Source organism: Aplidium turbinatum, chromosome 11 (genome assembly GCF_918807975.1).
Source record: "Aplidium turbinatum chromosome 11, kaAplTurb1.1, whole genome shotgun sequence".
NCBI lineage: Eukaryota > Metazoa > Chordata > Ascidiacea > Aplousobranchia > Polyclinidae > Aplidium > Aplidium turbinatum.
Window position 1 is genome coordinate 4810390 of NC_137482.1, and position 56692 is coordinate 4867081.

General features: G+C 38.7%; 1 protein-coding gene across 1 annotated transcript; it reads left to right on the forward strand.

The window, feature by feature from the left end:
* The first annotated feature begins 5541 nt into the window (after window positions 1-5541).
* On the forward strand, window positions 5542-47868 carry LOC145779747 (uncharacterized). Its single transcript, XM_082591386.1, has 39 exons — window positions 5542-5641; window positions 6055-6193; window positions 9982-10105; window positions 11591-11718; window positions 12493-12670; window positions 14381-14471; window positions 14769-14858; window positions 16602-16726; window positions 17679-17847; window positions 20326-20431; window positions 21957-22038; window positions 22382-22540; window positions 22925-23359; window positions 23667-23841; window positions 24073-24197; window positions 24355-24456; window positions 25181-25351; window positions 25584-25910; window positions 26288-26384; window positions 26807-26958; window positions 27501-27584; window positions 29255-29410; window positions 30067-30258; window positions 30545-30712; window positions 31323-31469; window positions 31810-32016; window positions 32892-33041; window positions 34384-34533; window positions 34719-34827; window positions 35417-35502; window positions 35844-36019; window positions 36578-36739; window positions 37534-37678; window positions 39179-39361; window positions 39935-40101; window positions 40487-40565; window positions 41033-41169; window positions 42343-42420; window positions 46043-47868. The coding sequence occupies exons 1-39, from the start codon at window positions 5629-5631 to the stop codon at window positions 46458-46460; spliced, it is 5982 nt and encodes a 1993-aa protein (XP_082447512.1). The 5' UTR covers window positions 5542-5628; the 3' UTR covers window positions 46461-47868.
* The last annotated feature ends 8824 nt before the right edge of the window (window positions 47869-56692 follow it).

Below are 56692 nucleotides of genomic sequence, written 5' to 3' on the forward strand. Positions count from 1 at the left end.
TCATATGACACACAACCGATTATTATTGTATACTTTGTATTCTTTTCATGTTTGTGTTTGTGACAAATAAATGAACTGAACTGAACTAGTCCCAGTGCTGCAATACACGATAAAAAGTCGCTGAACAAAATAATACACTACAGTATAAGAACGCAATAAAAGAAGTGTATTAAGAAGTAGGCCTATAAGAACATACCAAGAATGAAAGGTTGCAATAAATAAAATAGGCTTATTAGTAAGAACAAATAGGTAGACATAGGCTACACTGTGAGAACACAAGAAAAAAACGTGAACAAAAAAGAATAGTAAACACAACGAACAACTTGACCCTGGAGAGCAAAATCTTGCAATTGACTTTCTAAAAGCACCGAAAAAAAACTTTATCCTTGAAGAACACCTTGGAAGGTTGCTATTACAATAACAGCACAAGAAGTGAATATGATGAAATTGTGATATGACAATAGGCCTATGAGTTTCTTGTACGCAATAAAATGGCACAACATTAGCGCTTAACAGTCGTGTAAAGTTTAATCAGAGCATTTTCGGATTTTTAAGCTATTTTAGAGTAAATTTTACCTTTGAAATCTATAGAACAGAAGTGTGGCACTGGAACAGTTTGTTGTTCATTAATTATTGTTGTTAATTGAAAATAAGTTTCAAAAACACATTGTAGGCTGCATCAAAATGTTGTCGCAGGCCACTTGTTTGAGACCCTTGATGTGAATTATATTTTGATGTGATTGAAGTGACTGAAACGAAAAAGAAGAATTGTATGTGGTATTGATCACCAGCATTGAAGGGCTTGTACATGAAAAGATGTTGGGGTAGTAAAGTACCAGTACGTAGTTGTCATAGTCAGTACTGGTAGTCTTGTTAGCGTGACCACAAAACCATATTATATGCCATTACTCCACAAAGTCATTAAGACATTTAGATAAAAAGTTGCAACTTTGTGGCATTTGTGCATGTGGTGGCAAATCAATTGCATAATTTGGGTTTAAGTGATTTGAACGGCGGTGCAATGTTGTTGACTGCAAAATACCCACTCTCATGCAGCTGCCGGTTTAAGTGTAATGTCAATTCACGGAATGGCCCGTTTCGGCGAGTCCGATTCGACGAGTCCGATTCGACTAGTCCGATTCGGCGAGTTCCCTATTCGGCGAGAGCCTTTTTCGGCGAGTGCCCTATTCGGCGAGTTTTTGAAATTTTTAAAAGGAAATTATCGGGTACCCTAGCCTCATAGGCGCCGACTTTTCATAAAACCTTAGGGCGAGAAAGGTGATGACGTCATAACCGTAACGCTATTTTACTCAATTAAAATAGTCTTTGATTAAGCTTAGTGTCTTGTTTATATTGACAAATAGGTCGCAAACCGAGTTTATTAGAACCGCTGCTTGAAAGGATTAGTTTTACGTATAGTCGTAAAAATGTTGATATTGTTAGCTCATAATTGGAACTGTTGGAAAACAAGCCGATTCATTTCCTTTTCGTGCGAGTGAACAACAACGATCAAGACAGTGAAGTTATCGAAATAAAACGCAAAAAATCATGATCTCAAGCAGAGTGGAAACCCGCTATCAGTTTTATTAACTTCGTTTCGCTAATTACTTACTTTCAAAGTGTTAACAACGGCGAAGTGTTTTCTCTTCTGTTTTTTATCAAAAGTCTTTGTAGTCTTTTATTGAATACAGTAGGGCAGTAGGATATATATTCGAGTAAAGGTCTAGATGTTCGCAAGTGATTTTCACCTCAAAAAGGCAAGTTCAACTAACACAGGACATGCTGTTGTCTCCAGCTCGGCAGTTTTCAAAATGAACGCACTAAAAATCATTGTCGACGTAGATTACGGATTGTGAAATCGCGTCGGCCTAAGTAAAAGTTTTGAATACGTTTATTTGCAGTGATTCAAACTTAATTTTCAAATTCAATGATTTTTTGTCAATTCTAAACTTTATGCACTTGTTGAGCTATATGCAAAGCTCACGAAACAAAACAGAAAGAGCTGTTTTAAGAAATCATTTTTTTATTTTTGCGTGTAGGATATAATCGTTCTTATTATTACGTAACATTCCATGATCGTTAAAGTCGATGTCAAACCTTAGCGGCCGCATAAAACAATGTCAGGTTGGCTAGGTGATAATAGCGGTAAGAGACGTCGTTAATGCAGGCAATATCTGCGACCAAGACCATTAAACACCTTTTCTTTTTATCGGTTTTCGATTTAATTCTCACACATTGCGAAGAAAACAATGCGTTCTGTTGAATCATAATTGTCTCACAGCGGAAAGACCTCGTTGAAAATAGCGCGTCTAATTTAGCTGGTTTACTGAATATTGCCGTGAATAGTTACGTGACTATTCCAGCAGCGTAAGTTACTCTACCATCTGCTTTTAATTTCCATACCGTGTGAGAAAGCCATGCGATCAGCTGCTGTTTTGCGGGCAAGAGCAACGCAGGCTTTTCTTGCTTTCGGCATTCTTTAAGTCCGTTTAAATTATCTAAATCTCTTTCGCGAAGTGTTTTAACTTTAAAACACCACTTGTAATCACCATTTTTGTTGCCCCTCAACCATAAATTTACGGGGGGCGCCGGCCCCCCGGCCCCCCCGAAAGTCGGCGCGTATGCCTAGCCTAATTACAACTGCCGTTTTTACATAGTTTTAACGTCGCTAAACGTTGAAATCGTGCAGAAAGGAATAAAAATAAAATGTTTGAACTATTAAATTAAAATTCGTCATGTCAGTTCAGTTGTTTTTATTTTTGACCATCATATCAAAAACAATACACGTCGACATAGCAAAGGTGTAGAAAAAGGTAGAAGCGACAAAACGCGAACGTTAAAACGTGCTTGTGACCGAAGTATCATAATTATTGAGTTGAAAGAAATTTGGCACGGTCGCAACACCTTCAGAAAAATTTAAGATATGAAGGGAAAATAAAACAAAGAAAATGTTACAAAAAAAATCATGCTTATGTGTATAAGTTAGTACTTTTGAATAGTTAAAATGATTAGTTTGGATCAACAAATGAGAACCCATTGTAGTAACAGAATGAAAAGGCTAACCAAATGTGTGGCCCATCGTTTTAACGTCGCTAAACGTTGAAATCCTGTAGAAAAGAGAACTTTGCTGACTAGGATACGTTGAAACTGAAAAACATTCACAGAAGCCCTACGATACGTTGCATTTTTAAGATAATGTATTCAGACGTTGAATCAATGTACAAATAAAATGTTATGCTAAATGGGTTCTTGGAACAATTCGAAGGGCTTCTGTGAATGTTTCTCAGCTTCAACGTATCCTAGTCAGCAAAGTTCTCTTTTCTACACGATTTCAACAGTTAGCGACGTTAAAACGATGTAAAAACGGAAATTTTTGCTGGTTGGGATAACTGGGCTACGGTACCCGATAATTTCTTTTAAATCCAAGCTGTAGGCCACACATTTGTTGATCCAAACTAATCATTTTAACTATTCAAAAGTGCTAACTTACAGACATAAACATGATTTATTTATTTATTTTTTTGTAACATTTTCTTTGTTTTATTTTCCCTTCATATCTTAAATTTTTCTGAAGGTGTTGCGACCGTGCCAAATTTCTTTCCATAGGCGCCGACTTTTCAAAAAACCTTGGGGGGCGAGAAAGGTGATAACGTCATAACCATAGCGCTATTTACTCGGTTAAAATAGTGTTTGATTAAGCTTAGTGTCGTGTTTATATTAACAAATAGGTCGCAAACCGAATTTATTAGAACCGCTGCTTGAAAGGATTAGTTTTACGCACGCAGTACGCCTAGTCATAAAAATTTTGATATTGTTAGCTCATAATTGGAACTGTTGGAAAACAAGCCGATTCATGTCCTTTTCGTGCGAGTGAACAACAACGATCAAGACAGTGAAGTTATCGAAATAAAACGCAAAAAATCATGATCTCAAGCAGAGTGAAAACCCGGTATCAGTTTTATTAACCTCGTTTCGCTAATTACTTACTTTCAAAGCGTTGACAACGGCGAAGTGTTTTCTCTTCTGTTTTTTATCGAAAGTCTTTATAGTCTTTTATTGAATACAGTAGGCTATACTCGAGTAAAGATCGAGATGTTCGCAAGTGATTTTCACCTCAAAAAGACAAGTTCAACTAACACGGGACAAGCTGTTGTCTCCAGCTCAGCAATTTTCAAAATGAACGCACTAAAAATCATTGTCGACGTAGATTACGGATTGTGAAATCGCGTCGGCTTAAGTGAAAGTTTTGAATACGTTTATTTGCAGTGATTCAAACTTAATTTTCAAATTCAATGATTTCTTGTCAATTCTAAACTTTGTGCACTTGTTGAGCAATATGCAAAGCTCACGAGACAAAACAGAAAGAGATCATTTTTTTATTTTTGCGTGTAGGATATAATCGTTCTTATTATTACGTAACATTCCATGATCGTTAAAGTCGATGTCAAACCTTAGCGGCCGCATAAAACAATGATGTCAGGTTAGCTAGGTGATAATAGCGGTAAGAGACGTCGTTAATGCAGGCAATATCTGCGACCAAGACCATTAAACACCTTTTCTTTTATCGGTTTTCGATTTAATTCTCACACATTGCAAAAACAATGCGTTCTGTTGAATCATAATTGATCTCACAGAGGGAAGATCTCGTTGAAAATAGCGCGTCAAGCCGTCTAATTTAGCTGGTTTACTTAATATTGCAGTGAATAGTTACGTGACTATTCCAGCAGTACTCTACCATCTACTTTGAAATTTCCATACCGTATGAGATAGCCATGCGAGCTGCTGTTTTGCGGGCAAGAGCAACGTAGGCTTTTCTTGCTTTCCGCATTTTTTAAGTCCGTTTAAATTATCTAAATCTCCTTCGCGAAGTGTTTTATCTTTGAAACACCACTTGTCATCACCATTTTTGTTGCCCCTCAACCATAAATTTACGGGGGGCGCCGGCCCCCCCTGAAGTCGGCGCGTATGTTTCTTTCAACTCAATAACTTACTCCGGTCACAAGCACGTTTTAACGTTCGCGTTTTGTCGCTTCTACCTTTTTTACACCTTTGCTATGTTGACGTGTATTGTTTTTCATATGATGGTCAGAAATAAAAACAACTGAACTGACATGACGAATTTTAATTTAATAGTTCAAACATTTTATTTTTATTCCTTTCTGCACAATTTCAACGTTTAGCGACGTTAAAACTATGTAAAAACGGCAATTATAATTAGGCTACGGTACCCGATAATTTCCTTTCAAAAATTTCAAAAACTCGCCGAATAGGGCACTCGCCGAAAAAGGCTCTCGCCGAATAGGGAACTCGCCGAATCGGACTAGTCGAATCGGACTCGCCGAATCGGACTCGCCGAATAGTAGCAGACCCGTCAATTCAGTGCTGGTATCACAACTGATATCAAAATTCTAAATTTCACACTTTCCCTTGAATTGACTTTGTGTTTTTTTTATAGGTTGTTTGTTTTTGTTTTGACAGGTAGGTGATTACCAATACCAAGCAAAGTGCAAAAATTGAAAATTTATTCATATAATTTAGACACTCAGGCTGATAATAACATCATTCATGGCATCACATATTTATCTAACTTGTTTGTTGGTTTGATTTTTGGACATTTACACCATTGAAATGCATTGTGCAGGTAAGTTGTTTCGGACTTTTAGTAGTGTAATACAGTTTTATTCTTGTAATTGCAAGTTAAGTGCAGCCTACCAAGAATAGACAGATAAAATTACACCATTAATTCTTGCTCTTTTACTGTAATATGTTGTTCAGATAGAATGTTACTTCATTACGAAAGATAGCCAAGTTGTGTAAAGAAATCTTATTTTTTTGGAATTTGTGTTGCTTAAGTATTGAGAAAAGCAAAATTTCATAGGTTTTTGGAGGTCATTTTGCTCTTATGTCAAAGCTTTTTTATTCAATTAGTGCTTTGTTCTACCTGTTGGTTGCTTGTAGTCAATTTGTAAATTGATATAAATTTGTAGGAATTTGTGTCTGTGTGACACCAGTAGCAAGCAATTTAAAAGTATTTTTGTATGTTTTGGTTTGCAGATAATAGAAGACTGAATGTGGTTTTGGTTAAACCTGAAGGTTTGCCACAAGATAAATTTAAAGGTCCAGAATTTTTACGCACCAAGAATCGCCCCGATGTCAACACCTCCCGCAAACTTTATCACAGACCTTCACAAAGGTAGGAAATTCCAGTTAGAAAATTTTCATGTTATATATGTATATACAATTTAAAATTTCTTGTGAGGTTTTGTATCGCCTCATTTTATACTGTTTTCATAGTTAAATGTCTTAGCGATTGCAAGTTTTTTGTTTTCCAAAATTTGTTATATATACAGTATATATATATGATACATATTTGCACTAAAAGTATTAAACATTGATTAATTATAGTGAATTGGCCTAGGACTCCGTTCCTTTTCATTAGTTAGCTAGATTCTTTCATTTTGAACAGTTGAAAGTCAGAAAATCTTTAAAAAGGAAGCTTTTTACTTATCGCCATAGGCGTCAATTTTTTCGTAGAAGAGAGGAATTCTGGGTGGGCGAGAGTTTTCAACGAGATTTCATTGAATATGTATGTTCACAAATTCGCAATAGTTATTAGTATTTCTCACAAAGACTGCGTTTAGCGTCGCTGCAGCAATGAAGCTTTAATAGGTTTGATGCTTGTTTTCTTACGCCTTGTGATCGTATGAGCGCTGCTAAACTAAACAAACTTCTTTTATGTTTTCCATTGCGACCTAAGAAGGTCGTGGCTTGTGACCTGTTATCTTTAAAGTGGCACCTTTGGATTTGCCGCAAAATGTTTGGACAGGTGACTGCAGTAACAAGTACCATCAGGGTTAAGACGCATCCACTGGAATTGGGAAAAAAGCTTCCTTTGCAACACACGACCTTGCCGAGCCGGAAGCTGATCCGGCAACATGCTAACGTTAAATGGAGCAGGTAGAGATTCATGGCTCATGCAGTCTTCTACAACTACCGGTGCATTGCCTGAGACACAATGACTTCACCACTGTCCATCCTTGAAGCACTGCTTTCTTCATCAATGTCATCTCTACGTTCATTTGTGCTGGATGTGGCTTCTTTCGCGTTATCATCTCGACGCCTTTTGGAAGCTGGTTATAAGAATGCGTGAATAGATGTTTGACTTTGCTTCATGTTTAACTTTTCAATAATAAAATGACAACATCGCGCGGTAGGCGGTACCCCAATTTATATCCAGCAACAAGTTTATGAGGAAAGATTTGTAAAAAGCGATTGTTTTAGTACGTCTTTAGTTTGGGTCCACTTCTTTTAGGCGCATACAGTTGGGTCTGCTACTATTCGGTGAGTCCGATTCGGTGAGTTCCTAACCTCTAACCCCTAACCCTAAAACGGCAATGATAATTAGGCTACGGTACCCGATAATTAAAAAAAAAAATTGAAAAAATCCCCCGTTACGGGATTGGACTCACCGAATTGGACTCACCGAATCAGACTCACTGAATCAGACTCACCGAAATGGGCCATTCCGCATACAGTTAGGCGCTGGTCAAATAGGTGCGCACACTGTGGCGTCTGGATATTTAGGTGCAGAGCACTGTGACGCCCGGTCATTTAGGTTGGAATGGCCCGTTTCGGTGAGTCCGATTCGGTGAGTCCGATTTGGTGAGTCCGATCCCTATTCAGTGATTTTTTTTAATTTTTTTTTTAAATTATTGGGTGTCACCGTAGCCTAATTATCATTGCCGTTTTAGGGTTAAGGGATAGGGGTTAGAGGTTAGGAACTCATCGAATCAGACTCACCGAATCGGACTCACCGAATAGTAGCAGACCCCATTTAGGTGCTATTCCTAGTAAAGTCTGCAGATTGTATCAGCTTGGCAAGTAGGGCAATGCTTTTCACACAAAATGTTATATTGAACAGAAAAATATGTTGTTTTGTTAATGCGCGTGTGGAGATGAGATGCGAGACAACGTTCTACTACTCTTGATATTAGCACATCTCCACAGGACATTTGCTATGCATCCTGAACACAGGTTGCAGCCAAATGGAACCTTACTTAATCTGTTATCTTTCGCAATTACTTCTACTAAGGATGGATTGGTCGTGTGGCGAGTACGTATGAGACAATGCTCTACTACATGAATACCGGTACATTTCTATAGGGCATATCAACCCTGGCTGCAAGTTGCAAGCATAATGGTGCGACTTTGCTCGTTATTAAACCTAGTCGGGGTTTTGACGGAAAACTAAGTTACTCTTCACTCAAGCCTATCACCGCTTGAATATAGGCTACGGTATATTTTTTACTGATGTTTAGTGTAGTTATTATTTGACTCACTAAAAGTGAACTCAATCATGTTTGGAAACTTGAATAACTTATTGATAAAGCTTTTGCCGACACAAACCTGGACTAACAACAAATAAATGCCGAACATGCGCATTAAAATACAATATATTTTTCTGTTCGATGTTCGTTGTTCAATATAACATTTTGTATCGAAAGTATTTCCGGATAAAGCGGCTTTACTCACGGAAGCCATGACATTTTTTTCTGTTTAATATAACATTTTGTGTAAAAAGCATTGCCCTACCTGCCAAGCTGATACAATCTGCAGACTTTACTAGGAATAGCACCTAAATGACCGGGCGCCACAGTGCTCCGCACCTGAATATCCAGACGCCACAGTGTGCGCGCCTAACTGTCTGCGCCTAAAAGACTTGCTCCCTTTAGTTTGTATCGGTTATTTTATTTTTATTGTCATGTTGATTGTGATGTCGTATTCACATTCTCTTACGCTGACCGACCCCAGCGTGTGGCAGTTGCCGTAGCAACAACAATGCAGTGAGTACCGCCTTTTTTCAATGCAGCGTTGTTGCGAAATTGCTTTGTTCTGTCGGATACATAGCGTAAAACAATAAGTTGCGCTGCAGTTGGTTGGATAATTCAGCGTTTAACAAAAACGGAAATAATTGAAACAAAACACATCATAAGTGTCATGAAAACAGGGTGGGCGAAACATATTTTGCCCACCCTCGTTTCACGGCCGGGTGGGCGCCGCCCACCCGGCCCACCCTATTTCGACGCCTATGCTTATCGCTAATACAGTCAACCCCGCTTAATCGGACCACATCGGGACCAAGCCAAATTGGTCCGATTAAGCGGGTGGTCCCATTAAACGGGGAGAACGAATTTCGTTATTTTTTTCATCGTTTTTGAAAATAGTTTAAGCATTCTACAATTGCGGCTATAAACACAACCAAAACACCATCAACAATCAAAACAAAATACAGTACTGTATAAGTAGTCACTGGAAAAATGCATCAAGGGTCGTCTGTCTTTTGGCTTTATCAGCAATTTTTCGGACTGTCTGTACACAAACATCCAAATGCTTGTGGAGGTCTTGCTCGGCTCCTTGTTCGACAAAATATTTTTGGAGTATTGCAACGCATTGCTTGGCTTCACGATGGGTAACCTTAGGCAAAGGTTCGGCCTCATCATCTTCGTCTTCTTGGTCGTTGCCTTCTTCTTCATCATCAATTTCGCGATGCCTTGCCACGATATTCTTGCCAAGATGACAATTGACCTTATGACGTGACAACAAGCGTTTGTTTATCTGTAGCCTACTTCAGTACTTCACTTTACAATGGCTTAGCGAAAACGTAGCACGTTGCCCATCAACAACTCTTGACGCGTCACCTCGCAAAAAAATGTACAAAAAGTAAAAAACGTTAACCATAAAGGCCTATTTTAGGGCGGAGGGTGGTCCGTTTAAGCGGGTGGTGGTCCGTTTAAGCGGGGAAAATTGTACAGAAAAATGGATTTGGATTCGGGACCAGTGCAAAATGGTCCGAATAAGCGGGTGGTCCTATTAAACGTGGGCCGATTAAGCGGGGTTGACTGTAGTTTATTTTTAGTACATCAAAGTTGTTTCAATGTATCTTCCTTTATTAAGGGAGCTTCATGTTTTTGTTGTATTTAGGCATGATAGTATTCCTGAAATTTTATCAAGTCGCCTCATGTGCACAGCATGCCGACAACAAGTCAATCCATTTTCTTCCAAAAGTCTATTCAAACATCCTGTATTGAAGGTTTTGCTATGCAAGGTTTGCACTTTTTATGACAACGACTGATAATAATTGTCTTTCTTGCGTTGAACTCTGAAGTTTAATTTGATTTATACCAGGCCTCGAAATTTGTACTTTTTTCCGGCGGTCAAGCATGTCCTACCGCACTGGTCCTTTCAGCGGACATTTAATATCTCAACCGGACATATTTTTTGCATACGTAGATTTTGCACAAAATTACACTACAGTATTGTGTAGTCGTGTTTGTAGAAGATTTTCTACAACAGAATAACTCTGCAATGGTTGATGGCTTAATTAATCGACCCTGAAGTAGGCTATACTGGAACAGATTGCTTGCAAATAAATCAGTGCGTTAATGACAGTCGTGTAATGACGCAATAAACACAATTGAAAACAACAATCCAAATTTCCTCATTACAAAAGCAACTACGATCACTTATTCCGTGGTTTTTGCGTTATAGAATCGTTGTGCCAAGCGATTACTGCCGGCGTGGGGTCGTAAATCTCCAGCTCAGGATCGTCCAGACAAATGCGCATTAGTGACTCAATAGTGTTAGCCCTCAATAGTATTAGTGTTAACTAATTAACACAATAGTGTTAGTCTAACACCCTCCCTTCTGTGCAGAAATTCTATTTCTATCAGTATCAGCGTGAATAAGGTCGCCACATTCGCCTGAGCACGTGCGGAACCCAGCTGAGACTTGCTTCTCTGTGACGTTTCTTTTTAACAAACGATCAATGTAACGCAATAATCCTCATTGTTAAAATTAGAATACATATCCTGCCGAAAAGTTCCGACAACTTTATTTCAAAGCAACATTGCAAGGCGTTGAAATGATGTAAAAATGGCTACTTTTGCCATTAGCTCGTTAACCACGCCACTCTAATGTGATCTTTAAAGCAATTGCCTGTACTATTATTGTTTCAGCTCCGTATTTGTTCGCGTTAAACAAACAATTGTAACAATTCAAATTTAAAATATATTTTTGCTGCATTAGCTCTAATTTTGTCAAGAATTTTGCGGCGGTCATTTATGACCGACCAATGAGTCGGCTTCGGCAGACATTCGAGGTCATTCCGGAGGTCATGTCCGCCATGACCGCCGGAATTTCGAGGCCTGTATACTGTATGACAAATTGTCTGCTAGGTTGCCAGGATATGATGTTGATGCTATAGGGATATGAAAAATCAAATTTTACAAGTTTATCAGCTAATAAATATAAAAAAGATTTTTACAGTGGTAGCAAAAGCATCTGAAAGGCTTTGGACTTCAAAATACAATCAATGTACAAAATCACTTTAAAAAAGAAAGCTTGAAGTTCATTGAATGCACTCCTTATATGTGCTTTTTTATTTCACTTTTAAAATTCACCACTTTACATTGATTTGAGATCACCAGCAGTTGAATCAATGTAAAACCGTCGCACATAGCAACTGGTTATGCGCTGTGTCAACACTGTTTTGGTAGATTTTCAATATTGATCAACATAGCTTTGTATTCAGTCGTGCAATGATTATTACCATTCTGGGGAGTTTGATAAGGACGAGGAAGGAGTGGACAATTACTGCCGATGGTGTGGGAATGGTGGAAAGGTGACATTGTGCGACGGATGTTCCAATGTCTTTTGCAAGTAAGTCAAACGTATAATATATGCGTGACCCAGAAAGACGTCTGCAGACGTTGAATCGATGTAAAAATGACTGATTTGCTGACTGGGAAACGTTTTGAAATTAACATTTTATGCGTTTTTCAATACAAAGTTAGAATGTCAGTTTTTATTTTTTTGTCATAATTTTTACAGCCTTTATTAAATAAATGATAAACTATGTCGGACTTTTCCTCTCAAACCAGCCATGTCTCAAACCCATACCACTGGGGAGTGGAATCTTTCTGTAAGTTTAGCCCTGAGAAACAAATTGCAAGCCATATCATCAAACCTTGTTCCATAGTTACGTCCACTAATGGAACAGGTGGTATGGTTGCCCTGGACGATGACCAAGGACGGGGTATTCTGAAATAGCCTTTCAGTATAGTTGGTAGAAACGCCGCCAATTATTTGGTTTAAGGTTGATATTGATAAGATTCATAGGAGAATTAAACATAATACGGTAGCTGGAACCTGGAATCAGCCGGAATTATTGAAGTTTCGAAAGATACTTTCTCAGTTCTGAGATGGACGTTTCTTTAATCAAGAAAGCCTTTTTATAGGTTTCATATGCAAATGGGAGCATAAATTCATCTCACTTCCCTACTTAACATATCTAAAAATTATGGCACAAGTTTTTTCGCACGTTTACTATATGATTTAAAAAAGCAGTATTCTACTTTTTTCCAGCATATTTTAATGTTTAAAACGAATGGTCATGAAGTGCCTTGGCCTTTTAATCATCATCGGTTATTCCAGGGCCTGTATTCGACGTCACGTCAGTCGAACCGAGTATGCAAGAATCCAATCGCACAGTTGGCATTGTTTTGTATGCGACCCCGCCCCAATTCAAGACAAAGTTAGAGAGTGTGACCAAATTCTGAAAGCATTGGCTACATATCAAGATACATTAAACTTTTCTTCCACTACGAAAAGAGTGAGTGCGGTTTGAAATATGTAGCGACTAAACGTTATCAAACGTTTTTTTGATGGTGACATGACTGTTAACATGAAGCAATACGGCCTGCAATTGTATTTATGTTTTAAAGTGTCGTTTGGTATTTTGAGACACCTGAAGAGACTGGCACAGCAGGCACTAGGCATTTTTCCCAAAATAATAAAAATTCAAAACCTTTTCTCTGCGTGTTAAAGATAGTACTTAGTGCACTAGGAAAATTGCCCGTCGGATAATTGCACGCCGGAAAATTGCCCGTGTGGAAATATTGCCCGCCAGAAAATTGCCCGTGTGGGAACATTGTCGTCGAGAAAATTGCCACCCGGAAAATTGTCCGTCTTTCAGTAAGAAATAGCTGCGAAAAAAGTCCAGCTGTGAGTCTGTATTGAACCATTGTTCGTCTAATAGTTTAAACTTAGCACCCACTTGTGATAAAAGGCGTGACAAATTTTAATCTGAAAATGCCAAACTAAATGAAAAAATGCTTCTGGGGAATAGAAATATCAACTCTCTATCTCATACCGACAAAAGTATACAGCTTTACGCTGAGTTCTGAGGACAGTCTTCTTTCAGATTCCGTTATTGTCTTAAATTTTGTCACCCCAAAATGGTGACCGTCATAAAAAGTGAGCGCGGAAAAGACATTCTTGTAGATGAATTGCAATTTATGTATCATCGGAATAAGACGAATAAAAGTGGTACTACGATTTATTGGGAGTGCAGTGATAGAAAATCTACAAGTTGCAAAGCAAGATTACACACGAGCTCGCATATTGACAATGTTCAAATTTTAAAGAAAGTAAATGAACATACACATTCATCAGGTAAAGATATTGTGGAAGCAAAACAAGCAAAAGAAGCTTTGAAAGATGAGGTAGTTTCTTCTCACCAATCATGTCGTGCCTTAGTTTTTGATTGTTTCATCTCTAGACGAATATGCACTTTCCCAAATGCCAAGTTTAAATCACATGAGCAGAAATGTTAGGAATTGGAGACAAAAGCATGCAATTTTCCGACTGTAAGAAGCTGCTATGATATTCCATTGTAATTTCAAAGTCTTGCTTCAGGTGCAAGATTTCTACAATACGATTCTGGAGTGCATGATGTTAATAGAATATTAATGTTTGCATCAGATGAAGGGCTCGAAGATCTCAGAAAGTACAAAAACTGGGCGGTCGATGGGACTTTTAAAGTCGCTCCAGACATTTACTATCAAATTCTTACTGTTCATATTCAAATCGCTAATGTAACAATTCCACGAATATTTGGTCTTTTACCAAATAAAACCGAGGTTACATATGGAGCGGTTGGTGATGCTCCAGCGAATGTGACAAGTGATTTTGAAAAGTCTTCAATGAATGCAGTAAAACAAGTCTTCCCTGGTGCTACTCATAATGGCTGTTTCTTTCATTTCTGCCAATCTCATTACAGAAAACTTGCTGCCACAGGAGCAACACATGAATACCATAATTAAATCTCGTCGCACCAATCTGGTTGCAAGGGTGCTCAGTTTAGACTATTTGAGGAACAATAGTTCAATACAGACTCACGGCTGGGTTTTTTTCGCAGCTATTTCTGACTCAAAGAAGGGCAATTTTCCGGGTGGCAATTTTCTCGACGGCAATCTTCCCACACGGGCAATTTTCCGACGGGCAATCTTCCTGTCACGGTACTTAGACTACTTGCGTTTAGGTCAAAACGAAGCCAAGAACGAATACGTCCATTCGAAGCAACGTATCTACAGACGAGGAACTTCTCCAGAATAATCATGTGATTAAAAATGGTGGGTGTGATAAAGCAGCCCACAAACAAGTAATTACTCAAAATCTGACGCAGTTATTAGAACCAAAAATTGTGTGTTGTTCTCTCCCACATCAAATCCATGAACGCAATTTCAAAAGATCTTCCCTTTAGCATGATGTCATTTAAACCTGCTTAGTTTGTAAATGCCTTGACCACTTCTCAACTGATAAAATTTATCATTTTTACATTTATTCAATTATGGTGATGTTGAGTCAACGCAAAAAACACGGATTTTGCGACTTGCGAGCTTACTTATTACTTTATTTTTGCATTTCAGAATCTCCTGGGCCCAGTCAGAGAAATCACAATGTTTCTGAGTTGTCCACTCCCCAACGAGAGCTCCGAACCCATGCCAAGCCAGACGGAGGTATGCAATAGAATAAAGCATTGCATAGCCGACAAATCAATCACTTTTTACATTTAGAGGTAAAAAGTAAAACATACCATGTAAAAAGTGATCGACTTGCTGTCTGGGATGTCTACTCTATGAACCGTTCAATAAAGTTACTTATTGACAAACAACTCATTGTTTGACTGATTAGAAACCTGTCGACTTGGATAGTCGTTGTGGATTGTAGTTATGTTCTTTCACAATTCACAGCTATATTTACTTGTAGTTGGCACCTGCAGCGCATACAGTAGAACTCTTTTTTTTTTCTTGACACAACAATTCTCCTTGTTCCTCAGGTATTGCATCGAGAAGAACGCTCACAATATCACGTGCAGGAGTCACATGACTGCAATCAGCTGATTTAAATCTTGCCTTCTGATTGGTTAATAAACCTGAACGGCTGTAGCGACCTGCAGATTACAAATGCGCCCCCCGGTTGAGAACCGCAGCTCTAAACCACATAAAAAGTCGCAGCAGCTCTACTGCTCTAGCCTCTACTCGACCACATAAAAAGTATTTTCCAACTCATATTCGACGCATGCGTGTTTGTGTGTGCATGCACCTACGCCGCAACCACGCGTGGCAAGGCATTTTGCTTCAGTCCACATTTCTCAGAGCGAAAAACAGGAAAAAAGCAGCTGGTTTTCACCTTGAACATATTGCAGCAACTCCATTTCAAGTGACCAGAAGAACGTAAGATATTTTATGAATCAAAAAAATTAACCGATGTCACTGAAGAAAAAGTGGTTTTCGTATGACGCTGGTTTCAAGCTTAAAGTAGTGAGCTTTGTCACAACGAATGGGAATCAAGCTGCAAAACGCAAGTTTTCCATTTCTGAAAAGGTTGTTCGAAATTGGCGAAACGCTGAGGCAAAGTTGTTTCAACTACTGATTGATTGAATCTTTATCCTCGGACTGGGAAAGCTTCTTGCAGAGCTTAATCATGGCAGTTTCGCATACTTGTAGAGGCTTTGAATCACTGACGCAGGCCCGGTCACCGAGATTGACAGAGTGAAGTTTCCGATTGTTGAAGTCTTGTTGCCGGGGAATTATCCCATACATAAGAATGCGCTGAATGGAGAGCAGTCCTTAACGTGCGTTGCTCAAGTGCACACCCCGAAAGTCAAGCGCACACCCAGCGCCGATTGATCTTGAAGCTTCTTTGTTCCAAAAGTCACTCGCTCACCAACTGAGCTATTGGGGCGGACAACCGAAAGATAAGAAAGCATGCAGAGAAAAACAAGCACTCTATCCTGACATAAAAAAGAAACTTGTAGAGTGGATCAAGGAGCAGAAAAAGTTTGGTCATACAGTGATAACGTTGCAATCAACGGATTCATCATTCGATGCATCAAATGGCTGGTTTCAAAAGTTTAGGGCGAGACATACGCTTTCCTTAGGTCAAACTTTAACAGAAACTGTAAAGGAGTTGTCTGATGATTTGAACTCAACGATCTTGTCTTCAACTCAGACTCGTAAGCAGCTCAGCTTTCTGTTGAATCAGCTTGGAAGTGTGGATTAAGCATACTTGAGTTTTGATCTACTTTGAAGCCGCACCATAGAGGAACGAGGCAATTGAAGATTGGAGTTAATTTGAGCGTTTTATCTATGGTTTAATTTTGTAAATTTTTCAATAAAATTTTTCACGTTTGGTATCATTTGACTTGAGTTACAGGTGCGACCTCTTTCCGAATAAATACGTTATGTACTTTTTTTCAGTTTCAAAAACAAAGGATGCCATCCAGATCTGGAAAGTGGATTGCCTGGAATCGCTGAACACCATGCAGCAGAAGTTATCCAGCCTGCACCAAGAGTTCAAAGCTCATTTCAACGACACGAACGAGGTTGAGATTTAAACCAGACACGTTTGCATGTTACCTACTTCAGGGTGCTTTTGATTTGAAAATAAGCCAAATCGCTGAGATGTCTATAAGTTGTGATGCAAGTTGTGCTGTGTCAATTGTTACACTTGTTTCATTTCTACTATTTGAATCTTGTAAATGACCCAGCAGGTGTTACTGTAAAAAAACAACGATTTGCTGAACACCTTTCTAGGAAATCCCCGTCAGGCAAAGAACGTTTTTTTAAGCTTACGTCTATTGAGCCGTCTGGCTCAAAAAGCCGTCATTTTTTATATTTCAACGTGTGTTGATACGTCTGTAAACGTTGAATTAATACAAAAAGGAGTGAGTTTGTCCGCTCGATGTTGCGCAGAAATTGACAAGCTTTTTCAATGCACATGGTACTGATTATGACCATTCTCGAACGGTATTAATGCATGGCGCTGGTTAGATATCTTTGATCAGCATTATTATAGCGGTGGCTTCGTTATTAAGTGCCCAGTCGGATACTCTTACATTTTTACGTTATAAGTAATGATGGCAGAATATTAACAAAGTGCTGTCTGTGATTATGCAATCGAATAACGACGCGCTATTTACATGGTTCTGCGCCAAAGAATATAAAAATACAATGCTTATAAATCCTGACATTCAGAAGGGTCGATTATCGTCGAGCAAGTGCTTCCACTCAGCAAGTACATTTCAGCTACTGTTGAAGTCATCAAACGAAATTTACGTGCTCACGTCGGACGTGCTTGGTCATCGCTTGCTAAACTGAATTTACTGACTTGTGACATGCCAAGTTTCGGCTTGCTCAGTTTCATCATTTGCCCCCGCTAACCACTTGCTGAAATGTTGCTAGCTCACTTGTCACTTGCTCAACTGCCATATGCTGAGATCACAACTGCTGAGTTGTACGAGATTCACATTTCTTTACTCTTTTTTTTTGTGGTAGAATGGCACTGTGAAGAAATTGCTTTTATCAAGAAATTACACAAAAGAAAAGACGGCAAAAGAAGTTAAAGTACAAGTACAAAAACTTAAAGTGCAATGCCATGACTTCGTCCAACTTATTGGGTCTGTACGCAATGAACTACATGCAATCAAGGAGGAAAAATATTGCGGTAAGGATCCAGTCATTCTCTTGTGGACGTAATGCAAGTGGCTGTTGCCTTTGTGATAATTGGTAAGTCGAAGTTCTATCATTTTTCCCATGATGGGAATTTCGATCTTTCGTATCGAACAAGAATTCGCTATTTGCAACAAAACGAGGAAGAAATCCAGTTCAATTTTTCCAGACAAAGACAGAATTGCGCCGAAAACATTTAAATTTATTTTGTTGCTAATTCTGCTCGTTGTTTCAACCAAATTGCTTTGTTTATCACCTGTTTATTGTGTAGAAAAACTAATTCTATCCCAAACTTAAATAAAAAAATGTAAGTATTATTTTTTTATATAAAATTGTCCGCATTTAAACAGTCATTTCCCTATCTAGAAAAGCGGAGAAATATCTTCTGACAGGTGTCAAACTCACAGCTGTGCTTGGTATGAACGACTGGGTTGCATGTCTTGTAATACAGTACAAGTACCAGGCCTCGAAATTCGTTTTTGTTGACGGCGGACAAACGCGTCCGGTCTGAGCAGCTATCTCGGCGGACAAATTATGTATCACGGCGGACACACCAGTTTTAGCGTCGATCGTCATGCTTAATCCCTTTATCTTGATAATTCTTCGCCATTTGAGAACTATAGCTACGGTTTAGAAGGCTTTTCAAAATTTCAACGAAGTCACTGACTCTGAAAAGCTTTCATCAGACCAACGACGTGCGCTTGAAGAGCCAAAGCGCCGTGTAGCTGCTTAATATGCCGCATAACTGATTAACTTCCACCGAACGAGGTCGTGTGGCTTCTTGCGTCACAATGCTCTGGGCACGAGTCGGAAAACTTCTACACTAAAGCTACTATTAAACTTAACAAATTTTGCTGGATCTTGCTGTAATAGCCTACTCGTATAATCTAATTTTGTAACCAACCTTGCCTTATCAATATTACTCGGAGATCAAAGCCAGACATTGTGATGTAAGACTTGAACTAAAGTTGCGGGTGATTAGTGTAAAAGTACCGGTAACTCCCATCGGCTCTTAGCGAAGAATTCACCTTTGTTACGTTGATTCAATGTCACCAATCGTTGAAGCAACGTAAAAATCGAAAGTTTTCCTGCTTGATTGGAAGCTAAGGGATACAGTATTCACATTTTCTAGATGCGCGCTACTCGCTAGCATGCGCGGGAAATTATATATTCGCAAGTCGCAACAATTGTTCGTGCTATGCAATGACGATTTGTATCGCTATTTCTCGGCGGACAAATATGACCGATCTAGATGGTACTTCCCGCGGACATCACATGCTGTGACGGCGGACATGTCCGCCGTGAATTACGAGGCCTGAGTACAATAAATTTATTTTCACGCGAGTCATTTCTAACAGCTAAAAATGACTTCGGACCTAGACCATCTCCAGTGAAGATTATTCAAATGGAATGCTTGTTTCTATGTAAATAATCTTAAGATTGAACTGACTCGCTTGAAAGTATTTTTTTTGGATGTTTTCCTTTAATGAGGTCAACTGAATTTGTGTTGGAACACCAACTTAAAGTTGACCACATTTTTTTCTCATTGATTTGAAAAAAAAAATCAAAAAAATTGTTGATCAGATGAAGGATGAATATTTTGTAGATGTCAAACAGACATGTGGCAAACCTTTACACTGCCTAAACAACTGCTCGTCTAGAAGAACATTTCTGTTTCTGTGACCCTACCCAGCAAACTGTCTACTTGAAGCGGTTGACTGTCTTGAATATCGTTAGTATGAGCCTTGTTACTCACGCAACAAGCAAGAACGCGTGTGCAACAAGGCTTATACTTCATACATGTAAGCTTTGCAAGGTTTTACCACCTTTTCCCCGTTCAATAACAGTAGCGTTGACAAGGGGTCCAGGTCCCAGGGGTACTTTTGGACCCAGCCCGTAATGATTTTCGGGGCCCGGCATATTAAAGAAACCTCCGTCTAGTTTTTGAACATAGTGCATTTTTTGTAGAAGTTTGTTGAGTTGAGGCTGGGGACCCCATCAGTATTGGGCCCAAATTATCCCCCTCAACAGCCTTGCTCATAGAAGTTTGTTGAGTTGGGACTGGGGACCCCACCAGTATTGGGCCCAAATTATCCCCCTCAACAGCCTTGCTCATAGAAGCTTGTTGAGTTGAGGCTGGGGACCCCATCAGTATTGGGCCCAAATTATCCCCCTCAACAGCCTTGCTCATTATTGTGCTGGTATCTTGTATGGTAATGTTGATTGAGTTCAGTTCAGATTATTTTGTTCTGTTGGCGAATAAACAAAAATATACACACCACAATAAACTAAAATAATTCGCACAGCCAGGATGGCAGCAAAAGACCAAAAGGTCACCAAAATCAGCTGCCGCTTAAACATCTAACAAAACACCAAAAATTAGGAACATTATTAATAATACCGGTAGATCACACTGATAATACATATTGAGAGAAATAAAATGTGACAGTGTTGTCATTATTCGTTCTTTCAGATATGACGGATACGTGGAGCACATCAGCCAAGGAATCTGACACAGATTGCACCATGCTATCAACGCCAAGTAGGAAAAAATTACTCAGAAAAAGAAAAGATTTGGAGTAAGTTTCTTAAATCTGCAACCTAACATGTATGCACCACTTTTTGTTGAAGATTACATTGCTGTTGTAAATTATCAAGATATCAGAAATAGTCCTTTTTACATTTATTCAACGTTTATAGACGTCCACAGTAGAAACAAGGGCTATTTCTGCTAGCTAGGTCAGCAGCAGTTGAAATAGTTTAGTTATGGTATCACAAAGTTTTTATAGTGTAAGCATCAGCTCTTTGTTCTAGTTTGTATAATGTTATTCAAGCTCATTGAAAATTGTTATCAGCAATCACAGCCCAGCAAAACAATTGTTCTTAATGCCAGGGATGTTTCAACGATTTCAGGATATTTTTAGGGTACTGAATCCGAGTATGACATTAATTTTGCAAATTCACTCTACTTCTTGAAATATTTATGTTTTACTGTTTCATGAATGTCTGATAAATACATACATTTAGGCGTCTGGTAAATTCATAATATTATGATAACAACGGGTACAAATTTATTTTTGAAGGAAGACGGTTTCCTTATTGTGACAACAAAACTATAAACTTTGTCTTCAAGTCACTTATCAGCCGCCCAAGCGTTGTTGAAAGTAAAGCATTTATGATCACAAGAAAGAATCACAGTTCTCTGACTGATAAGCCAATCAAAGCCTGAGTGATAAACTCCTCATTCCATCTTCTTGTACGGTAGAGTTAGACCATAGCCTACAGTTCTCAGTAGCAGAGGTATCGTTAGTGAGATGTTTGACAAAGAGTTAATAACTTGTGCTAACTGCTTAGTCAGTTTTCGAATTTTCACCTGTTATCGTGTAGCATCTTAACAGGGGCTTAAACTAATACGGTACACTATTTTTAACAGAGTCCTTTGTTCTCTCCCGATACGGGGAACAAAGGACGTAAAACCGTGCACTAACTGACTAACTAAACTAGTTTCTTGTTTTGACTACTTGTACTACTTATATTTGATTCAGTTTCTATTAGCACGGCATCACCTAGGCACCAGTGCTGCAACAACTCCAACTCGTTTTGTTACATCTGTGGTGCATATGCAACACAAAAGTAAAGAAAAAAACATCACGAAATTTGTCCAGCAGGTGTAACTGATTGGCGATGCTTATATCTACCACTACCATTTGTTGCCACTACCATACCACTACCAGTACCACTTGTCATACGATTTTAGTTTTCGCAATTTTTCTTGATTCCTGTTATATGTGACCTGGAACATGTGGATTGTGGCGATATTTCAACTTAACTTTTCCTGGTTTGGAAGTAATAGTTTTGGAATGAAATAAAATCGCAGTAAATGACCCTATAAGTTTGTACAATGTACATCACGTTGGAAATACAAAATGGCCATTTTTATCATTTTGGACCTAAAATATGAAAACTACTTCGAAGAGTCAACTCGATAAAAACAGCATCATTCTCGGATTCAGCGTCCCAAATACATCGCAAAATCGATGAAACATATCTGGCATAGAAAATAACTTTCCCCATGGAAAACATTATCACTTTTCTTCATGCTAGCCATTCAAGATTATCATCTTCAAACGAAAACGAGTCACCCCGGAAACCGTTCCCTTCAAAAGCACTTTTCAATGATGTTGTGGTGAGTCCGTTAGGGGGCGCTGGTGCAGCTTATTATTGCTATCATGTGGATATTTACTCTCAAGCTTGTATGAATGACTTTTGTTTATAAGCCCTGTTAAAAGTTGAAAACTATTTTTGCCAGAAATGCGTTTTTGACCTTCAAAAGGACAGTGGTACTTGGAACTTCAAAATAGACACGTGTCTGCAATGGCAGTGATACTTATCGAAATACAGTAGTTTATTCTAGCAATTGTTTGCTCCAACGTTTAGTATTGTAGTTGATTGCCCTGTTATCCTTTCCCTGACCAAGGAGCCTACATTTAGTTTGAGATGTCTCTGCCATTGTGTGTTATATTCCTCAGCCTGATAAAGCCACTTCCGCTCAAACTGATTCGCACAAACCGGTTTCAAATGATGATCTTGCAAAGCCACTTTGGTCCGATTGTCCACTTTCCAGCGCATTGACCGACAGTGGAAGTTCCCGCATGCAAGAGAAGTACAACCGACGTGCAACTGACGAGGTAGGAGGATCTCATCTACGCTTTGTATGACTGTAATTTAAAGTAAAATCTCGTCTTGTTCTTTCAATAATGCTCAAATGAGTGCCAGTTCGAGACCACTCAAGAGCATGTGGCTGTATCTTTGGCACAACACTTAATACCTGAAAATGGACAAGAAGGTTGGCTTCCTATGCCTTCCCGTCCACTTAATCTAAATCTTCAATCACCAGGCGTAAGCTTGGACACGACAAAATAAAAACGAAACGCTAAAATTAAATCTAGTTAAATTTTTTGTAACAACTAAATTTTGTTTACCAGAAAACACTTGTACTTTACTGGCTTCGCTCTGTGTTGACTATAACTGATAAAGTTGCATTAGTTCACGAACACTCTACTCTTGGTTAGGTTAATATGAGTGCAGCCAGTCTGAGCGACATATTCGATTGTGACATGGAAGAGGAGGAAAAGAAACGATCTGATGATGAACTACAGATGAGTTCCGATGTTTTGGCTGGTACTTCTGGTGAGACTAGGAAAGATACGGAACCTGTGGTGAAGATATCCCGGCTAAATGTTCCGGGTACAAGTCCGACGTTTGATGGAAAAGCGGAAAAGCTTCCCCATGAAACAACCAGTGAGGATGACAGTACGGACACAGATACAGATACGGAGACGGAAGCCACTAAAAGACGGAAAACGGACAAAAACAATCAGCCAAAAATCAAAAACGAAGAAGATGAAACAGTCAAGAAACCATCAGCTGTGGTTGTGAAGATGGAACGGTGTTCTAGCGACGACACTTTCATCGAAAGCGGATCGGACCAAATAACGCCATCCAAGGTAAGTAATTTCGTGTGCTGTCGGCTAAATGATTTGGTTAGAACATGAGTTCTATTCTGCTGTGTATTTTTACTATTCATCAGCTGGTCCATGCCCTCTTATGAGGTAAACAGCTCACACAAAAACAGCACTGCTCACTAACTAGCAAGTATAATATGTTCTTTCTACATTGACTCAACGTGAAAAGGATGAAAAGTGCGAATTTTTGTAGCTGGGTAGTTTCCAGACACTAAAATCCGTCATTTTTACGTTGTAAAATGATTGTAAACATGATGGATTTTACTCTGGTTTATCTGCGACCCCGTAGATAAGCGACTTCATGGATGATGGGTTGTTGGACTCGTCGGATGGCAACGCTCCCGACTCCGGGATTGCAGCTGCTGCCAACCGAATCGCTCTTTCCAACCTGGAAAAGCAGAGGCTGAGCCAGGAAAGCGAAGATGATGACACGGACGTTGAATCGCTATTGAACAAGGAGATCAGTGAGTTTGAATACTGTGTTAACTTTTTTGTGAGTTTGAAGTTGAATTTTTCCCTTTAGCAATCACAAAACGCAAGCCACAGAAGAACCAATTATCTTTTCCACTCTGCTGATTAATGTTTTTTTGATTTTTACTCTGTACAAATTGCATTGCTATTTCTAAGTTTAAGTTGATTGGTAGTGATGATTTGACATTAATTCCTTTCGTTTCCGTTAACTTATCTTCACATAGAACTTGAACACGGGGGAGCCAAATGCCAGAGTGAACCCGAAAGACAACCCTCCTCCGGCGACGACATGGAAGACTTTGACGACCAGCCTATGAGGAGGCATCCATTCCGGAACTCCTTACTTTCGGTTAGCTACAATAGTTTTACGTTGTTTCAACGTTATACGACAACATAATAGCAACTTCACTTAATTAGCATGATCTGTATAGAGCAGTTCAATGAAAAGATTGCAGATGACTGACATCTTATTTCTGGCTCGATGTTCTAATCGTTCTGCGTTACAGCTCAAGGTCAGTTTGTCCGACTTTGAAGTGGACAGGCAGAAGTCGGCCCACTCCACACGCAAAAGGAAGCTTAGCTTTGAATTGCCGGAGCCCTCTAAAAAAGTAAGTAATTGTTGTGAAGTGTTGTTTGTGGTGGTGTGAAGCTGATGAACAAAAGGAATACCGAGGAGCTTAAGAACTTGCTTGGGTTGAATGAGAATGTTAAGTTGGCGAAGGCGAATGGTGTCAGTTGGTGTGGGCATGTTTTGAGAAGGGATGAAGATGATGTTTTGAGAAGAGCGCTGGAGTTGCGAGTGGACGGTCGTAGAAAACAAGGAAGATCCAAGAAAACGTGGAAAAGGCAAGTTGAGGAAAGCAGCAGCAAGGTGGGCTTGACAAGAGAGGACGCGTTAGACAGATGGATGTGGAGGCAGGGTGTGAAGGCGATTGCGGCACTTGGAGGTGAATCCGGCCACCCTCGGTAACGGGGACATCACCGGATTAAAACTGGACTAATACTACCTACTTCTATTTGTTAATCATTTTTCACCAATTATTTTAACATGTTATTAGTGTTTGTTTTTTGTAATAATTATCATGCAGCGGATATCATTATCGGAAGCTTGGTTGTCACTTTTGCGTTAGTTTAAGCTTTCCGTGTATGCTGTTCCGCACGGACAGATTTAAAACCTTAAAGATTTAGAAAAGGCGCATGAGCAATTGTACGAGAAAGAGAGAGGGTAAAATGTGTAGGCCTGTACAATAGTTAGTAAACCGAAATATAAAAATTTATAATAATATTTGGTAAGGGAAGGGTTGTTTGAAATTTTTATTTTATGATTAACAGAAGATTAAAGAAGAACTCTGTTGCGATGAAGCTCTGAAGGATCCTCATCTGTCGGATGAAGACATCGCTGTGCTGAACAAGGCAGATGAGGATTTTTTATTAGACGACTTGAAAATTCCACGCGGTGATTTGGAAGTTTCGGACACGAAAAAAGCGGAACAACGGAAAAAGGTTATAATAGTGTCATCACACGTACTCAGTATCACATCATAAACAGTGTAATAAACATTTTCAATGTGCTGTTGTACCTACAAAAATAATCTGTATCTTAAGTACAATATAGACATGTAGTTAATGTAATGATTAAAGGGTCATAGCTTCTTGTTTTGCTTTACGGAAAATTGACACAGATTCTCAGAAATTTGATGTAAATATAAAAAGCGTTTAATTTTAAAACTTTCAGAATGAAAATGCCACCAGTAGCACTAGAAGGCCACAAAATACCAATGATGATGATAATAACATGGACGAGATACCTGAAACCCAAATAGACGACATTAGCTTTAAAAAAAAGATAAAAGATGAAATTGAAGATACCACTGAAGAGTCCCTCAGGACAGAAATGATCAAAATTGAAAGCAGCAGCGATGACGTCAGCGATGCATTGGACGTTGAAAATTCAGACAGCAGTTCTGACTTTCCCGCCTTCAATGCTTCCAGTTCTTTCTCGAAAAGTCGGAATAGTACCGGGACCTTACGAGAAACAATGAGTAGCAACGACGACTTTTGCGTAAGTGGACCACCTTCGGTTTGAAGTATGTACCAAAAAAAATAAAGCAAAATTACCAAGCAGTCTTTTATTACTAATTTTTATCGCTTCGTTTTATCATTTTTTAAACATTTGAAAATTGATTGGCCATAGATTGTAATATTTTTCTTTTGAAAAAGGGAGCTCTTATCTCCTATTAATATCCACTGCTTTAAACAAAGAATTCCTCGATCTTAGATCAAGCTACAATGGTTCAACTCTTGCCGTGTGCGGTTAGCTCGTACAATCGAGGAGACGGCAGTCAATTTATTGGCGTTGGTCGACCGCATAGTCTAGTGTAGGTTGTCTTGGCCCACATTAAGTATTAAAAATCAAGTTTTCTTAATCATTAACTACAGGACCTTCCGCCATCTAAATTAAAGAGGAAAAAACGACGGAAAAAAATTGTCGAATCGGATTCTGACAGCGACTGCATTGAAATCAACAAGAACTCCAGTTAGTTCAGTTATTTTTTCAAATGTTTTACATCAGATCTTTGAATCTTACTTTGCTTTTTACAATTTTTTCCAAGAAGGGGGTCTCAACGTAATTGGCCCTTGTTTAGTTTTGTAAATGTGATCTGAGAACTTTTGTGAATAAACACTTTCCTGATGTCACTGAGGCTTAGTCTTTCTGTAAATTAGTTAGGATCTCTCTGCTAAAAATTGTTTGTGTTTTTTCATTCATCATTGACTTTCTACACTCAACTTACCTTATTCGTAAATCACAAAAGGATTTATCACGCATGTTTTCCTTTCTGTTCCGACAAATTGACCCCGAGATAGGCAAATATGACCCCCCGTCTGAAAACCCCTGATATTATTTATGACATCACACTGGAACTTCGCGTTATGATGATGATTGTATCTTTGTTCCAGGTGATGATGTTGATGACTCACAGAGTGTGGATGAGAACAAGTCCGGCAGGCGGCACATTCGGAAGATCAAGGAAGTGAGCCAGGACACACGTACAGCCGAGCAAGAGGAGCGGGAGAGGCGAAAGAGGTTGGAGAAATCTCAGGACGATGAAGTAAGTGGGCGTATCGACCAGAGGCTTGGTCTTCTCAACTCCGCAATGCATAGAAAATGTTGAAATGTGGGCTACCCAGACAGAAATTTCCGTTATTTTTACATTGATTAAGTATTTGCAGACGTTGAATCAATGTACAAATGACTGTAGGTTTTGTTGTATGGATAGTATCAGATTTGCGGCCAAATCAGTCATGTTTTAACAACAGACTTCTGGAAGCTCGTACAACTTTTACTGAAATGAAGGAATCCTGAATGATACGATTGTGGAAAAAAATTTTCAAACCCTTCATTCAAATAGTTGCCAAATTGCTTGCTTTTTTCTGTGTACTTGAGTTGAGTTGATCTTCATAGATTTGCAGTTTGAGTTGCTCACTGTGATTGGTGCTGTACGTCTCTTTCCTCAAATCATCAGATTGGTCCGAGCAGCCAAGAGCTTAACGATAAAAAAACAAACTTACAACTTTGGTAGTTACGTTGCACACATCTCTTTTTAAGCTGTATGGCCATCCGGACTTGCCGTAATTGTTACCTGATGTTTAGGTGATAATCATTGAGGACGACGCATCCCCGCTCAAGCACGCTGTGGCTTCCCGGCTCATCCTTTCAAAGACTCCTAAAATTGAGGTAGCTACAGTTTCCTATGTTTATGCAATGAGTATATTTCTCGACAGCCGATTGTGAAGTAACAATAATAGTAACAATAATGGCTTTGTCACAATTAATGTGCGAGGTGTTGCGACGGGCTGCTTGTATCTCGATCGAGCGTGCTGTTTTGATTGTAAAATTCTTATGCTATAGGTTATCATCGGTCATTGTCCTGAAGTAACCTCTGATTACGAAATCTGTATTATGTAACGTGTATTCTAGATCATTCAATTGCTACGTGCAAATCTAGAGTCTTCTTTAAACTTGCCTGTTTACGCCGCTCAGTGCAACGTGACCGAACGATGAGTTCGTGTGATGCAACATTACGTAACCTTCTCGAAGTTACTGGACCGAACAAACCTTTTATAAATAGTGGTGTAATTTGCGTAATCATGATGGGAGTTGTATTATGATGAGTTGATTATTATTATGAGTTGATGATGAGAGATCATTGTTGTAGTAGTAGCAGCTGTTAATAGACGCAAAGATTATTGTTGATCGAGAGTTGAAGTATTGAATACGAGTAAAGCAAAGTTGATGCTAATATAATTTCTGATTGAAATTAGAATCGTATGAGAAGCTGTGAGTGGATCACGTTAGACTCGATCAAAAGCCGCAAGCGTTGGAATATATTGCTGTTTACCATTACTTTGATTAATTGCTGGAAGTGGTGAACCATTCGTTGGAGTCCTTCAATCGTTTTCATATATATCATTTCACTAGTAGAACTATCCGTGAATTTAATTGACTGTTTTTCGGTTTAACCCATTAAACTACGTCATTGAACCTTTCCAAGTTTTTTTCCTGGTAAGAGATAAAAAGAAATCGTGACAGGCTTGCATGGAGGCTATGCCGTCGTGGTTTACGAATCGCAGTTGTTCGCTGTGGTAGTGAATTTTTCAAGCTTCTGTTGACTACCAGGAAGAACGCTCGCTCCTTTCTATACTTATACAATAAAGTTAGGGTTTATGTTTGGCAGACGATTTGAGATCAAGTAGGCAAGAAATCAAACTCTTAAGTTTCACTACGACACAGCTTCGTACTTTCAATGGGTGTTGGCTTAACGTCCGTTGAAACATCCGTCCGTTTGCCAGAAACTAATGTTTGTCATCAGAACGTCACTTGTATCCAAACTCTCGTCCGGTTGGAGGTTTAGATTAAATGGTCAAAAAGCTAAATTAGCTAATTTTGATTTTCGCCTTCAAGTATGTCATTCAATATCTTACTACGCACAACCACATGTTCTTGCGCGTTGTCGGACCGATGTTCTTGCTAGCGACGCGCCGAAGTTTCTTTCCGTTCAGACACGCATCTGACGCCGAACCAATATTGAGCAAATATGTAGATTGGGAACCATCTACATTTAAAAGTCTTCTAACTGCAGACAGTGCACAACTGCACAGTGCACACCGTTTCGGCCTTCCGGCCTCCGCAGTGCAGTAGGTACACTTGTATGGCCATGGAGATATATATCTCCTTTTGACATTTCCCATTTGTGGTACTAAGTTCCAAAAATGATACTACTGCCAACCTTGCCAAAGTGCTCAAATTGCAAGCAGTGAGCTTTGCGCAATGCATAGCAAGGTGCGTACAGAAAAGTGCTCTATATATCCTCTTCTGAAAAAATTTACAAATCCGCTCTTTCTCAGGTGGATCCCAGCATCGTTTGCAAATTGAAGGATCATCAGCTGGAAGGTGTCAGGTTCCTCTGGAAGAACGTCATTGAGAACGTAAAGAGAGCCAATGCATCGAAGGGAAACGGCTGCATCCTTGCGCACTGCATGGGACTCGGAAAGACACTACAGGTAACTGTGATGTCTTTTTGTAGCAGGGTTTCATTTATATTAAGTCCGCCTTGATAGCTCAGTTAGTTAAGTGCCTGACTTTGTGAGTTACTTTAAGATCAAGCGGCGCTGGTTCGACTCTCGTAAAGTTAAACAAAATATTGCCCGCAGATGCACCAATATGTTGATGCCTGCGACCGGTTGTGAAACTGTTCTCATTTTTCAACTATGCCTTTGTCGTTATCCTTATACATTTAGTTTAGCGGACCACTAGAAATGACTACTCTTTACACTAAGCTTTCTACTCATTCTGTAAGCCATTCAAACGTCATAGTTTCGTATGAAAACTGTTATGAAAGAATGACGTAGTGCACAGGAGTCATGATTTTTGCGCCCATTCCGACAACATGCAGTACACTGCTATGATAGATGCGATACAACAGGAAGAATCGACGAGGCATATAGTCTTCGAGTCAGCTACACGCCTTTATTTTGGCATGCTATAAGTGTCTTTGCCGAGAAATAGCGGCGTGCTCTGGAGCGGTGCCGAAGCGTTCTGTCGAACATCATGCAGACGTTGTCACCACTCAGCCAATGTTGATACGTTTCATCGGTTATTGGTTTGTAGATGGCTTGAGGAACTGTTAGAAAGTGATTACTTTTCTTTTTTGTCACAGACCATTGCATTTCTACACACCATCTTGACCAGTGACCATCTGCCCGGGATACGGACCGCCTTGGTCATTTGTCCATTCGGGACCACTCTGAACTGGATGAGCGAACTCAGAATGTGGACCAAGAAGTGCAGGAAGCCGATCAAACTGTATGAAGTTGAGCGAAAGACCAGTGAGAACGCCAAGATGCTCAAGGTCATTTGTAGTCAGGATATCACATCAATGCATCTAGTTTTGAATTCTTAATCTTTTTGTCATATTTTATCCTGTCTGTCGTTTTTCTTTGTCATTTACCAAGTGTACTCGGTTGCACAGCTTCACTGAAACTGTCTGTCTTTGAAAGTGCTGAAAGCAACGCATATCTGCGATAGAAATAACCATGCTTAACATAAAGCATTATTTTCTTCTCTTAATATGAAATGGGGCAATTGATGCATAAAAGTCGTTACAGAGATATTAACGTTTTTTTTTTTGTCGGCAGCAATGGCAGATAAAGGGAGGTGTGGCGGTGATGGGCTACGCAAAGTATCGGAGCTTGTGTTTAAGAAAGGCCAAAAATTTACCCAAAGCCTACCAAGACATTTATTTAAGCGCCCTTCAAGATCCCGGACCGGACATAGTGGTGTGTGATGAAGGCCATGTATTGAAGGTATGCAAGAATGCTGTCAGATGTCGATACAGGTTCATGTTAGGATTATATCGAATTCTGACAATGACATCACGCTCATCGCAGACGCAGTTTTAGGAAGCGACGAAAGCCAGGATTCATTTAATCTACCAAATTTGTCGCGTCGAAAACTCGGATTCTTTGTGCTATCTTTGACCACTTCAAGTAGACGTTAAAAATCATTCACCTTGAAAAGCGAATATGGGTTTATTTTATCTCTTTTCCTCACTCCATTTTGCTTGCATAGCCGGATGATCATCCCGAAACATCAGGGTCGACCAGTTGTCTGCAGCGACTCCTCTATTTCTCTCTATCGTTGGCATCTTCCATTTTTAAGTTTCTTTTATCTTTATTTCTTTGCTCGACTTTACAGAACTTGCTAATAACAATAACAAATCAACACGATATTGCGTGTATCCATCGTGTGTCCATCGTTCATCTGTGTTGCTGTGTGTCCATCGTGTGTTCATCGTTGATCTGTATTGCTGTGTGTCCATTTCATCGCGAAGTGGCCCGGATTGAAATTATGTCCGCATGATTTTTAACGAGGCTGAAAGAGTGTAAAAGTTCAGGTACCGTGTTGCTTTTTCAGAACGAGAAAACAGACCTTTCTGCCGTCGTGGAGAAAATCGTTACCAGTCGAAGAATTGTGTTAACCGGAACACCGTTGCAAAACAACCTCATGGAATATCACTGCATGGTCAGTTTCATAAAGCCTCGGCTCCTTGGAGACAGGAAGGTATGTGGTGATGCCTAACTCGGCGATGCGTTTACTCAGCTACTAAAACTTGCAGTTTCACATCGTTTCTCTTTCTATATTGTTAAAAAAGATTGATTTTCTGGCTGAGTCCAAGCCAGCGGTACTTATCATTTAAACGGCCTTTCCATCTCAAAATGATCAATACAAATAAGCATTAAGCAGCTACTATTTGTGAATACACATTTGGAATGATATAAAAGTGATAGATGATTTCTGGGGTAATATCGGAATAACAAATACGCCACCCAGGCTACACGCGGACGCTGAATCATTATAAAAAAACTACTTTTTTTACTACGATCAATACCGATTTCCACAGGAATTCAGCAATCGCTTCGTCAATCCTATTTTAAATGGTCAACACGTTGATTCGACCAAAATCGACGTTAGATTAATGAAACAACGCTCCCATGTGCTGCACGAGCTGCTCGCCGGTTGTGTGCAGCGTAAAGATGTCGAGTGCTTACGCAACCATCTCCAGCCAAAGTATGAATACGTGCTGCTCGTCCGCTTGTCGCCCTTACAGGTATGATCGCATATGTAAATATTCACCGGCATGTTGTCTGCTGTGTTTAATTTGACAAACTCATATTTGAAGTTTGTACTTCATGTATTGAAGGGTTGTACGCAGATAGGAGTCCATGGTTGTACGTTTAAGTTGAATGTCTTGGAAACTGTTGAAATTTGATGTTTGCCATCAACCTATGAAGCGCAACATGTCGGTTTCATCAGCTCTCAAAGCGTTATATGGTATTTGAACATCGATCGCTTAATCCTGGTAATTTTGCATGCTTGTGGAAGTTCTGAACCACGGACTCGGCCCTTTAGTCATCGAGGTTGACTGTTCCCGTCTGTTCTGTTTAAATACTATCTCATCAACTAGGTGGCACTGAATGGAAACCTGCGCTAGTTGCGAGTTGCTTAACCACTCAGCATGGAGACGATGACGTCACGGAGCGTCACTATCAGTTGTTTTTTAGCAACGTTTGCATCGATTTGATATTGTCTTACCGAATTTGCACGACACGATATTCTGACTGCTACCATGACAAGAAAGTGCAATTGATAAAGTTTCTTTAGCGTTTGGATGTGAGTTTACGTCCCGTGTTACGACAAAGCAACAGCAGTGCTTGAATATTTACCACTGATTTACCGATCGTCGGCTGCGTAGCCGAGTGGTGAGAACGTCTGCGCGACGTTCGAAAGGACGCTCCAGAGCACGCGGCTGTGTCTCGGCAAAGCCACTTAATGGCAAGCCAAAATAAGGGGAGCAGCTGACTCGAAGACTATATGTCACTTCGCTGCTTCCTGTCGTCTGTTGTATCGCATCTGTGATCGCAGTGTACTGTATGTTATCGCAATGGGCGCAAATAAAAACACGATTATTATTATTAATATTAGATTCACTTGTATGAGCACTACATGGAGGAGTTCAATTGTCTTGAAATCCAAGGCCGGAAAGGGAGAATTTTTCAAGATTTCAACACCTTCTTGTTGATCAACGCCCACCCCCGTTCGCTACAGCTGGACAAACTTCGTCAAGAGCTGAAGGTAACGTCATAAGCCTTTGTTGATGTCATGCTTATGCAATGTGACGTCATAAGAACGTTGCTGCGTGCCCTGCATTTGTCTTTTGCGCGTCACGGCTCGAGGTTTAGGAACTGCAGATGCTCCTCTGTCAAACTCAAACGCAATTTTTAATGGTAAATTGACGCTGTTGTTGTTGCTGCAATTCGTTTGTTCTTACTGCATGTGCGGAACATTCACCACAGCGTTTCATTAAATAAAATTTGATTTTTCCACTTTCATGCCTTTTTTTAACAACTTTTTTTTAAACTTTTTTAACAACTCCCAGTTGAAGCTGGTTGTTGAAAAACACCGCTCACCTCTACCCAGGGTGAAATAAATTGGATGGGCGTAATTGCTGAGAAAAAGGCGGCCGAGAAAAGGGATTTGGCCACACTATTCACGTTAGTACTGATGCTTAATACAGGGGTTCCCAACCTGGGGGCCATGACCCCCTAGTGGGCCATGAGCCTTTTTCAAGGGGGGCATAGAAAAATTTGAAAAATAATAATTTTTTTAATTTATCATCTCTAAGTCCACTACAACACTATATAACAAAGAAATAAATTAAAATTTAATAAAAATGCTAGTACATTTTGCCCAAATCTTCATGAAATAGTCTTTACCGGTTACTGTATAAACAAGTTTTTTCATTAAAATGACGTTTCTTAATTTTTTCAAAAGGTTGAAAAAAATAAGGGGGCCATTGATTTTTCAAAATTTTCAAAGGGGGCCACGATGTAAAAAAGGTTGGGAACCCCTGGCTTAGTACAATGAAAATCTTATCTTTTCATCCTTGGATGAAGTGTGGAACTCACCTTTACCTTTTTTTACAATGATGGGATGGCGTAGCGGATAAGGCGCTTGCTTTCTAATCATGCATTCCTGGTTCAACCCCGGGCTGAAGCCGATTGTTGAAAAACACCGCTCACCTCTACCCAGGGTGACTGACTGACTGGCCATCCTACTCTCGTTAGTGCCGAAGGCTCAGTATAATGAGAACCTTATCTTCTCATCCCCCGATGCTTGGATCAAGTATGGGACTCATCTTTACCTTTTTACTACCTTTTGTTGGACCGTGGCGTACAGCAGCAGATACTTCGCTCGTCTTTAAATCATACAACCCTGGTTCGACACCCGGCTTAAACTGGTTAATGAAAAAACATCGCTCTCCTCTACCCAGCGTGTAATAAATTAGATGGGCGTAGTTGTTAAAGGTAGTAGTAGTAGGTAGTTGAATGAAAACTTGTCCTCCGGATGCCATTCACCTTTCTATCTTTTTGGAGTGAAGATGTGATATAAGCATTCGGTGTTTGTTTTCTTCAAGGAGGAGCAGGATATGCGAAGATTCGTGGTTGAAAGTGATGAGGAAGACGAGGAAGACGATACCAGCACTTCAAGTAGTGAGAACGATCAAAAAGGTGACGGTGGAAAGAAGAAGGTTGATCTCTCCACCCTATCAGACATGTCTATTGCGGTATGAAATGTTGAAACAATTGAGTTTTTGGTTAGACTTGATCAACATTGGTAAATTATTGTACTATTCTACTACCCATATCTTTACACTTCAAGATTATTTACTCTTAATTACGGTACAGCTATGATATCGAAGCCTTTATTTTTATTTTTTGTTTTGTAATCTAAATTCCATGTGCTTTGCAGGATCTAAAAAAAGTTGTCTTGGAAAATGGCGGAGATTTAGATTTTTGTATCGACAAGCAAGATTTGATAGAAAGAGCGAGAAAGGTTCTCGAACCTTCCAAAAATAAGAGTAAGTCTTTGGTTGATGTTGATATCATCGCTTGCCCCAAAAACAAGATGTAACCAGGCATACAAGAGTTGTCATTTTTTTTACATCATTTCTATGTCTGGTTCTGTGTAAACGATGATGTAAAAGTACAACGTCAATTTGGTGGTGGGGTCGTTCGTGCATGGCTAAATGGCCACGTACATTTTTGGAAACCCTTCACTTTTGAAAGACAAAAAAAATTCAGCGGTAGTTAGATGAACATCGCATGAAGTCATACACCCCAACAACATTAAGATGTTTGTTTCAAATGAAGGTTTCAAGCAGTTTTTCGTAAGTTGTTAACTTTCAACTCTTTTTTGAGTAACTGTAAGATATACTTTGGTAGACCACAAAAAGTTAAACTTCTAAGAAATTGTGAAAATCCTTCAATGCTGGGTTCGGGGTTTTCTGTTCCGTCTTATGCTTCTGTGTAGATTGAGTGTCAGATATATTCAGCCTAGGAGCGATTTCTAGCCGCCCATGTACTTTCCCAGTTAGCAAAAGTTGCCGTTTTCTGGCTGGGCTAGCTTAATTCAAAGTTAATAAACTGAACCAATATTCTTAAATGAAGATGAGAACGACAGCAAGCCTGCCTGGTACGACTCAGTGATGCCTGCACAAGACAACCTCATACACAACATCGAACATAGCGGCAAGGTAAAGAAATTTGAGCTTATAGCTTTCAATTTTACTCGTTTTGGCTGCATTTTGACAATACTGTATTCGGGTGAGATATACACAATCGTCTACTGATTTCATGAGTTGTTAACTTAAATTAATATATTGATTGACTAAACATTAAACAAGCATTTTTAGTTTGTCGCACCATAGAGTCATATCGCTTCGTAAGTATGTTTGTTTACTGTTTTATCGAAAAGTACAGTGGCATTTCTATGTTCAATTTCCCTAACAGTTCTACCTTTTATAACTCAAATACAGTTTATTTGTGTCTTTTATCGTTCTGCATCAATTGAACTTCCCCCAATGTCGTCTTCCAGATCATGTTGCTTTTGGAAATCCTGCGTCTCGCTGCGGGGGCGAACGACAAGGTGGTTGTCTTCTCCCAGTCACTCCTGACTCTCGACCTTATCGAACAAGTCCTTGCTGACGTGTCGCACAGGAAGAGCGGTGAGACGGTGATGTTCGGATCGGGATCGGACAGACCCACACGTTGGTAAGTGGCTCTCGCTGTTGGTGAAACGGTCTGGCCTGTTTAGGAGCAAAATTGGTACGATAGATGGTATTAATGCCACAAAAGAGTGCTCAATGTCAAGCGCAATGCTAAGCTGAGCTAATTCAAGTAAATTAAATCACTTTTGTCAAAGTAACCTTTACAACCTGTTTCACCCTTTGCGGGATCGTCAGAAGGTGCTTATGTTGCTGTCCAGTTGGACGTTGGACAGCTATGTTTTGTCGTGTCGTGTTCAGGCTTACGCCCGGTAGTTGAAGATTTAGATTAATTGGACGGGAAGATAAGGGAGCCAATCTTCATGTCCACAATTTTACATTGGTTTGTGTTTTACCCTAGTTCGAGTCACCCTTTTCGTGATAATGACATAGCCCAAGATGCAGATATTGAGCACGTGGTTTAGCAGACGTTTGACGACGTTGCAACGATGCAGCAATAGTAACTTTAGCTGGTTGGCATGTATAGTCAGTCAGGCGAACTTGCTTTGTCTGTCGTAGCTTTCCAGATCCGCTCTGCTCTATATAACACCATCTTACAATGCAGGATAAAAGACTACGACTACTTCCGCCTCGATGGCTCCACGCAGGCGATGAAGCGGAAGTTGCATGTTGATCGGTTCAACTCCAAAACGAACCCACGTAGCCGACTCTTCCTCATTTCCACCAAAGCCGGCGGGATCGGCATCAACCTGGTTGGGGCAAACAGGTGCTGTGCTGAAGCTTTTGTTTTGTTTACTCAGTAGGTGAAGTAAGAATTTAATTTCAAGAACCTGGTTTAGAACAGAGTAAGTTGTTGTACAATAGACGATTCAGTACCTGCAATGGTAATTCAACAGAGGTACCATTCAAAGAACGTATCTATCTGTTAAGAAGGAGCGATCTTCCTGGCGTCAGCACTACCTGACTACTCACTATAGAACAGCGAGCAACTTGACAACTATTCGGCATGATTTAGTGGTGCGATACTGATGAGCCCAGCCTTATGGGCGAAACACGAGTCTATCACTGTCAATTCTTGCTTCACTCGACTGCCGAGAAACATGTCTACCTATTCATGGAACTGCTACTATCTTAACTATAGTTGGAAGTTACACGTGAACGATATTAAAAAAGATATTTAACTTTCAAACTAAAAACTTAGTGACACTGCAAAAATCTGGTTTCAAATGATTCAGCTATCTCTCAGTTTTTCCAACGCCCATAACTGGAGTACGTAAGAAGAGCACCAAATGTGACTTCACACTTGCTTAATACTGGAAGGCAACAATGATTTTTGGGGAGTCACAAAACTCATTATTTGCATTGTTATCAAATGGAAAATAATTTCCTCGTTTTTGTTGTTTTGAGGAAGATTAAGAATAAGTAGACGAAACCTTAGAAAAAAAGCTTCATGTCCACCCTCAAGCATGCTTTAAGGTAGAACCGCATTCTCTTAATTGATGTTCAACCAACGTGTATAGCTCTTGAAGAGCCGTGATTAACGCTGTTTGTTTGGTTCAGAGCTGTTTTATTTGACGCCTCGTGGAACCCCACCCACGACGTTCAATCCATATTTCGCATTTACCGGTTTGGCCAGGATAAGCCTTGCTACGTGTACCGTCTCATCGGGCAGGGTACCATGGAGGAGAAGATCTATGAACGACAGGTACAATAATAATATAGAATGTTATTTTTACCCTGTATGGACCGCGCGCTGTCTTGGCCTGGTTCTACCTAAATCAAAACATGTCAGGCTGTAGGAATGTGTGTCTGCACCGGTAGGAGATAGCCAAGTGTTGCAAAAAGCATCAAGTATCAAAAGGTAGTATTGCATTGCTTTAACGTCTAACGATGTATTGCTACTTGAGTACTCACCGGTATGTAGACAGATTCCAAACAAATGATTTTTCGGAAGTACCTTTGAAATGTTTCTCTTTGAAATGTTTTCCCAATAAAAGCAGAACCGTATGAAAAATGATACGCCACATGCTTGTGCATCATATGAATCATTTGATGACACTGTAACATAATGACAGAAATATAAATTATAATCTCATCTTTAGGCTTTTGTTCACGCCCACGCGCAACCCGTTTATTGCTAATATTTGCCTCATATTTGGAACTTTCTTTGTAGATGTCAAATTTTAAAGGTTACCTTCAAAAATTAGTCCGGCGTTTGTCCGAAACCTAGATCCCTATTTTTCCTGATAGCATTTGCTCAGACTTAATGTGCGTGCGAGGTTTAGCGAGTATTGGCATTCGCAGACGCACCATCAGATGTACAGTAGTTGTATATCATGGCGTGTTGCGGATGTCACCAGTTTGTGTCTGTCATACAACACCACAGCGATACGATCGTAATGACTTTTTCATTTACTTGCGGTTGTCATTATGAGGTCATACTTGTATATCGGAAATGTCACATGTAATTTTGCCATCGGCGGGTGTCTGTTCAAAGTTCGGTTTGAAAATGTTATCTTTTCTTTCTTTTTATCAATCATACCATCTTGTGTCAATTTTGCAACAAGTCGTATTTGAACCAAGCTCAGCTTTGTGGCTTCTGGATTGCGGTCAGATATTTTATTCCATGTGAAATCTTGCGAAACAGCTGCACGTCAGTATAGGGTTTCAACCGTTCACTCAAACTGACTGCAATTGGCATAATGCAACGTGTTGGCATTTTTATATGTCACTGTATCGTTGCTCATCGTGTAGCTACATGGGCAATAGGCATGTATGGAATGGTGGCATTTGCAGCAGAGTAGACTGTTAATATCGGACCAAGACAAATCATTTTTGTCATCCACTCTAACTCATTTTATGGTAGATTTCTTTATGTAAAACTTGCTTTTTCAAAATGTAACCTTTCATTTTGTCACGATCTTCGCCAACAATATTCTTAACAACAAAGATATATCATCCTCTCCTTAGCGAATGTTGAGGACCTTACCCAAACCATCACAAACTAACACAGGCCACCTTTCATGCCTTCACAGACAACAACACTTCAACTGCAAGCGGAAACTTCACTCTGTCAATCTAGACTGACCTGACCTGCGTCAGTGGTTAGAAGCCTCTACTAGTATGGTAGACTGACAAGGCTAAGCATACGAAGAGGCTTTCGCACTAAGATAAATGTGATTTTATGTCAATCTTATATTTGCAGGTTGTGAAACAGTCTTTGGCATTTCGCGTGGTCGACGAGCAACAGATTGAGCGGCACTTTACGGCCAACGATATAGCGGAACTTTACAGTTTTAAGCCCAAAAAGTTGGAAGGAAAATCAAAGGAAAATTCCACTCCAGATCAAGCAGTTCCGAAAGACAAAGTGATGGCGGATCTTCTCTTTGTAAGTCTGTGTCAGTCATTCCCAGGGAGTTTAACAGTTCATGAAAATGTTATGATCGGCCCACAACTAACACAATTATTGATGTAGCATTATGCCGCTGATGTGCTTGAGTAGTGAGATAGTCCAGAGGACATCAGTTCGACGCCCACAGAGATCAGGCAGCTTTGTCTCGATGAAACATTCTGTTTGACGGGAGACACGTACATTGTCTTTCAGTCCACTTAACCTATATTTTCAACCAACGGGCTCAAGCTTGAATATGTCAACAAAATCCTGTTCTGTTGCATAATAATAATAACTAGATTATTTTGTCGTATCCAGGCTTACGCCCGTTGAAGATTTGGATAAAGTGAACGGTAAGGCAAGGAAGACAAACTTTGTGCCCACCTTCAGGAATACCTTTAAGTGTCTTGTCAAAGACACAGCTATATGCTCTTGAAGGGTGTTGAACCAGCGCTCTTGCGAACTTTCACCAAGGACTTTCACCACTTTGCTATGCAGCGATAATGAGTAGATAAAGAAGTTAAAATCTATTCTTTGGGAAATAGTTCATCTTAAATCTATCATCTTCAGAACACCATCACCCGGGATGTCATTGTCTCATTTCATGAGCATGACTCCCTCCTGGATCATCAAGCTTCGGAGGAGCTGACAGCGGAAGAGAGGCAAACAGCGTGGGATGAGTACAACAGAGAGCGACATCCTCCAGTCAAAAACGATGATCCAATGATGAAGCTGAGGTGAGGAGTGGAGATCTTTTGATGTTGTCCTCATTTCACCCCCAGGGATGTTGCAGATGACTTATTAGCGTGATTTGCAGTCGGGCTTCCTCAGTCGCCTATTACGCTCTGTGTTAGTCATCAGGATGCCATCGCCACTCGTGCTAACGACTCGATTGTAATGACCAGAAGTAATCAATTAATTTTTAATCGAGTTCGGGTTTACAAAGTGTTCCTAAGTGCAAGTTCACAAAGTGTTCCTCAGTGCGAGTTCACAAAGTGTTTCTCAGTACTTCAGGCAATATTTTTATTTTGTGCACACCTCAGTTTGATTATTTTTTATCTCCACAACCTTTTTACGTTTGCTGCTGCTGTCTGTCGGATAAGTTTCATGTTGTTGTTTCAGCATAACGGACATTGATAAGCTGATCACCGCCATTCAAGATGAGCTGAAGCAGAATAGTGAATTGCTAAGTCGTTGCCAGGTAACTGCAATTTACGTTTATAGCCCTATGACGTCGACAGATATCTTTCTACGAGCTTAGCTATTGGGAAATACCCTGCCAAAGTTTTAAGCAAGCTTTTTCCAAATATTGTATTTAACAGTGGTCATAGTGAATTGATGGAAAAGTTGATTAGGCTTATGCAAAGCCTCAAACACTTTAAAACTGGTCTCAATTCTCGCACCACACGATAACCGCTGTTACACTGATAAGTTGATATGGTGAGAAATTAGCAGCATGCAAGTAAAGTCTGCCAATCCTTCATGATGAGGCAAGTACCTTACCGCCCAGTATAGCATTGAGCTGTACAATTATTCTGTGATCTGCCCTTGAATGTCAATAGCTTCTGAGAGTCTGCTCCATCAATCCAGGAAAAGCTTTATGTAAACAAAATAACGTTGCATTACAATACCGTGACGATTAGGACGTGTTGTTGATTGTTCTGACAGGAAACTCCTCTACACTGTACTATGCTTAACTTGAAGGCGTACAAACGAGACTTCGCGCTGGAAGAACTGCAGGATAAGGCGGTCCAGTTTGAAATAAAGAAGGCCGACCTCAAGTTTCGCTTGGAAACAGCAAGAAGGTATCTTATTTTCAATCTCCAGTTTGTTTTTATTTCTGACCATCACAGCAAAAACAATTCATGCCAAACATTACAGAGGTACAGATTGATGCTCATACAAATATTCATGATGTGATTTGTACATCTGCTTAATTACTTCAGTTTTTAGTAATTTGTGTCAATATGTTAACAACTAATGAATAGCTTGTGTCATATGATTGTGGTGTGATCAAACTTGTTTTACATTATTTAAACCAAACCGTTGTTTAGTTTGCACAGTTCACTTTTTTTTGTGCTCGGTTTCTTAGTGGTCAGAGTGTTCGCCTCTGAACCGGTAGACATGGGTTCGATACCTTGTCGTGTGTCAGGCTGTGCCAAAACATTTTCTAGAAATGTGGTACAGAATCCAATTCCCAAACGAGCAACCTTTCACATAAACTTGTTGAACTTTTCGAAGCTTACTTTCCCCAAAGAAAATGCTTTCTGCTGTTTTCAAACAACGTCTGGGCTGACTTGAGCAAGTTTTTGTAACTGATTTTTACAAGCTCAAACAACTTCCAAATTGAACAAGATACAGCAATACATTTTGAGCTATTTCCAGGAATTTTATAACAAATTTTAAATCGTTTTTTAAATGCAACTATGAATCGCAACATTTTCCAAGTATTGTACTGAAAGGAAACGTCGTAAATAAAATGTTTGGATGTGACTTTTACAGCGATCAGATTAGGTTGCAATTGCATTCCAATCGACAGCTTGACCTGAGTAGTGACTTAAAAGATGTTCCAGCCAAACATTACTCTTGCATTATATTACATTGCGGTGTTATAATGAAGCTTCAGTAATCAGTATGCTAGATGAACGATCGTCCCTTTTTGACGAATAATGTTCGGAAACATTCGGCATTATTGGCCAATGTGAATACATCATATAAATAAAGTACTGGGGTTTGAAATGCTCGTGCACCAATGCAACTTTGTTGTGCAACTTTCCTTAAAAATAAGTGCAATACAGTATTCTTACTTTTTCACTGAAACAAAAGCTTACCCCAGTGCCCAGAGAGCAAAATCCGTAACTTTTACATTGATTCAACGTCTGCAGATGACATGTTGTCTGTCTGGGTGATGACATTGTCGTATATGTTGTCGCGACGGACATAAAATAAAATGTTCTGTAATCTGTATGTGTTTTTAGGCTTCTCTTGTTCAAACTGGAGCAGCTTCGTTTTTGCAAGACCTTGAGAACCAATGCTGCCAGCAATAATGCGATCAGGTACGAATGGTGATTAAAGATGATTCTGGAATAGGCTTTTCATGAGTTGGTTCTTGGTTTACTCTTGTCGAGTGCTTTTGACTTTTGATCAGTCAATTGCATCTTGTCTGCTGCTGGTGTGGGCATCAGGATTTCGACTATAACTTATTCTAGAGAACATCATCACAAGTGTTTGTTTCTTTGATGAGATAATGATTATTGAGCTTCGGTAGAGAGTTTGTCTTGTTGAACCATAGGCATACGAAGCCAGGTAACCTGATCAAGTTTAACATCTTCAAGTTTATTACATATAGAAACACAAAACTACGCAACAAATTAAGTATCGAACGTTTTCGACATCACAAGATGTCCTCTTCAGGAATAATATAAATATAACTTAACTACATCTGAATAAAATACAATGGTTAACTAAATCTATAAACAGGAAAAGACAAAAACTGCACAGTACTTCTGACTAGCTCAAACTCAACGATATAGGCTCCACGAGAATCAAAGGTAACTGCATCAAAAGGTGTTAAACAGATCACATGATATGGTAGAAAGGCAAGGTGCTAACATGGTGCTAACACTTACATGCTAAATTCGACGAAACAATTCATGGAAAAGCTGAAGGAATTTGAATGTCCTCCGAATAGGGTTATGGTGAGTTTCGATGTGACATCGCTATTTACTAACGTGCCGCTTCGAGAAACCATCAATATTATTGCTGATCACATTTTTAATGACAACCAGCCGCATCGACCACTCATTGAGAAAAAGGATGTCACAAAATTGTTAAATCTGGCCACTGAAGGTATGTTTAGTTAGGGTGTCCCACTTTTAGTCGACTTTTCAGGAAAATTAGGTTCGGGTCGAATTCTGACTGGATTTTCGTCACTGATTTCAAAAATGACGTTATTTTTTCATTATAGCGTCATCTTGATGCGCCAGCTAGCGGATTTTTGCTATTTTGGCTTTATCACGAATATGGTAAGAGCTAGAGAGTTGGAACTTGCGCCAAAATGACTGGAAGGGACGATTTCCTATTTGTTGTCAATACAATATGAAACGCTAACTGCAACAGAAAAGGAGTTATTTTAAAAAAAAACATGGTTTTGGACAAAAAAATGAGAAACATGGCAATTTTGCTATAGTGACGCTTTTATTTCGACTAAGTTGCTGTGCTGCGCCACATTGTTTAACAATTTAAGTACAGTGGTACTTGGTAGTATTCTACTAGCATATTGTATTTAGAATTAATTACCTCAGCATTGATTTTTGCATGCTTGTTGCAATTACTAATACTAGCTAACGTTAAACCCTTGATCATTTAGTTCAAAGATTTATCAAACAAAACCACCATTCAACAACACAACACAGTTCAATGGGATTATTTATCACACCATACTGTGCAAAGCAGCACAAATGTGCAAGTCTGTTTTGGCTAAATCATCTTGGAATGGAGATGAAAAACATGCAATGCATGGAGCCATCTTACTTTCTTCGGAGAAAAAATCACGTTAGTTACCACGCTTCAAAAGCGTCTCATCGATATCAACGTTCTTGGAAATTTTTTCGGTCTTACCGCATCAGCAGCAAAAAACGGAGCTTCAGCGTGGGAATTTAAAGCAACGTTTTTAGTGCTCAACCATTGGGGTGCATGCTTAACGATGTATCAGAACAGCGTTGAATACTGGTTCATCAACATATTTATCTGCAAGTAATAAATCTCTTGTGAACAGTACAATTGAGGGACCTTCAGCAGCAGAAGGTTTAAGATGGATGACCAAAGATGCTGGCAAATAAACACAAACAATGAAAGAAACCATACGTTGAAGTTTAGGGATATTTTGAGGCTCAACACACAATACCCAAAAATCAGCATTCTTAAGCAACCACTCGCTGTTGTTATCCAACGCGCATGGGACACGCCTTCTTAACGATAAAAAAAGTAAGGGTTTCAAATTTCCTGGAACATCCATCAATAAATGAGCTGCCAGAGCAAGACGACACATATGGTCGCTCCGAAAAGATTAATCTTTAGCTTCTTTCTTGTGCTCAGAAAACCGTAAGATCTTGGCTTTTAAATGATTTGCGGCTATATCTGTGATGGAAACTTTACAATCTTGTCGGATTTTCAGATGTTGGGGCTTAGGTTTTGGTATTTTCTGAATTCTATTCATCAAACCACCATCTATCAGACAAAATTTATGAATCTTGTTTGCAAAATATCCCAAACAAAAATGATGCAACATTGCATCATTTTTATTTTAGGATGTACTGTTGATGACGTAACAATCGAAATAAAAGCGTCACTATATTCTATTGTGAAGCTAGTACCAATGTACTTAATGTTTAAACAAGGTGGCGCAGCTTAACAACCGAAATAAAAGCATCAGTAGCAAAACCCAAGCAAAATTGCCGTGTTTCACTTTTTTTTGTCCAAAAATAACCAAAAACATGTTTTTCAAAAAATCTAGCTAAAACTGTCAAAAAGAAATTTGATTGTGACATTTACCCTGTGTATAGAACGTTCAAAGTAGGCAGATATTTCCACCTGAAGTCGCCTACGCCCTTTGCTCTATGTTCTAATGTTTATAAATTCAGTTGTTTGCGTGATGTAAGCCTGACATAAATTGGTATGTCAACAAGACATTTATCGACTAGAGCTGGGGAACACCTGAATTTGAATTCTGTACAGAAAAGCACAATTAAAAATCACATTTTCTCATGTACAGAATGCCAAAACAACGTTTCTGTCAAGCAATTTGAGATCATGTCCAGAGGCAGGTCTGAGTATCAAACTAAGATCTTGGAAGCCTTGTACATAAAACGTCACAATCCACTTTTGAACAGACAATTGTATGCTTGCGGCTCGTCTTTCTTGCTCTCTGTATTTTAAAATTAGTTTTTTCGCACCTTGCCTTTCTATCATGTGATCTGTTTAACACCTTTTGTTGCAGTTACCTTTGATTCTCGTGGAGCCTATCGTTGAGTTTGAGCTAGTCAGAAGTACTGTGCAGTTTTTGTCTTTTCCTGTTTATAGATTTAGTTAACCATTGTATTTTATTCAGATGTAGTTAAGTTATATGATTCCTGAAGAGGACATCTTGTGATGTCGAAAACGTTCGATACTTAGATACTTAGTTCGATAAATAACTGATCTAAACTCAGTGTTTAGATCAGTTATTTTTTGTTACTTGATAAGGGCTAACGTGTGTATGGCCGAAAACGTTTGTAGCTTATAGTTTATGTTCAATTTTAATGGATTATGTTAAATGCCGTGTGGTTGCTTGGTTGTATATGTCTGTGGTTGAAGAAAGTGACCTCTTTACCAAAATTTGTACTTGATAACTTCAGCAGATATCCACCGCTTTTCACCTTTAATCGCGGCCCTCCTTGGTTTTGGCCCCGGTCCACCTGCTGCCCCCACCCTCATTTAGCCCCTGTTGGTGGCTTTGTTTTCACAAGTCGTGGCTTATTTCTTGTCCTCCCTTTCCGAATACAACTGCAGAGTTTATTGATGTAGTGGCTGTGTTGCTTCGCGAAGCTTTAACATTTGGGAGCAAAATGATCGAGTTTTTAACGCTTTGCTCTAGAGTCCAGAAGGTTTTAAGTACAAATTTGTTTTATTTTTCTGCAGACCGCCACCTGCGGGAACACAAAGTTTTCAATCCAGGCCCCCGCCACCTATTCAACCCAGGCCCATACCGCCCCTTCGACCCCAGACTACCTTTCAACGTCACCCATCGACCTCCGCCAGTCGTCCTACTTGGACTGACCCTGCTTCGGCAAGGCCAAGCACATCAGGCGCAACATTTCAGCCTGGACCACGTAATCAGCAACAGCGGGCTTCGTACCCTCCAAATGCGGCCAACGCTCGTCCACCGCCCCGAAGTTACAGACCGCGCCAAGGCTACAACAATTTTAATAATTTAAATCAAAATCGCTTTATGTTTGGCGCCGCGCCGAGAAATCGCTACAATTATTCAAACTATCAAAATTATCCTCCTTACAACAGCCGTGGAACTGCTGGTAGTAATTTTATCCCCCGATATTAATCTAGATAAAAATTAATATCATCGCATTTTATTAATCACTGCTCTCAACTTGCGGTATCTTATTCTACATTTAACGCAAAATCCAGTTTTCCAAGCAGTTTTTTTTATTGTATTTCATCTGTTCTGTGACTACCTTACGGGCTAACATAAAATGTTCTTGTTTGTCCACGTGCGTTCTATCCGTGTTTGTTGGTCATCTGCAATGTTACACACCGACTGCGGTCAATGGAACCATGGTGAAGGACGAAGTCGAGTTTGTAGGTCTAGTAATTTATCTTAGTTAATTATCTCTGTCGAGGCCGGCGCTATTATATTCATCAGTTTTAAATCGCATGTCGTTAAATATAAAAATATCAAAGTAGTTGGTGACAAAAATTAGGAATTGGAAAATTTTTCATGCCATTACAAAGCAAGCTCGGCAAGGAAGCCAGCAGAACCGCCTGGGTTTCTCGATCAAACTGCGGAAATGCTGGGCGCGATAGAGTTACAAAGATCTCATCTTTTGAACTCCTCCTACATAACACAGGTCCTTCACTGTGCAGAGATGCAAGCATCCTCAATAATTATCGTGAAATTATTGGAACCTCTTCTTGACAAAGACAACTACCAGCTCTTGACGGTGTCAAACCAGCGTCTTTTCGAATGCCGTACCAGGCTCTCACCATTCGGCTAAGCACACATGGTTGAGCTCATGTAAGCGGTAACGACTAGAACATCACACAACTAAGGTGAAAGAGAAAATTGAAAAAAGAAAACTAATCGGGAAAAATGATGGTTTGCGAAAATGAGAGAATTGAAAGTAGTTGCTTTTAGCGACAAAAAACTCGAGAGTGCGATGTTTTAACTATTACCCGATTAGTTTTCTTTTTTTAATTTTCTCTTTCGCCTTAGTTGTGTGATGTTCTAGTCGTTACCCAATACCCATGTAAGCGAGCTCAATGACGATGGAACAATCATGTTGCCAGTTTTTTTAGTAAAATTTATCTTTTAGTTCGCATTGAGTCAATGTCTTTGGATGAAAAATATCTGCTCGTTGTTGGTTGGTTTTTTGATTTAATGTCGTGTGCAGTGATGTCTGTGTCTTTCATCGCGTCTGCTCTTTTCAGCGAGCATTCCTGCCAGTGATATAGCTGGGTATATGTGCAATGAGGGGTAATCGTTTCTGTAGGGAGACTCTTTGCCGCATGTTTGATGCAATTTTTTAAACAAAAATTGTGAGACTAAGTTTTACAATCACCCATCCAGCCCTCCGTGGAGGGTGTCTGTTCCCCCTTACTTTGTTTTTCATGATCGCAAATTATATGTGGAAAATACTTTTCTGCATGTCCAACATTCGAAGATGTTCGATGTGAAACCGTACGTCCGGTTCTTTAACGCTGCAAGTTTTTAAATAAACTATCGCATTTGCTTAAAACTACAGTGTGTTGTTCCTAGTGCTATGTTGCTGAATGCTGTCGCTTCCAAGACCGAAAAGTGGCGTCAAATAAGACTTGGTGGTTGCTGGGGTTTGACATTGCTAACACCAGAGTGTAACCCTAGGGGTTATTCCAATTTCTTGAGGTGAAGAAAACGGCCTCGCATGAGGCCTGACCAGTCCGAAGGTTAAATTTCCAAAGTTTTCTTTCATTCAAAGTTGAGATTTTTCAAATGGTTTTGCGTGAGAATTAAATGTTGCAGACTCGGAGAGGAAGATGGTAACTGGTAATATATTTATTTTTCTGATGAAGATGGTTTTATTGAGATTTTAAATGTTAATTGGCTGTCTAATGAAATTTGTCTGCTAGATCTGCCTGTTCTCGACGCAAAAGGGAAAAACGTCCAACGAGATAAAACTTTATAGTGATTGTTGAAAACGAAATTCTTCTAAGAAAAATAACACCAAACAAGATCAAGGCAGAGGAATCTTCGCCTTTATTAACTGTTTTTGTGGTCGCAAAGCTAAAAGGAAATTTTTAACAGAATATGTTTAGTTTTTGTAACAAACGCCTTTTCCAGACAGCAAAATCTGTCATTTTTACTTTGATTTGACGTCCGTTGACATTGAACCAATGTAAAAATGACAGATTTTGCTGTCTGGGTATAGTCACTTCTTTAACTAAACTGTAGGTGAAATGTTTTTACACCTGCTAACCAAGGTTTCTAATTAAAATTATATGTTTATTCAGTAACAAGATGATGCTTTGCGGAGTAGGCTACTCTAATTTTTGGTTAGGTTTTGTGCGATGTAAGCAATTGTGATTCTAGCAATAATGTGGTATTTGAGTGATTTATTAAAACGTTTGTATACGTTCTTAGAGATTATAATCTCAAAGCATTCCCATGACATGCTTGTAGGCTACTTCCGGAAGTAATTGCTTACTTTGCTCGAACTTATGTAATATGAACTACTGTTTGTTTATGCATGCAATACTGTAGATTTAATATCATCAATTAGAAGTTGCTAAAGCAAAATTTCAGAGCTCAAAATGCTCACCACTTTTTTTGCAATATTAATTTTTTTTTCATGTTTAATTTCTAACACTAGGTTGCCGTACCACCACCTAAACAATAAATCTGTGCTCATATGACATAGGAGGTGTCGAATCGACTACTCTGGAGAGTTTGTTATTCATATTTACCACTCTATTCCGTAACTTATGTTTTTCACAACCACGCAATGCATGGGAAAAAAAAATTAACCGTTGGTTTAGCTGATGATAATCGGCCGCAAATTGCTATCACATTTATCTTTTACGTATCAGGTTCAGACTTAAAACTTCACGACTCAGTTTTTCAATAATTATAATAAGACTTAGTGACGTCAATGGGTTTAACACATTTTTTTTTATTTGTTTTACTCACGCAAAGAAAATATAGGTATATAGGCAACAGTTCACGTAAATAAAACATAAGTTCAATTTAATAGTGAAGTAGAAGATATTGAGGTTACATGCTATCTTAAAATCTTCAGCACTTGCAATGAGAAACGTTACCTAAGAACTAGTAGAGCGGGTAGAAAAGTGACTTTCTTGTGTCAAAGTGACCGGAAGAATTAGCCAAGAACGACTGAAAGTCGTAAATACAGATTTTGATACTGGCAATCATTCTGTGATTACGTAAATGGTTTTGTTTTTTCGTTTTGAAGATTTATTAGTTTTAAAAGAGCTGTTTGTCAAAAAAGTAAATATTTTTTGACGGTAGTATCATAACGTTGCATTTGTTTTATGAATGGGACATTTTTAAACCTAAGCGCTGCATTTTTTCGTTGTGAGTATGCAGCGAGTTGAAAAATGCAACGCTTCTGATGTTTGACAACTAATTCATTATATTTTCAAACAAAAGCGCTTAATTTAAATTATTTAAGTCTAACACGTCATAGAAACCTTTTGAAGTTGATGGTGTTAAATAAATTGTATCACTGTTAGTATAAAGAGTTCTATTGTTACTACAATAACGCTATCAGCGCAATGTTTTTTATGCTACATTTAATACGTTCATCATCATCAACATTTAATTCAATGATTAATCTAAGGTGAAAGCGCTTGTTCAACGTTCGAAAGGGCGCCGGTTTGACACCTATGGAGGGCACGTCAAGCTGTGTCTTAGCTAAGACAATTTAAGACATGCCTGAAGGTGGACAGGAAGTTTGACTTCCTTGTCTTCTGTTGAATTTTACATCAGTAAATATGTTTTAATCTGACATCAGCTTGAATATTACGATAAAATCATTTTTTTGTAACAACTATTCCGCTCATTCTGAGCTGACGAATGGAGAAATGGCATCCAGAATAATCGACGATAACAGTTCACCAAAACAAAAACAGTTTACAGTAGGCTACATAATTATCAAAGTTTCTAAAAACCCTGTTTTTTTTTCAAACTTTTATCTTTACATGATTGGTCCGACAATTCCGTGGAGTGATCTCATGATGCATGGATGGAGATCATTTTGAGAACACAAAAATGTTATCGTCTTTATGAGCACAAGCGTCGACAAAGAAAAAGTGTATGGAGTTCTAGTTTGGGTACAATCTTTTTTTTTTTTGACAACAAATCAAGCCTTTTTACATTGATTCAAACCCTGCATACGTTGAATGATTATAAAAAGACTGGTTGATTGCCTGGGATTTGCGAGGCTGAAAAGGATCTGAAGAAAACGGTTCAAATCAATTATACAAACAAGTCTTACCTCAAGATTTGAACCAAGCAGTTATTTAAAAAAAATTGCATGTTTCATAAAAAATAAACTTCCATCAAAGGTTTTTGCTTGCAGCCGCCTGCGCAGTCGAGTGACAATTGTTCCTGTTCGACAGTTGAAAGTGTGTTACGTTGATGCCTGTCAAGAACATGAATGTTTTTGAAAAGGAAGGACATAGAATGGAACTAAACGACATGCATGAAGAAGATTAGCCTATGGTGGTTGATACAGACATAATCGAGATAAAACACACATTGTCTGTATGTTTGGATTGGAGTAGCCTATAGCGATCTCTATGTGTAAAGGTCGTCATGGCTTGGAGCTGTCACAAAGTTAATTTTGAAATCAAACAAACTGAATTTAAAGAAAATGAAGGGGTGTACCAGCAAACATCTATAGGATTGGCCCATGATACAAGAGAAGGATCCCCAGAGGATACAAACTGATATGAATAAATCAACAAGTGAATAAAAAAATAACAGTTAACCTCTCAAGTACATGTAGCTCCACACAGAGTGAAATTTACATGCCTTTTGACTCTTTTTTATTTCTTTAAAAGTATTATTGACTCAAAAAGAATGTCTAAAAAGACATTACGAAAAGTAACTACGGACAAAGGCCAGTGTTTCGATCTTCCGATCTCTTCAGCGTAGTAAAGTGAAAGTTGTCTTGAACTTGAAGCGTTGGTTGAGATGATGATTTGAAACTTGAGTGATTGTTGTGAGACAATGAGCCTGGATTTAAGTTTTAAAGTTGGACCTCAGCGAAACGTAGTTTTACAGCCTATTAGAAAGTGTGATTTTTTTAAAAATCTAGAATCTAATTTCTTGTATTTTAGATCCATCTCAGATGATTGTTTTGTCCTAGCTCAGTTGCAAATTCTTGTCTTTTTTTCTAGTTTTTATTTTTAACAGTTTCCTGCCATTTCTTAGCACAAATTCTTTTAAAAAAATCACACTTTCTAATAGGCTGTAAAACTACGTTTCGCTGAGGTCCAACTTTAAAACTTAAATCCAGGCTCATTGTCTCACAACAATCACTCAAGTTTCAAATCATCATCTCAACCAACGCTTCAAGTTCAAGACAACTTTCACTTTACTACGCTGAAGAGATCGGAAGATCGAAACACTGGCCTTTGTCCGTAGTTACTTTTCGTAATGTCTTTTTAGACATTCTTTTTGAGTCAATAATACTTTTAAAGAAATAAAAAAGAGTCAAAAGGCATGTAAATTTCACTCTGTGTGGAGCTACATGTACTTGAGAGGTTAACTGTTATTTTTTTATTCACAAACTGAATTTACCCTTGTTTCAATTAAAATCAATTGATAGCTTATATTTTAATAACCATGATATGATGAAATTTTATACCGGTGACTTATTCTCATTATTTTAAAGTTTTTCAGCAAAAAAAGAGTTTTCACTAGGCCTACATTAAATTGAAATGACGAACATCATTGCAAACAATGCAAAAAGATTGACTTTGCATTTCGAGCAATTAGTTCTTCAGATTATTCGTTTTCATTAAAATACTTAATGTCTGTAATTTTTCTTGTGTCGCCTGAAGGTATTTGCTGTTAAACTGCGTGTGCAATGCAACCGGCGTTCTTCACTGTGGTTTAAAAGTCAAATTAAAGGTTATAGTTACCCTTTATAAACACATTATCTTGCAAATGGTGAAATGCTACAACCTTTGTCCTTTTTGGAATTTTAAGAATCGCTTAATCAATCGAAAGGGTAATTACAAAAATTAGGCTACTTAAACTCAATAAGAAGAGTTTTAGAGAAAAAGCAGCTAAAGTTTTATGAAGTTACCGCAAACCACATATCGCGTGATAATGTCCAGCTTGGCTTGACAAAATTAAACAGCTTATTCAATAAGCTAAGTTTTTACAAAAGAACACGTTTTGATTTGAACTGTACAAAAACTCAACATTAACATAAACATTTTTGCAAATAAACTTCTAATTTAAGGATTGGAAGCCGAAGTTTGATTACAAAAAATGATTAGTAGGCTAATTATGATAACCGAACGTCTAGTCAGTATTTAAGCCTAGTTTTAGTTTTTCTGCGTCCATAACTACCAACTCAATGGTCTTCGGCTCCAGTGCTTGTAAGTCTTGGTTTAATTCCAGGTCGTGTCAATTCAAAGACTTTAAAAACGGTCGCACACCGATTGTATTCTTTCTTGCATAACTCACTGAGGATAAGTCGGGTAATAATATGATGACATCGCAAATATGATACAAAATTGAAAATAAGCCTGTCGCTAAAACGGCCTTAGCAGTTGTGGAGCGACAACAAATGACTAAACCATAACGTGATTATTATCCAGTCAATCACGTAATCAAACTGCTATCATTGGAAATCTTCCGATTAAAAGTGGCACTTGCAGTAACTTCCGAATACAACAAATTCACTTGTCATCACAAAATCAAAACTTTTGCATCAAAATTGAACTTGTCTTGACAGAAAAAAGCTTTGATTTCAAACCATAAGCAATTTCCGCAACCTTAGGAAATTTGTTTGAATCTTTTAATTTTTCAAATAAAAAGTAAGAAACACATAAAAAAAACTACAAAAAGAAGAGGCAACAACAACAAAAGAACAATACCAAAATAAAATAAAGGCTAAGGATGACAAAAGTGAAGAATAAAAAAAACTTAAATGTCAAGGAAATACGGTTAGGTCCGATCAAGAGGAGATGTGTGTGCTGAGAAAATCAACTTTGGCCTCGATCCAATCACAATAAAACAAGCCTGCTGCTACTCAGATGTATTGTTTTGATTTAGATTTTTGCCAAAATCTTTTTTTTACATTTAATCACGAAATCGAACATTTAAAGTTAAAAATTATTTTTGAGCCTAAAAATAACAAAAAAAACAACAATACAAAATATCATTCATTAAAAACATCGTTTTATTTTGGCTCTACAAAAACGTTTAGCATGGCTGAATAATAATTCACACACCAGCTTACACATAGTATGCTCGAGCACGACTACATTTATCTTCCGCTGAAATGAGTTTATTTGTTTGTTCTTTTTAATGAGTGCAAACGCATTATTTATACGTAAAGAAATTGCGTTGGTTTCTTCACGTTTTCAGCCTCCCAGAGAGATCCCAAATGTAACCCATGAACCCATTCTGCAAACCCTGCAGACACAGAATAATAAACCATCATCTCTCGGTATCACGCCCAAGTTTGCAAAGCTGACTGATAATCTTGAGTTACCGTGTCTAGCACACAGCATCCAAAGAGCGTCATCATCATTGAGACCTTTAATTTTTGTTTCTTCGTGTGTTATGTAGACCTATGTATGTGAGCAAAAAGGTATTAAAGTAACAAGCTACAACTCTGCATCTTTATGGGTTTCAGTGCGATGTGCTTAAAAATCTAATTGGGCGTTATATTGTAATAGATAACATTGTTGAGCAATCTTTTTCATTTTTTTAAATAGCATTTTTAAATTGATCCTGCATTGGTGTTGCAACTACAGTACAACTACTTTTATAAAAATGGTTGCTTAGAGAGTTATGCTGAACTATGGGTTTGGTCTTACGTATTTCAGGTTATAGTTTTTATGCAGATTATATTCTATTTGTTGTTTTACTTCAGGTGCAGGTTTAACCATCTACTTTTTATTGTCTAGCCTTCGCCAGCCTCACACTAATCCTGTTGGAATGACACATCACAACTTCTCGCCTCTTGATATCATTAAGTTTGAAGTATTATCACGTATTAAAATAAACAAGAAAAAGTTGTTAAACGAGATCTCTTTTGCTGACAAATATTATTTTTAATGCTCAGTCAGTGATCAGTATTTTGATCGCTGATGACACTTGTTCTTTGAAAACAGAAGTCTTTAGAAAATTCGGTTGAATCACCATGATTTAATGTTGAAAAGACGTTTGTGTGCAATGAAGTCTTAGCGCAAAAAGTGCTGTTACCTGTGGTTATTGCTGATGCAATTTTCTCAACATACAGCAATTGAGTACCGGACGCGCTTGCCCGTAGGTGAAGAAGTTGCTTTTTTCGTTTTATTTTAGAAAATAAACCAAAACCAACCTAAGGTGGCAAAATTTTGTGCAGAATTTTGTTTGCACAGTATATGGATGGCTAACAAAGTACAATTTTTTGAAACAGAAAACTTAAAAAAATGGTCATTTATTTTGCGATCCAAAAGCTCTTAAGTGTATATTTTATAATACCGAGAGTAAAGTAATGAATCATCATTTTCAGGCAGCTTGTGAACTTTTATATACTGTAGGTACACCGAGTGGTGTCTATTCCATTAAGTGTTGCAAATTTTTTACAAATTGAAAGTTATGGAGAACTTGATTACCAGAATAAAAAAGCACCAGGTGCAATGAGTTAAAATAACAATTTAATGTACAACAACAATGTCTAGAACAAGTTTAGGCTTCGGCTTCCAATCCAACAACAAGTTTAGAAAACTTTTTTGTTTAGTATGAAGAGATAGCAAGCATTCGAATAATTTACGTTTTAGGCAGTAGGTGACCTATCTTCATCGGTAGATGGTAGCCTACCTAAGCTTGAGAGCAACTTAAATATGGAAATGGTTTCAATTATATCTGTATCGACAAATTAGAGTAAAGTGTTCGCGTTAGTAAATATATTTATTTATAAATATTAAATAGCTTGTATGCTCAAAAAGCAATGGTGAAAGTACAATTAAGTATAAAAATAATAGAAAACAAACTTCGAGACTTGATAGATAAAATGTGCCCTTCTGAAAGTTCTGAGTAGATGTGTTCCATACTCTTCCGGGTCATAAAACACCAAATAAACATAATGTTGATCTACCCAGGCAGCAAAGCAGACGTTGAATTAATGTAAAAATGACGAATTTCGCTGTCTTGATTGGCTCTCAAAATTGAGGGTCGTACTTAACTTCATAGTATACTAGGTGTCTGCTTTTTAGCACAGCGAGCAAAGCATACTTGTGATGGATCAGCGCTATATGAAAACCCACAACAGATCATTATGCTAATAATACTGACACTGAATAATGATAATAACAACGCGTATTTTAAATAGTTCTGTATGGTCTTATCGCTTGTCATGTTGATAAGTATCCAATTTGCTATAAACGTATAATTAGTAAATATTGGTGATATATAATTATACAAATTATTATTTTCTATGTTGGAAGCAGAAAACTTAAACCTATTCAGACCTTAACAAACAAAAAATCTTGAATTTATTGTAAGGTGAGTTTTTTGTGTGCTTAGCAAATGTATAAGATACAAGAGAATTAGCTTTTAAAATTATGAGGGTCATAAATATTGTTTTGAACAGGTTAAAACTTTTACTTGAAAACTTGAAGACAATACAAATGGGAGCTTTTTAAACTTGAAAAACGAAGATCCAAATTGTCGTCATTTGCGGTTGATGTGATGTATTTCTGCAAATTTAATCCTTTTTTATAAGCGTTTTATTTTGTCAAAAGCAATCTTTACTGCTCAAGAAAGCTTAGATTAAAATCTGTATTTATAAGATTATGGTAATAAAACAAGAATATTATACAAGTCAGCATCGCTCTAAGTAAAACTAAAATTCAGTGTCCCTCTTATAACATATTTTTTATGAACTACCTAGGTATCTAACCCAAACTGACCGATTAAAAGGCGGCAACTTAAGTCAAGGGTTCTTACCCAGACAGCGTCGGCTGCATGGCCGAGTGGTGAGAACCCTGGAACGGCAATCGAAAGGGCGCCGGTTCGACACCGCTCACGAGCATGCGGCTGTGTCTGTGGCAGGACACTTAAAGGCATGCCTGAAGGTGGACACGAAGATTGGCTTCCTTGCCTTCCCGTCCACTTAATCTAAATCTTCAACCACGGGGTGTAAGCCTGGATACGACAAACAAAAACAAAACCCAGACAGCAAAATCTGTCATTTTTACATTGGTTCAATGTCTGCAGACGTCACATTAATGTAAAAATAACGGGTTTTGCTGTCTGGGTAGCTAGAGGTACTCTCACCAGTATGGAGCGCAATATCTGTTCATAATAGTTTCATAAATGCTATGTCA

Coding starts and splice junctions, on each gene's coding strand:
- LOC145779747 (XM_082591386.1), top strand. Junction 24,198..24,354: donor TCCGGAACTCCTTACTTTCG/GTTAGCTACAAT, acceptor TCTGCGTTACAG/CTCAAGGTCAGTTTGTCCGA. Junction 40,566..41,032: donor AATTGCTAAGTCGTTGCCAG/GTAACTGCAATT, acceptor TTGTTCTGACAG/GAAACTCCTCTACACTGTAC.